The sequence below is a fragment of the Salmo trutta genome, chromosome 13 (genome assembly GCF_901001165.1).
Source record: "Salmo trutta chromosome 13, fSalTru1.1, whole genome shotgun sequence".
Taxonomy (NCBI): Eukaryota; Metazoa; Chordata; class Actinopteri; order Salmoniformes; family Salmonidae; genus Salmo; species Salmo trutta.
In genome coordinates this window covers 18,988,475-19,060,563 of record NC_042969.1, presented here as the reverse complement: position 1 = coordinate 19,060,563, position 72,089 = coordinate 18,988,475, and the positions used below count along the sequence as shown (strand labels likewise).

At 43.2% G+C, this 72,089-nt stretch overlaps 3 protein-coding genes across 5 annotated transcripts in view; 1 reads left to right on the top strand and 2 right to left on the bottom strand.

Moving 5' to 3' along the window:
- Window positions 1–1,959, bottom strand: part of LOC115205391 (platelet-derived growth factor receptor beta) — a 49,526-nt gene extending 47,567 nt beyond the window's left edge. For both annotated transcript variants that reach the window (XM_029771337.1, XM_029771338.1), the window contains exon 1: window positions 1,623–1,959. The gene's annotated coding sequence lies outside the window, so the exon portion shown is untranslated. The remainder of the gene's footprint in view (window positions 1–1,622) is intronic.
- A 32,474-nt stretch (window positions 1,960–34,433) lies between these two features.
- LOC115205389 (homeobox protein CDX-1-like) lies at window positions 34,434–40,590 on the top strand. The gene is made up of 3 exons (XM_029771333.1): window positions 34,434–34,992; window positions 38,433–38,581; window positions 39,783–40,590. Exons 1-3 carry the CDS (start codon window positions 34,599–34,601, stop codon window positions 39,981–39,983), a joined length of 744 nt encoding a protein of 247 aa, XP_029627193.1. The 5' UTR covers window positions 34,434–34,598; the 3' UTR covers window positions 39,984–40,590.
- Window positions 40,591–41,674: 1,084 nt separating this feature from the next.
- On the bottom strand, window positions 41,675–52,984 carry LOC115205388 (uncharacterized). Of its 2 annotated transcripts, none has more exons than XM_029771331.1 (6): window positions 52,555–52,984; window positions 51,907–52,245; window positions 51,297–51,551; window positions 50,864–51,109; window positions 50,633–50,749; window positions 41,675–43,210 (listed from the first exon to the last, which is right to left on the bottom strand). In XM_029771331.1, the coding sequence occupies exons 1-6, from the start codon at window positions 52,601–52,603 to the stop codon at window positions 42,951–42,953; spliced, it is 1,266 nt and encodes a 421-aa protein (XP_029627191.1). In that variant the 5' UTR covers window positions 52,604–52,984; the 3' UTR covers window positions 41,675–42,950. The 2 variants fall into 2 exon arrangements, with proteins under 2 accessions (XP_029627191.1, XP_029627192.1); XM_029771332.1 differs by having other exon boundaries at window positions 50,972–51,109; window positions 52,555–52,979.
- Window positions 52,985–72,089: the final 19,105 nt, after the last annotated feature.

The following is a 72,089-nucleotide window of genomic DNA, read 5'->3' as shown; positions in this document are numbered from 1 at the left end:
TGCTAACATAGGTTCTATCAAAAGGAACCATTTGCATTACAGTGCTTGAGTGTTGTCTGTTTGTGGCACTACTACGTAAACTGGCCCATGCCAGAGCACCGGCATACCAAACGCTTAGAGCACATAGTCATAGAACAGCGGTCTCAGGAGGACAACATCTGTTGGATGACAGAGTAACACGCCACACATGTTTGTGTTATGAGAAGAGATGACTACTATAACCCTGCAGGATGTCATATGTATGCCAGCTCAACAACTGAAACCTCCACAGTGATGGGGTCTGTGGGGATGAGTCAGAGAGCAGTATGTTCCTATGAATGTCTCTTCTATGGTCGGATGACACAAGTGCAACTCACTGGTTTGCCAGAGCCACACGCTCACCACGAACGACGTTTAAACTATGTATTACACTTATTAACATGAAGACCCCTTTATTGGTCAAATGCACACAAGGTCCAGACAAAATGTGACTTCTGCTTTTAACCCAACCCCTCCGAAAGATACACACAGATACACACAACAGAGGAGGCTGGTGGGAGGAGCTATAGGAGGACGTGCTCATTGGAACGTCTGGAATAGAATAAATGGAACCGTATTAAACACATCAAACATATGGAAACCACACGTTTGAGTCCATTCCATTCCAGGCATTACAATGAGCACATCCTCCTATAGTTCCTCCCACCAGCCTCCCCTGCCACACTGGGCTTCCGGGGATTATTACATATATTACTACGTGGATTAACAACACAGAGTTGTCTTCTCAAGTGAAGACTGAGGACTCCAATGAAGTGAATGATGCTATGATAATGCTCCATGGCTGTCAGTGGCTCCCCTGCGTAGCTATGCGTACAAGGTGATTCTGTTAAGGTCATTCACACAGGGATGCGGGGCACCAATGGTTCACTGGTGGGGACCGGCACTTCACCAAGGGTGAGTTGAGAGAGCTGTACAAACAGCCCCTTTAGCACTAACGCACAAAGTGGCCAAGGTACACAGTGTGTGCGTTCGTGTGTGTGTGTGTGGGACACCCCGGGACTCCTTGTCAAGCGTATCGTCTGTAGTGAGAATGTAAACATTGTTAAAGGTCCGTAGCGGTGACAGACAAACAGACATGTGTACAGAGATGCTCCACCATGTTGTAAAATACCTCTACAACCAAGGTGTTGTTGACTCAGGTTTGTCACTCCATAGACATTCAAATGTGTAGAATGTGCATACAAGTGTAAGCATCCCAAACATACCCCCCCCCCCCAACACACACACATTCACAAGGGTGTAAGTCTGGCAAGACATTTCATGATATTAAACAGACATTACGGTATGCACAATTCAGCAAAAATAAATAAATATCCTTTGACAATCATTGTACAATAAATATGTTTTAAGAAGAGATGTCATTATCCAGTTGTGGACAGCTACAGTACAGTAGAGCATGACTGAGGTGACTGAGGTGACTGAGGTGACACACATTAGTTGGATTAGTTCTAATGGGATCTCTGTCTCGACTGATTTAATTTACACTTCCTTCATGTCCAGTAAATCAGTCTCTATTATAGCTGTCAAACATGTGTTAGTCAAGGTGAGAAAACTGTAAAGAGCCAGACGGGACATCCTCTTACCTTCAGTGTATCAGTTCTCTGCTGTGTCTTGGCTCCTAAAACATGATTGAGTCTCTGTTAGTGTCTCTTTTTTCTCTCTCCCTCTTTTTTTCTCTCCCTCTTTTTCTCTTTCTCTCCTTCGCTCTCTGTATCAGAGAAGTGCTCTAGACGGCGGTCAGTCGCCTTCTGAGGACGGAGTCTCCAGCCAGTTGTGTTTTTAGGGGTTGGACAAGATCCCTCTGAAGTGCAGGGCTGTAGTGTTGTGGGTTAGAGTTACTCTCCAGTGTCCTGGGAGTTCCACCGGAGGAGGGGCCACTCTGAGCTCTCTGGTTACATAGTCACATCACAGGGGATCTCCTCTCCTCTCCTCTCCTCTCCTCTCCTCTCCTCTCCTCTCCTCTCCTCTCCTCTCCTCTCCTCTCCTCTCCTCTCCTCTCCTCTCCTCTGCTCTCCTCTCCTCTCCTCTCCTCTCCTCTCCTCTCCTCTCCTCTCCTCTCCTCTGCTCTGCTCTGCTCTGCTCTGCTCTGCTCTGCTCTGCTCTCCTCTCCTCTCCTCTCCTCTCCTCTCCTCTCCTCTCACACACTGATAAAGCCAGCCTACTGCTCTGCCGAACAGTGAACAGAGACATACACTCTGTCTCTGTCTCAGAGGATAGTGTCAGTGGTCCACAACTGCTGAGCCTCTAACACACGGAGAGGGAGAGAGAGATGGAGGGAGAGAGAGAGAGAGAAAGGGGAGAGAGGGAGGAAGACAGAGGGGGGAGACGTAGAGAGAAGGGGATAACTGAGAAAAAGAGTAAAAGAAAAACACACTGAAGTGATTTGTTTGAGGAGTAACTGAAGCAGTTCTGATTGTCTCCACTAGCAACAGGACTGGACTGCACCTAGGAGTCAAAACAAGCACAAGAGTTAAAGAGGGAGAGAGAGAAAGAGAGGGAGAAAGAGAGAGATAGAGAAAGGGGAGAAAGAGAAAGAGAGGGAGAAAGAGAGAGAACGAGAGAGAGAGGTCCAGGAGAAAACACCTCAGTGTCAGGCTATAGAAATAAAATAAAAAACGTCTCTCTCTTAGTGGAATAACTCAGCTTCACTTTCTGTAATACTCACCCCATCTACATAAAGCATGAAAGAGAGAGAACAGCAGGTTTGAGACCACAGGAGGTTTGTATGGTGCATAGGAGCTCTGTTTTCAGCTTGAAAGAATGTCTCTCTTACACACACACCTTCCCTCTCTTCATCTCACCCCCCCCCCTCCCCTCTGTTTCTTTCTGTGTCTCTCTCTCTCATCGTCATAAAATAACCGTTTTAAAATGTAAAGACGGGGCGGCCGAGCATGCGTGCGATTGAGTCTGTTTCTGCAGTAGCATGGACTCAACAACATTATGAAACGTTGTTGCTCTTGCAGGCGCAGCACACATCAAAATAGAATGAATAGAATTGGAAGCGCCAACCCTGACAATTTGACTGGTAAACGCATGGGTACACTCGCAATAGATCCCCACACTGGAGGTGTCATAATACCCATAAAACCTACTGGTCAAACAGGGAAATGTTTCCAATCATTTTTCCACCATTCAGGCTGTGTTTTGTGTAGGCATATCCTGGCTTGACGTTTTGATAACCATGAATGTTTTAACTGTCTAGCTAACTAGAACATACAACTAGCTAGCTAGGTATGATATGCTAGGACTGTCACAGAGAGAGGTACAGGGGAGCGTTGGAGAGAGAGTTCGTAATGTGTGTATGTGTGCATTTTAATTCTAGCTAATCACTGCCACTAATACGCCTGACAAGCTTAGAATCAACTAATTATCAAGCCCTTGATTGGCTTATCAATGTGTTACTGCTGGGCTGGAACAACATGTTCAAACATCTCCAAAACCAGGAATAATAACAAACCCTGATTTACTGGTGACCAAGGACGTGTTTCAATTGCAGAGAACATACGGATCAGGAGATGAATCAGCTGACAGAGGATGCAGAGAGGAGTGCATGTATGTAGATGGCTCTACCCAATACTTTATCTAAAGACAGCCTATCTCCTGTTTCTGTTGTGTGAGGCAGCTTGGCGTACAAGTACACCCCCTGGAAAGGACGTTAGTCTGTTGCAGGGCTTTGAATACCTAAAACATATGGCGTGTCGTCTCTACTATGTTGTCCATTATTTCCAGATGATGTACAGTGGGTCTGCGTTTATCCCTTACGAATAGTATAGGTTAATACTGTATCCTACTAGTTGTCAGAAAAGCAGCACAGCTACTGTGGATTTAAATGATTTGACTTATCTTTTGAAGGCATTCACGTGATAAGGGTTCTGGGGATTATGGGTAAAAAAGGACATACCGCATCAGTTGGAGGAGATTAAGAAGCGTACTGATGGGCCAGAGAAGATGTCAGACACAGCCCTCTGCAACTGCCTGAGAGTATGGTAGTAGTAGTGCCTTGGTCATCACATGGTGCTCAGATCAATGGCTATTTTCACTGACAGTTTTGCAAATTTTCTAATTGATATTTATTTATTTATTTTACTTTTTGCTGTGCCACCTTTTTTTTCAACTGGTGTTTCAAAAGATCTCTGTCATAGAAAAAAAGGACAGGGGCAGGACAGGAGAAAGAGGCAAAGAGGCAGAAGACTAACGCCACAATGTTTAGTACATTGTGTGAAGATGAGTGTAGGGACATGGCTAAGGAGATTCATTGGGCTGATGGGCAAGTCTGCATCAGTAGACGCAATAATTGGTGACATGGCCCCAGAGGAGAAAGGTATAACTGTATATATCAGAAGTAAAAACAAAAGTGTCTCTCTTTGTGGATTGATAGCAGCTGCATCAGAGTTCTGCTGGATGTAACATGGTTCTTGGTCTGTTATGCCTCTCTGTCGTCTTTTCAGTTTTATCTTGCTGCCTACCCACTACCCACAGATGTCAGTTCAACGTCTAGTTTTGATTTACATTTGCTTGAGTTGTCAATGTGAATTCAACGTGAAACCAACAGAACATTTCACCATGTCATTGGTGAAAATACATAATGACCTGACGTTGATTGCTTTTTGCAAATCCAATTCGTTTTCCACGTTGATTCAACATCACATAGATTTTTACGGTTTAAATTAGGTGGAAACAACATTGATTCAACTACTTTTTGCCCAGCGGGTACTTTGTCCCTTTTGCCTGCTTTTCTAATGTTTTTCATTGTTGTTTTCAATATGTGGTGTTGTGATATCCCTCTTGTCGTGATGTGCCTTGGCCAACAGGTTTCACATTATGTGGCATTGTGATATCCCTCTTGTTGTAATTTGTTTTGTTTATTTAACCTTTATTTAACAAGGCAAGTCAGTTATGAACAAATTCTTATTTACAATGACTGCCTAGGAACAGTGGGTTAACTGCCTTGTTCAGGAGCAGAACGACAGATTTTTACCTTGTCAGCTCGAGGATTCAAACCAGCAACCTTTCAGTTACTGGCCCAACGCTCTAACAACTAGGGTACCTGCCGTGATGTGCTTTGTCTCAGCCTATTTATTCCCTTGGCAGTTGTCTGCCCTTACCAATGTAAGGGCAGACATGTACTGCCTATGGGCACAGGGTACGTCAAGTGGCAAGCCCTTTAGCACTTTATTTTGTAATATATACATTTCATTCGGAAAGTATTCAGACCCCTTGACCTTTTCCACATTTTGTTAAGTTGCAGCCTTATTCTAAAATGTATTACATTTTTTCCCCCCCTCATCAATCTGCACAAAATACCCCATAATGACAAAGCTAAAACAGGTTTTCAGAAATGTTTTCAAATATATAAAAATTACTAAACAGAAATAAATTATTTCCAGAAGTATTCAGATCCTTTGCTATGAGACTCTAAAATGAGCTCAGGTGCATCCTGTTTCCATTGATCATCCTTGAGATGTTTCTACAACCTGATTGGAGTTCACCTGTGGTAAATTCAATTGATTGGACATTATTTGGAAAAGGTACACACCTATCAATATAAGGTCCCACAGTTGACAGTGCATGTCAGAGCAAAAACCAAGCCAAGCCATGGTGTGAAAGGAATTGTTCGTAGAGCTCCGAAACAGGATTGTGTCAAGGCACAGATCTGTAGAAGGGTTCCAAAAAATATCTGCAGCATTGAAGGTCCCCAAGAACAGTGGCCCCCATAATTATTAAATGGAAAAAGTTTGCAACCACCAAGACTCTTCCTAGAGCTGGCCACCCAGCCAAACTGGGTGGCCAGTTCCTCTGTGGAGATGGGAGAACCTCCCAGAAGGACAACCATCTCTGCAGCACTCCACCAATCAGACCTTTATGGTAGAGGGGCCTGACTAAAGCCACTCCTCAGTAAAAGGCACATGACAGCACACTTGAAGTTTGCCAAAAGGCACCTAAAGGACTCTCAAACCATGAGAAACAAGATTCTCTGGTCTGATGAAACCAACATAGAACGCTTTGGCCTGAATGCCAAGCGTCACGTCTGGAGAAACCTGGAAAACTCCCTATGGTGAAGCATGGGCTCCCGAGGGCACTGCATCTCATATATGTCACACTCCTCTTCGTCTGAAGATATGGAGAAATCGCTGTCGGAAAAAGTGGACCAATACGCAACGGGTTGCGTGCTCATCATATTTTATTTTAATGTGACCACCAAGAAAAAACAAGAAACAATAGACCGACAGGAACAGTTTAGCAGGCTAACATAAAGCAGTGCTAAAACAACAACCCACAAACCCCAGGTGAAAAACACACTCCTAATATATGACTCCCAATCAGGAACAACGATAACCAGCTGTTCCTGATCGGGAGCCACACAGACCAACAAAGAAACAGACATACTAGAAAAACCATACAACACAAACCCTTCTGCCATGTCCTGACCAAAATACTAATATAATACTCCCTCTGCTGGTCAGGACGTGACAGTAACCCCCCCCCTAAAGGTGCAGACCCCGGAATGCACCTTAAAAGAAAACACAAAAATCCCCAATACCACAACAACAAAAAAGAATACCCCCTAAACAAAAAGGGAGGGAAGGGAGGGTGGCTGCCGTCAACGACGGCACTTGTGCTACACCCCCCCTCCCCAACCCACCTATCCTGGAGGTGGCTCTGGTTCCGGCCTACTGCCCTCCAGACTGTAGGCAGACTCATTAGGTTCCGGGTCGTAGACAGACTCACTCTGTTGCGGATCGTAGGCAGACTCTTTCCGGTTAACGATGTAGGCAGACTCATTTAGTTCACAGTTAAATATACACTTATTCAGTTCCGGATCGTAGACAGACTCACTTGGTTAAGGGTCGCAGGCAGACTCAACCGGTTCCGGGTCGCAGGCAGACTCAACCGGTTCTGGGTCGCAGGCAGACTCAACCGGTTCCGGGTCGCGGGCAGACTCAACCGGTCCCGGGTCGCGGGCAGACTCAACCGGTTCCGGGTGGCGGGCAGACTCAACCGGTTCCGGACAGTGGGCCGTCTCCCCTGGTTCCGGCCAGTGGGCCGTCTCCCCTGGTTCCGGACAGTGGGCCGTCCCACCTGGTTCCGGACAGTGGGCCGTCTCCCCTGGTTCCGGACACTCTGGACGAGGCACTGTCGCCGGATACTCTGGACGAGGCACTGTTGCCGGATACTCTGGACGAGGCACTGTTGCCGGATACTCTGGACGAGGCACTGTTGCTGGACACTCTGGACGAGGCACTGTTGCCGGACACTCTGGACGAGGCACTGTTGCCAGACACTCTGGACGAGGCACTGTTGCCGGACACTCTGGACGAGGCACTGTTGCAGGACACTCTGGACGAGGCACTGTAAGCCTGATGCGTGGGGCTGGTAGTGGAGGTACCAGCCTGGGGACACGCACCTCAGGGCTAGTGCGAGGAGCGGGAACAGGCTGAGTAGGACTAGGCTGACTTATGGGAAGCTTGATCCGTGGTGCTGGTACTGGTCGTGCCAGACTGGAGGTACTCACTTCCGGGTTAGCACGAGAGGCGGGAACCGGATAGACTGGGCCATGGAGGCGCACAGGTGGCCTTGACCGCACCTCCTGCACGACCCGTCCTGGCTGGATGGAACTAGCAGCCCTGCACGAGCGGGGTGCTGGTACAGGGCAAACTGGGCCGTGCAGGGGCTTGATGGTTACCGTGCGTAGAGCGGGCGTAAGGTAGCCTGGTCCGAGGAGGCGTACCGGCGTCCAGACGCGCTGCGCAGGCATCCTCCTACCAGGCTGGATGCCCACCCTAGCACGGCGTCTGCGAGGGGCTGGAATAGCGCGCACTGGCCTGTGCGTGCGTATGGGCGAGATTGTGCGCACCTCAGCAAAACAGGGCGCCCTCCACTCCATACGCTCCTCCACATAATCACGGGTAGCTGGCTTATGGCTCTTCCGTGTGCCCCCCCCCCCAAAAAAAAAATGTATTGGGAGTGCCTCTCCGGCTTCCTCGCCAGTCGTGTACCCCGGTAGCATTCCCGGTCCTCACCAGCCTTTCGCCGTTCCTCCCTCTCTCTTTCCATCTGTCCCCATGGAAGGCGATCCTTTCCAGCCTGGATCTCCTCCCAAGTGTAGGAACCTTTTCACTCCAAGATCTCCTCCCAGGTCCTTTTCTCACCATAGTCCATGTACTCAGCGTCCCTCTTCTCATTCCTCCGCTGCTTGGTCTTTGTTTGGTAGGTTGTTCTGTCACGCTTCTCTTCATCTGACGATATGGAGAAATCGCTGTCGGAAAAAGTGGACCAATACGCAGCGGGTGGTCACATATTTTATTTTAATGTGACCACCAAGAAAAAAAAGAAACAATAGACCGACAGGAACAGTTTAGCAAGCTAACATAAAGCAGTGCTAAAACAACAACCCACAAACCCCAGGTGAAAAACGCACTCCTAATATATGACTCCCAATCAGGAACAACGATAACCAGCTGTTCCTGATCGGGAGCCACACAGACCAACAAAGAAACAGACATACTAGAAAAACCATACAACACAAACCCTACTACCACGTCCTGACCAAAATACTAATATAATACACCCTCTGCTGGTCAGGACGTGACAATATACATATACATTAACCTCTTCAATTAAAATAAACTAACATTATCATCTATAGAATGATATAACAAACAAAATAATAAAATCTAGTAATGCACCGATAGGACATTTTTGGCCGATACCGATATCCGATATTTTCCTTTCCAAAAAAAAATGAATGGGAGAAACTCCCCAAATACAGGTGTGCCAAGCATGTAGCGTCATACCCAAGAAGACTTCAGGCTGTAATCGCTACCAAAGGTGCTTCAACAAAGTATAAGGCTGTAACATAACATTTTTGGGAAAAAGTCATGGGGTCTGAATACATTCTGAATGAACTGTACATTTAATGTCATTGTCTACCTGTACAATACATTATAACACTGACATTTTCTTGTACCATTGCTTTGTTGTATTCTAGTTGTTATATTTGCCTGGTTTCTAGACAAAAGCAAATGTCATTGCCTGTGAGATAACTGAAGTCAAAATTAATGGAATATAAACAGAACCAGTCAAAAGTTTGGACACACCTACTCATTCAAGGCTTTGGCTTTATGTTTACTCATATGGAATCATGTAGTAACCAAAAAAGTTTTAAACAAATAAAAATCTATTTTATATTTGAGATTCTTCAAAGTAGCCACCCTTTGCCTTGATGAAAGCTTTGCACACTTGGCATTCTCTCAACCAGCTTCACTTGGAATGCTTTTACAACAGTCTTGAAGGAGTTCCCACATATGCTGAGCACTTGTTGGCTGCTTTTCCTTCACTCTGCATTCCAACTCATCCCAAACCATCTCAATTGGGTTGTGGTGGGGTGATTGTGGAGGCCAGGTCATCTGATGCAGCACTCCATCACTCTCCTTCTTGGTCAAATAGCCCTACACAGCCTGGAGCTGTGTTGGGTCATTGTCCTGTTGAAAAACAACTAAGCGCAAACCAGATGGGATGGCGTATCTCTGCAGAATGCTGTTTAAGTGTGCCTTTGAATTCCAAATAAATCACAGAGAGTGTCACCAACAAAGCACTCCCACACCATCACACCTCCTCCTCCATGCTTCACTGTGGGAACCACACATGCAGAGATCATCTGTTCACCTACTCTGCGTCTCACAAAGAAACAGCGGTTGGAACCAAAAATCTAAAATTTGAACTCATCAGACCAAAGGACAGATTTCCACCGGTCTAATGTCCATTGCTGTGTTTCTTGGCCCAAGCAAGTCTCTTCTTATTATTGGTGTCCTTTAGTAGTGTTTTCTTTGCAGCAATTCGACCATGAAGGCCTGATTCATGCAGTCTTCTCTGAACAATTGATGTTGAGATGTGTCTGTTACTTGAACTCTGTGAAGCATTTATTTGGGCTGCAATTTCTGAGGCTGGTAACTCTAATGAACTTATCCTCTGCAGCAGAGGTATCTCTGAATAATCCTTTCCTGTTCTCATGATAGCCAGTTTCATCATAGTGCTTGATGGTTTTTGCGACTGCACTTGAAGAAAGTTTTGAAATGTTGACTGACCTTTATGTCTTAAAGTAATGATGGACCGTCGTTTTGTTTGCTTATTTGAGCTGTTCTTGCCATAATATGGACTTGGTCACAACACAACTGATTGGCTCAAATGCATTAAGAAGGAAATAAATTCCACAAATTAACTTTCAACAAGGCACACCTGTTAAGTGAAATGCATTCCAGGTGACTAACTCATGAAGTTGTTTGAGAGAATGCCAAGAGTGTGCAAAGCTGTCATCAAGGCAAAAGGTGGCTATTTTGAAGAATATCAAAATAAAAATATATTTTGATTTGTTTAATACTTTTTTGGTTACTATGTGATTCCATATGTGTTATTTCATAGTGTTGATGTCTTTTCTATTACTCTACAATGTAGCAAATAGTAAAAATAAAGACAAACCCTTGAATGAGTATGTGTGTCCAAACTTTTGACTGGTACTTTATATATATTTTTTCACCAATTAATGCACTGGGAAAAGTGATTTTCGGAGAGGGTGCTCGTATAGAACTTAATTATTTGAAATATTATACATAAAACATAGCTGACTCCATTTAAAAGTACACTTAAACAAAGCAACAGTAAACATGTCGTCCCACACGAATGATCGAGTGTGACTTACGTATGAACGGACAGAGACAGATCCACAGTCCCAGATTTCATCGTGGTGTGACAACATTGTGCAATTATAAGTTTATGAGCCTTTGTGCCTTGGCAAATTCTGTGAAAGTACCCGAATCACTGACGCTGTTACCCTAATACGCAGCCAGCTGTCACGCCCTGACCAGGGGAACTCTGCTATTTTGGTCAGGGTGTGGTATTTCTATGGTTTATTTTCTATGTTTTGTTATAGCCTTTCTTTGTGGTTTATTTCTATGTTGGGCTCGGGGTGATTTCCAATCAGACAGCTGTCGCTAGTTATGTCTGATTGGGAATCACATTTAAGTTCCTTTCCCCCCACGATGTTTGTGGGTTGTTGTCTCTTTGAATGAGCACGTAACGTATTGGCATTTTTTCTTGATTTTGTGTACATGTTTAATTTCCAGTGTGTTGAATAAACATGTGTTCGCTCCCAGCTGCGTTTTGGTCCGCTTCCTCGTCACCAGACGCCGAACGTTACAGAACAACCCACCGAACCAGGACCAAGCAGCGGGAGGAAAAGGAGCGCGAGAGATGGGCTCGCGAGGGAAAGGAGTTCTGGACCTGGGAGGAGATCATGTCGGGGAAAGGACCCTGGCGGAAGGATTCCCAGGTCGAGGAGGTGATGCCAGCCGGTGGAAGGAGTCGCAGGCGGCGGTCGAGAAGGCCCGGAAGACACCCCCAAGAAAATGTTGGGGGGGGGGCTAATGGGGTGGTCCGGAAGGGCAGAGGAAGAGCCCAGACCACTGCTCTCCTGGGGGATAACGGCGAAGGGGGAGGCAGAGATGTGGCAGGTCCTGGAGGACCTGCGTAGGGACAGCGTGGAGGAAGAGCCTTGGGTGGCAGAGGTGCGCACGGTATCGCCAGTGCGCCTGCACAGCCCAGTGCGCTCTGTGCCAGCGCCCCGCATTTGCCGGGCTAGGGGGAGTGTTCAGCGAGGACGTGTTGTGCCGGCTCAGCGCTCCTGGCCTCCGGTGCCCCTTCTCGGTCCGATGTATCCTGCGCCGAGGACGCGCACTGTGTCTCCGGTACGGCTGCACAGCCCAGTGCGTTCTGTGCCAGCGCTCCACACTTGCCAGGCTAAGGTGGGCGTTGAGCCAGAACGGGTGATGTCAGCTGTGCACTCCAGACCTCCAGTGCGCCTCCTCGGTCCAGGATATCCGGCGCCGCTTATGCGCACTGTGTCGCCGGTGTGCGGTCACGGTCCAGCACGTCCTGTGCCAGCACCTCGCCCTTGCCGGGCGAATGTGGTGCGTGTCCACAGTCCAGTCCGGTCCATCCCTGCTCCCCGCACCAAGCCAGTGGTGCGTGTCCCCAGTCCTGTCCGGCCCATCCCTGCTCCCCGCACCAAGCCAGTGGTGCGTGTCCCCAGTCCAGTCCGGCCCGTCCCTGCTCCCCGCACCAGGTTAGTGGTGCGTGTCCCCAGTCCTGTCCGGCCCATCCCTGCTCCCCGCACCAAGCCAGTGGTGCGTGTCCCCAGTCCTGTCCGGCCCATCCCTGCTCCCCGCACCAAGCCAGTGGTGCGTGTCCCCAGTCCTGTCCGGCCCATCCCTGCTCCCCGCACCAAGCCAGTGGTGCGTGTCCCCAGTCCAGTCCGTCCCGTCCCTGCTCCCCGCACCAGGTTAGTGGTGCGTGTCCCCAGTCCTGTCCGGCCCATCCCTGCTCCCCGCACCAAGCCGGGGGTGCGTGTCCCTAGTCCAGTCCGGCCCGTCCCTGCTACCCGCACCAGGTTGCTGGTGCGTGTCCCCAGGCCAGTCCGGCCCGTCCCTGCTCCCCGCACCAGGTTGGTGGTGCGTGTCCCCGGTCCTGTCCGGCCCGTCCCTGTTCCCCGCACCAGGCCCACGGCGCGTGTCCACAGTCCGGCACGGCCTGTGTCCGGTCCACCGGTGACCAGTCCTGTTCCGGTCGGCGGCTCCGCTCCGGAGCCTGAGCATGCCGCTCCACCGTGGTCCAGTCCGGGCCAGAGGGGTAGGGCTAGGGTGGAGGCAGGGGGAGAAACACGCCCGGGGCCAGAGCCTCCACCGAGGGTGAGGTGCCCACCCGGGTCCCCCCCCTAATAGACTTTAGGTTGGTGCGCCGGGAGTACGCACCGTTGGAGGGGGGGTACTGTCACGCCCTGACCAGGGGAACTCTGCTATTTTGGTCAGGGTGTGGTATTTCTATGGTTTATTTTCTATGTTTTGTTATAGCCTTTCTTTGTGGTTTATTTCTATGTTGGGCTCGGGGGTGATTTCCAATCAGACAGCTGTCGCTAGTTATGTCTGATTGGGAATCACATTTAAGTTCCTTTCCCCCCACGATGTTTGTGGGTTGTTGTCTCTTTTTGTTGAGCAGTTAATGATCAGGCATTTTCTTGGTTTTGTGTACGTGTTTTATTCAGTGTAAGAATAAACATGTGTTCGCTCCCAGCTGCGTTTTGGTCCGCTTCTTCTTCACCCGACGCCAATCGTTACACCAGCTCTGAATTTCCGTCCTCAAGATAGGGTGGATCTGGCCACAGTGTTGATCTTGGGATCATGGCCGTTGTGGATGTCATACAGCCTCTCTATACCAACCATGAAGTCTGGCCTGGACTGCAGAGTAAAGGAGATATAGGCATTGCATCCCACTCTTCTGAAACTATTGGTAGTTTCAGTTGGCCCTCTTCTACACTTGAATAGGAAAGAAGAAATGGCAACCAAAATAGCTCAATAGTACGCTTCACAGGAAACAACACAACAAAACAACAGCCTGCTGTCAGTTATGCCTTTTGTATCATAATGAATACATGGACAGGGAGCCATGATCCTGGATCATCACACCTACTCTGCAATGCTTTATGAATACATGACCAGATTATCACCTAATTGCATTTACTTTCACATAACTGATACCAACCAGTGGAGGTTCTAGTTGGTATGGCTCCCTGGGCGAACTCCCCCTTCAGCCAAAAACTGTAATTTCAACACAAATAAATAATCATTACATTTAAAACAATGTAAATATAAAAATATATACAAAAATAAGACTCATAATTATCAAAAAGAAGAAACAAAGACAAATAGAAACAATTTGTAGAATATAAATACAAATAAATACAAAAACCACACAAATAAAACTAAATTGCACAAATTCTATATCACACAAATAGAATAACACTCTTATAAAGAAGAGAACACAGATTATTACACTATTGCACTTCAAACAAGTAACACACAAACTAAATTGCGCAACTAATTGCATTACTAATTGCATTAGTACTGTACAAAGTTATGGGTGCGCTGTTTGATAGATTCCCCCACTCCCCCTACCTCGGGCTTCCAGTGGGCAGACCTGAGGTCAACCTACCCCCGCCCCCTCCCCATCTCATACTTCTGAGTGGGAGACCTTCCCAGGCAGTAGCCCACCTAGCTCACAACACTCCGACAAGGTTAACTGACCCATAGTCCCACACGGTGACATGATATCATTGACGTGATGTGCAAATGAGCGATAGAAAACCGATCGCGCAAATGTAACCATATATGAATATATATAATTATATATATATATATATAAAAAAAAATTGTGCGGGTGAACCATGCTGTCCCTGGCAAGATGTCGCCCAGGGTGTCTGTGCATGTCGCCTATTCCTAAATCCGCTACTGATACCAACGATTACAAAGCCCTACATGTCCTGTCTAATTCTTTTGCTAAATATAAAGTGACTAGGGGTTAGGGGTTGTTTCTGGACAGGGATATGATGTGCAGAATTATAGTTTTACATGATTAGTTTGGCATAATGTGAGGAACATACGGTGGGGGAGATCAACTCATGTCGCACCCCTGATGTCTCATGCTACACTTAGTCTTGTCTTAGGGTAGTAGGCTGGGGGTGTAGTGACATCCCCTAAGCGATGAGAGTTGTATTTTGTCAGAGTGGTGAGATAATGTATGCTGCGACAGCTGACATGTTGTGGGGGGGTCAGTTAGTTTTATCTGGTGTACTGTGTGGTTATAGGTACACTCACACTAACCCCCTCCTTTCTCTGGCTGAGGGCTGTTACTGCCTCCTTTTGGATATGCCTTCCTCTTTCCCCACCACCATCAAGATGGTAAACTACAATAACACCACATATGGGTGGCCCTTATTCTGTCAGCAAACCCTATTCTAGCATACTTTGATTTCTTTACTATATGAAAAGCCATTTGACAATAACTGTTTTGGTAGTTTTGTTAACTGGAGTGCATGGGATTTCCCCACGATTTGACAAACCATTGAGATAATTGCAACAAACTTGTATTTTACCACACTCAGGCTCTCCTTTTTGTTTCTTGTGTGTGTGGCGTGATTCGGAAACTACCAGAAAGCATTTGGTTTATGTCCTCCAGGTGTTTTTGAGGGGGGGATTGTGTTATGGTAGTTTCTTTTTTTATCACATGAACCACAACCTTTGTATCCCCTTGGGGTTTTGTCCAACACCATCTGCTTGATGAATTCTGCAATACTGGTATTGGCGTCTGCCTGCAAAACAAAATAACATTACAAAGGATGTTCCACTGCAGCAACCCCATACAGAAACCAGCTACCTGCATTTCCCTGGACTGAAACTATCCCTGACAACCTGCACCTCCCTACTCCCTGTTAAGGGAGGCCTTCACAAGGTGTGTGCCTTCTCTGAGAGAGCGAATTGGAATAGAAAGGGATGGAACTGGCACAGAGGGTAAATTAATGTTTATTTGTGTCATTGATATTAACAATCTGGGGAATACAGAACCTGTTTAACAACTCGTCTATGGAATTTACCTGAACTTCACAAGTATAGACAACTGAAAAACTTGACTTGAGCTCTATGTTGTCATTGGTGTGGATACTAACCCATGCACCCTTTTATCTCTCCATTACTTCATTACTTCAGAATAGATTTTTGTTTTGTTATAACAGTGTAATGTTATAAGGAGATAACAACTTACCTGATAGGAATGTTTTGTCTCTTCCTGAGGTACTCTCTGTAGGCGTTTATCCACCCCTCAGATCAGAAGATGTGTTCTGTGCCACAGGGGCCCATGAAGAGGGACCCCAGTCTGCTAAATGGCATTAAACTGGGAAGTTCTGAAGATCTACTTATTTCTATAAAGTTGAACTATCAAACGAGTAACTAAACACTGACAAACATTTGTATTGGTTTTCTTTTATGAAAACAGTGGATAAGACAATCATCTATAGGCTATGGGCTATTCATGTTAAATTGGCAACAGGATGGATCAGAGGCTTGAGTAAAAAGCAGATTATACACAAAACACATTCAGTTTCAGTAGCAAGTTCACAGAAGCTACACAGGTAGCTAAATCATATTTTTTCTGTCGTTACGAATCAGTGAACGAGAATGAAATCTGCCTTGTCCGCATCGTGCCGTCAGCCTGGCATGCTGCTAACTTATGTGCTAGCCGCTCGAGAGGCTGGGAAAACATTCTGCGCTCTGATTGGTTTGACGCTGAAAATAATCCTGTGCAGTTATAGGCTTGCATGTACAACGACTCAGGTTAGCTTAAAGCAACAGCTAACCTGGTTACAATCTGACTTGACAATCTACCGTGGAACCATATTGATGGGTACACTTCCTGCTTTTACATCCTGCTTTGCTCATCTCAATGGCCGCCAGTCCCCCCATTATGACATCATTGACTTGATTGGGGACGCCCATTCTATTCATTCTATTTCTATGGCTGCGCATGCAGTCAGGAGCGGAAGAGAGGAGAAAATGTGCATCTTAATTTGTTTTTAAATAACTATTTTGTTGTTGCAATTTGAACGGTTATGACAGTGACCGCAGTCATTTAGCTGACCAATTACCATCATCCAAAATGTTATGACCGTCACAGCCCTGCTCTTCTCTCTCTCTCTAACCCCTCCACACCAGATTGCCCATGTCTGTTTTCAATCTTGGCCGTCTTCCTAATTTCTCCTTTCCCAGGATATGAGCGGATGGCCTGAAGATTCATACCGCCAGCCAGCAGCTGACTAAGGACTTTTTTTTGTTAGCAAGAGAGTGCCCCATGAGAGAGAACGAGGGGGACAGAGAGGGAGAGATGAGGGGGCAGGGGGTAAATTGGACCGTGCACAAACTCTCCTTTAATTGTGTGAGTCAATGTGAGGGCCCAGCAGCACTAATTAGAGGGATGTAGAGGGCCCAGTAGTTATTAGATAGGAGGGCAGTTACAACACAACCCAGCGAGTTAAGAAGGAACAACAACACAGTCTTCAGAACAGGACCGGCTCAGAGCAGAGTGGGACCCACCTCACAGTCTAATACCACTGCAACAGTAAACTAGTGTAATACTTTAGACAAGATATTGTCTCGTTCTCTACAGCCAGAAGTGAGTACATCGTGCAGTATAAACTTTGCACAGATCACGGCACAACTGACACTACCAAATCATCAATGATCATATTGCCCATTGCTACTGCAACTTCTACATCTACTGTGACACTAAAGACAACATCTACTGTAACACTAAAGACACATCTACAGTAACACTAAAGACACATCCACTGTAACACTAAAGACAACATCTACTACAACACTAAAGACGGATCCACTGTAACACTAAATACACATCTACTGTAACACTAAAGACAACATCTAATGTAACACTAAAGACAACATATACTGTAACACTAGAGACACATACTGTAACACTAAAGACAACATCTACTACAACACTAAAGACACATCTACTACAACACTAAAGACACATCTACTGTAACACTAAAGACACATATACTGTAATACTAAAGAAAACATCTACTACAACACCAAAGACACATATACTGTACACTAAAGATAAATCTACTACAACACCAAAGACACATCTATTGTAACACTAAATACCCATCTACTGTAACACCAAAGACACATCTACTGTAACACTAAAGATACATCTACTACAACACCAAAGACACATCTACTGTAACACTAAAGACACATCTACTACAACACTAAATACACATCTATTGTACCACTAAAGACAACATCTACAGTAACACTAAAGATACATCTACTGTAACACTAAATACAACATCTACTGTAACACTAAAGACACATCTACTGTAACAAAGAAATACACATCTACTTTAACACAAAATACAACATCTACTGTAACACTAAAGGCACATCTACTGTAACACTAAAGACAACATATACTGTACACTAGACAACATATACTGTAACAATAAAGACACATCTACTATAACACTAAAGACACATCTACTATAACACTAAATACACATCTACTGAAACACCAGTAGTAGTAGTAGCACTGGGAGCCACCGACACAGAGAATAGTGAGACGCTGGACAGAGGAGGCAGACTCACTGCTGCAGGATTGTTTTGAGAATACTGATTGGATTATTTGTTCAAAGAATTATCCAACCAGGACTCATCCATCAACATTGAGGAATATACATTGTCAGTCACAGGCTTCTTTAGGAAATGTGTTGATGAATTTGTACCCACAATAACAATCCCGACATATCCCAAACAAAAACCCTGGATGAACAGAGATATCCGTTCAATGCTGAGAGCCTGAACTGTAGCATCAATGTCAGCAGAACAAACCCTGATGACTCGGTGGCAAGCAGGTACGAGCTCCACAAACACAATAGAGACTCAAACTTGAATTGATGTTCGACAACTCGCATGTGGCTTCGCATGTGGCAAGGACTACAGACTATCACAGACTACAAAGAAAATTCCAGCTGTGCAGTGCCCACCGAAGCCACTCTCCTAGACAAGCTTAATACATTCTGTGCTCTCTTCAATGCAGACAATGCCAAACTATCCAGGAAGACTCTCGCTGCTCCAGACGACTAGGTGCTTACGCTCTCCGAGGCTGACGTGAAGAGAACTCTCACAAGAGTGAATACTCACGAAGCCACCGGCCCAGATGACATCCCTGGCCACGTCCTCAGAGTGTGTGCTGATCAGCTCGTGGTAGTCTTCTCTGAAATCTTCAACCTGTCACTGTCCCAGGCTGTAGTCTCCACCTACTTTAAGGAGAACATTGTTCCAGTGCCCAAGAAAAACAAAAAGACACACCGAAATGACTATCACTCCATCGAAGCTCACCTCGGTCTTAATGAAGTGCTTCAAGAGCCTGGTCATGGCCCACATAAAGCATGCCAGGCACACTGGAGCCACTCCAATTGTGACTTGTTTCAAGGAACTGGGCGTATGTTGTGCATCACTACTTCTCAGGAGAAGCATTTGAAAGTCAATAACTTTTTTAATTCAAATGTTTTTTTTTTTTTTTTTGGCAGAAATGCCTTCTGGAACATATGAACTTTCATGTGCCTTAATAACAAACTTGTATGCCATCTGCAAATACAAATACAATTGTTAAATTACGAGCCTAGTTTGTTCAGCCATGGAAAAAGGCAGGAACATTCCCATATCCTGTGCAGGTGACAAATAAACTTGGATTTTATTTGATATAGTACAGTTGAAGTCGAAAGTTCACATACACCGTAGCCAAATACATTTAAACTCAGTTTTTCACAATTCCTAACATTTAATCATAGTAAAAATTCCCTGTATTAGGTCAGTTATGATCACCACTTTATTTTAAGAACGTGAAATGTCAGAATAATAGTAGAGAGTATGATTTATTTCAGCTTTTATTTCTTTCATCACATTCCCAGTGGGTCAGAAGTTTACATACACTCAATTAGAATTTGGCAGCATTGCCTTTAAATTGTTTAACTTGGGTAAAACATTTCGGGTAGCCTTCCACAAGCTTCCCACAATAAGTTGGGTGAATTTTGGCCCATTTCTCCTGACAGAGTCAGGTTTGTAGGCCTTCTTGCTCGCACACGCTTTTTCAGTTCTGCCTACAAATTTTCTTTAGGATTGAAGTCCGGGCTTTGTGATGGCCACTCCAATACCTTGACTTTGTTGTCCTTAAGCCATTTTTCCACAGCTTTGAAAGTATGCTTGGCGTCATTGTCCATTTGGAAGACCCATTTGCAACCAAGCTTTAACTTCCTGACTAATGTCTTGAGATGTTGCTTCAATATATCCACATAATTTTCCATCCTCATGATGCCATCTATTTTGTGAAGTGCACCAGTCCCTCCTGCAGCAAAGCACCCCCACAAAATCATGCTGCCACCCCCGTGCTTCACGGTTGGGATGGTGCTCTTCGGTCTGCAAGCCTCCCCCTTTTTCCTCCAAACAAAACAATAGTCATTATGGCCAAACAGTTCTATTTTTGTTTCATCAGACCAGAGGACATTTCTCCAAAAAGTACGATCTTTGTCCCCATATGCAGTTGCAAACCGTAGTCTGGCTTTTTTATGCCGGATTTGGAGCAGTGGCTTCTTCCTTGCTGATATAGGGCTCGTTTTACTGTGGATATAGATACTTTTGTACCTGTTTCCTCCAGCATCTTCACAAGGTCGTTTGCTGTTGTTCTGGGATTGATGTGCACTTTTCTCACCAAAGTATGTTCTTCTCTAGGAGACAGAACGCGTCTCCTATCTGAGCGGTATGACGGCTGTGTGGTCCCATGGTGTTTATACTTGTGTACTATTGTTTGTAAAGATGAATGTGGTACCTTCAGGCATTGGGAATTACTCCCAAGGATGAACCAGACTTGTGGAGGTCTACCATTACTTTTCTGAGGTCTTGGCTTATTTCTTTTGATTTTCCCATGATGTCAAGCAAAGAGGCACTGAGTTTGAAGGTAGGCCTTGAAATACATCCACAGGTACACCTCCAATTGACTCAAATTATGTCAATTTGCCTATCAGAAGCTTCTAAAGCCATGACATAATTTTCAGGAATTTTCCAAGCTGTTTAAAGGCACTGTCAACTTAGTGTATGTAAATTTCTGCACAAAGTAGATGCCCTAACCGACTTGCCACAACTATAGTTTGTTGACAATACATTTGTGGAGTGGTTGAAAACGAGTTTTAATGACTTCAACCTAAGTGTATGTAAACTTCCGAATTCAACTGTATGTGTTTATCAGAGACGGTAATGTGAAGAACATGACCTGCACCAAGACCATAAGCTATTTTCTGTAATTGGCTCGCCATTATCTTCTAAATAATGATCTTGTTGTGAGTTTATTTTCCTGTAATAATCAAGACAAATGAGCTAAAGTGAAGACGTTGTCAGCTACATGATATGGTCATTATTTGAACTGGCTAGCCAGCTAACTTAACATTAGCTAGCTAGATAACAAGCTAGAAACGAACCAAAACATTGTTTAGAAGGTTTATTTTAGTTGACTGGTTTTCTAGATTGACATACACTGAATACATTTTTAAATGGGTGGGTTTATTTGTGTTAAAATACACTAGTTTTGCTATTTTGGACCACCAGGCTGCTGATGCCGTGCAGCCTGTAGTTTTTGTGTTTATACTTTTTCATAATGACAATGGCAAGTTTGATGTCGGACGACAATAGAATGTTGATGATGTCACAGTGACAACTGTCAATAGACATAGTATAAGCCAGCCTTTAGCCTTGAAAATCTTTGTTTGGTTAGTACATGGCCTCATATGTGAATCCTTAAAGAGATGGGTGGGGCTAAGGCTTAAGAGGGTGATAACGATGCTGAATGGGTGTGGACAAAAAAGAACTCTCCAGTAGGTTTACCAAAACATTCAAGGGCCATTTTCTCAAAAGTGAGGTTACAAGTTTAGCAACTTTCAAATACTTTCCCATTGTTCCTCAACTGTAATGGATGATATACAATTTTCTAGCTCTGAGTCTCAACTTTTATCCAATGTAAAAAACACAATTTCAAATTTTGCCTTATAAGACCGAATAGAGACGGTCGGTCACAATTTGTCTACCGCTCCAACAGATCCACATAAGATCCCATTTCCATTGCTATTCACATGGCTGTAACACATCTGAACAAGAGGAACACCTATGTGAGAATGCTGTTCATTGACTACAGTTCAGCATGCAACACTATTGTTCCCTTCAAGCTCGACACCAAGCTCAGAACACTGGCTCTGGACACCACCCTCTGCAACTGGACCCTGGACTTCCTGACGGGCAGACCACAGGCTGTGAGGATTAGCAACAACATCTCCTCCACACTGATTCTTAACATAGGGGCCCCCCAGGGTGTGTCCTCAGTCCTCAGCTTTACTCCCAGTTCACACACGAGTGCGTGGCTTTTATGACACCGACTCCATCATCAAGTTTGATGATGACACCATGATTGTAGGCCTGATAACCAACAATGACAAGTCAGCCTATAAGGAGGAGGCAACAACAGTTGGAGTAGTAGGGAGGGTGAAGAGAGATGTTTTGTAGTAAAGGGAAAACGTCAAACTCAAAACCCATATAGAAAGGTGCTATACAGTTCTGCCTACATTACACATTTACACACAAACTATACAATAACACCCTGTCTGTTTCAGCCTACAGGACCAGAGAGAGGGAGCTCTCCCCCCCTACCTTCACCCCCTACTACTCTCTCTGTCCCTGTGGCCTGCTACCACCCTGCTGCCTGGATGGCCCTGTGTTTGTGTTTCTGTGATAAAGGTTATCACAGCATCTGACAACCAGGAGCCAGAGGGAGAGAGAGAGATGGGAGAGGCAGGAGAGAGAGCTGGGAGACAAAGGAGAGGGAGGGTGGCAGGAAACTCTGCGGCCAGGCCCTGAGTCATCACTACTATACTGACAGATCAAGATAGATGAAGCTACCCTAACACTGATCATAGATCAGATCCATTATGAGCTGTCAGGAGTGTGTGTGTGTGTGTGTGTGTGTGTGTGTAGTACTGACCCTGTGTTGGTCACCTTCAGACAAAACCTACCTGTGTATAATACCACAACTCTTGATAATGGAGGTTTAACCCATCCAGGAGAATACCAGAACTCTTGATAACGGGGGTTTAATCAATCCAGGAGAATACCAGAACTCTTGATAATGAAGGTTTAACCAATCCAGGAGAATACCAGAACTCTTGATAATGGAGGTTTAACCAATCCAGGAGAATACCAGAACTCTTAATAATGGAGGTTTAACTAATCCAGGAGAATACCAGAACTCTTGATAATGGAGGTTTAACCAATCCAGGAGAATACCAGAACTCTTGATAATGGAGGTTTAACCAATCCAGGAGAATACCAGAACTCTTGATAATTGGGGTTTAACTAATCAAGTCCTTATGTGTGTGGACAGTCTGAAATTGGGCAATGCTCATCAGCAGTTACAGTAAGAGAGAATTGCGCAATGCTCATCAGCAGTTACAGTAAGAGAGAATTGCGCAATGTTCAACCGCAGTTACAGAGAGAACATTCTGTTTTATATACAGTACCAGTCAAAGGTTTGGACACACCTACTCATTCAAGGGTTTTTCTTTATTTTTATTACATTGTAGAATAATAGTGAAGACATCGAAACAAAACAAAAATTGATTGAGATTCTTCAATGTAGACACCCTTTGCCTTGATGACAGCTTTACACTATTGGCATTCTCTCAACCAGCTTCATGAGAAATGGAATCCATTTCAATTAACAGGTGTGCCATGAATTTCTTTCCTTCTTAATGTGTTTGAGCCAATCAGTTGTGTTGTGACAAGGTAGGGGTGGTATACAGAAGATAGCCCTATTTGGTAAAAAAAACAAGTCGGTATTATGGCAAGAACAGTTCAGATAAGCAAAGAGAAACAGCAGTCCATCATTACTTTAACTTCTCTAGGAAAGGGGGGCAGTATTAAGTACAGTGGGGGGAAAAAGTATTTGATCCCCTGCTGATTTTGTACGTTTGCCCACCTGCAAAGAAATGATCAGTATATAATTTGAATGGTAGGTTTATATGAACAGTGAGAAACAGAATAACAACAAAAAAATCCAGTGAAAAGCATTTCAAAAATGTTATACAATGATTTCCATTTTAATGAGGGAAATAAGTTTTTGACCCCTCTGCAAAACATGACTTAGTACTTGGTGGCAAAACCCTTGTTGGCAGTCACAGAGGTCAGACGTTTCTTGTAGTTGGCCACCAGGTTTGCACACATCTCAGGAGGGATTTTGTCCCACTCCTCTTTGCAGATCTTCTCCAAGTCATTAAGGTTTCGAGGCTGACGTTTGGCAACTCAAACCTTCAGCTCCCTCCACAGATTTTCTATGGGATTAAGGTCTGGAGACTGGCTAGGCCACTCCAGGACCTTAATGTGCTTCTTCTTGAGCTACTCTTTTGTTGCCTTGGCCATGTGTTTTGGGTCATTGTCATGCTGGAATACCCATCCACGACCCATTTTCAATGCCCTGGCTGAGGGAAGGAGGTTCTCACCCAAGATTTGACAGTACATGGCCCCGTCAAATTATGTGGTGAAGTTGTCCTGTCCCCTTAGCAGAAAAACACCCCCAAAGCATAATGTTTCCACTTCCATGTTTGACAGTGGGGATGGTGTTCTTGGGGGTCATAGGCAGCATTCCTCCTCCTCCAAACACGGCGAGTTGAGTTGATGCCAAAGAGCTCCATTTTGGTCTCATCTAACCACAACACTTTCACCAGTTGTCCTCTGAATCATTCAGATGTTCATTGGCAAACTTCTGACTGGCATGTATATGTATTCTTGAGCAGGGGGACCTTGGGGGCGCTGCAGGATTTCAGTCCTTCACGGCGTAGTGTGTTACCAATTGTTTTCTTGGTGACAATGGTCCCAGCTGCCTTGAGATCATTGACAAGATCCTCCCGTGTAGTTCTGGGCTGATTCCTCACCGTTCTCATGATCATTGCAACCCCACGAGGTGAGATCTTGCATGGAGCCCCAGGCCGAGTGATATTGACAGTTCTTTTGTGTTTCTTCCATTTGCGAATAATCACACCAAATGTTGTCACCTTCTCACCAAGCTGCTTGGCGATGGTCTTGTAGCCCATTCCAGCCTTGTGTAGGTCTACAATCTTGTCCCTGACATCCTTGGAGAGCTCTTTGGTCTTGGCCATGGTGGAGAGTTTGGAATCTGATTGATTGATTGCTTCTGTGGACATGTGTCTTTTTTACAGGTAACAAGCTGCGGTTAGGAGCACTCCCTTTTAGAGTGTGCTCCTAATCTCAGCTCGTTACCTGTATAAAAGACACCTGGGAGCCAGAAATCTTTCTGATTGAGAGGGGGTCAAATACTTATTTCCCTCATTAAAATGCATATCAATTTATAACATTTTTGACATGCGTTTTTCTGGATATTTTTGTTGTTATTCTGTCTCTCACTGTTCAAATAAAGCTACCATTAAAATTATAGACTGATCCTTTCTTTATCAGTGGGCAAATATACAAAATCAGCAGGGGATCAAATACTTTTTTCCCCCACTGTAGCTTGGATGAAAAACATGCCCAAAGTAAAATTCCTTGCTCCTCAGACACAAAAGCTAGAATATGCATATAATTAGTAGATTTGGATAGAAAACTATGAAGTTTCTAAAACTGTTTGAATGATGTCTGTGAGTATAACAGAACTCATATGGCAGGCAAAAACCTGAGAAAAATCCAACCAGGAAGTGGGAAATCTGAGGTTTGTAGTTTTCCAAGTGATTGCCTCTCCAGTATACAGTGTCTGTGGGGTCATTTAGTACATATTGTCAACAGTCTTTAGAACCTTGTTTCAGGCTTCTACTGTGAATGTGAAGAGAATAAGAGCTGATTCAGTTGTGTGTCTGGAAAATTGGCATGAGCTCAAACATGCGCACGGCCGTGAGAGCGAGCTGCCTTTCCTTTCAATTCTAAAGACAATGGAATTGTCTGGTTGGAATATTATTGCAGATTTATGATAAAAACATCCTAAAGATTGATTCTATACATAGTTTGACATTTTCTACGAACTGTAATGGAACTTTTTTTAAACTTTTTGTCTGGACTATACTCACGCGCTTAGTGAATTTGGAGTGCTGGACTAAACGCGCAAACAAAATGGAGGTATTTGGACATAAATATGAACTTTATCAAACAAAACGAACATTTATTGTGGAACTGGGATACCTGGGAGTGCATTCTGATGAAGATCATCAAAGGTAAGTGAATATTTATAATGTTATTTGTGACTTCTGTTGACTCCAAAATGGCGGGTATCTGTATGGCTTCTTTTGGTGTCTGAGCGCTGTACTCAGATTATTGCAAAGTTTGCTTTCGCCGTAAAGCTTTTTTGAAATCTGACACAGCTGTTGCATTAAGGAGAAGTTTATCTATAATTCTGTGCATAACACTTATATCTTTTATCAAAGTTTATGATGAGCATTTCTGTAAATTGATGTGCTCATTCACCGGAGGTTTTGGAGGCAAAACATTTCTGAACATTACACGCCAATGTAAAATGGGGTTTTTGGATATAAATATGAACTTTATCGAGCAAAACATACATGTATTGTGTAACATGAAGTCCTATGAGTGCCATCTGATGAAGATCATCAAAAGTTGGTGATTCATTTTAGCTGTATTTCTGTTTTTTGTGACGCCTCTCCTTGCTTGGAAAATGGCTGTGTGATTTTTCTTGTCTCGGTGCTGTCCTAACATAATCTAATGCTATGCTTTTGCCGTAAAGCCTTTTTGAAATCGGACAATGTGGTTGGATTAACGAGAAGATTATCTTTAAAATGGTGTATAATACTTGTATGTGTGAGAAATTTGAATTATGAGATTTTTGTTGTTTTGAATTTGGCGCTCTGCTATTTCACTGGCTGTTGGCGAGGTGGGACGCTACCGTCCCATACGTCCTAGAGAGGTTTTAAGACATGAAGTTCAGTCAATCTGGGAATTTTCAAGAACTTTGAAAGTTTCTTGAAGTGCAGTCGCAAAAACCATCAAGCGCTGTGATGACCTTTTAATGGCGTCAGACCGCGGCTCAGCATCTGTCCTTGTGCTCCTAGACCTTAGTGCTGCTTTTGATACCATCGATCACCACATTCTTTTGGAGAGATTGGAAACCCAAATTGGTCTACACAGACAAGTTCTGGCCTGGTTTAGGTTATATCCTATCTGTTTGGCCCTGCCCAGGGGTATCGTCGGATGGGGCCACAGTGTCTCCCGACCCCTCCTGTCTCAGCCTCCAGCATTTATGCTGCAGTAGTTTATGTGTCGGGGGGCTAGGGTCAGTCTGTTATATCTGGAGTATTTCTCCTGTCTTATCCGGTGTCCTGTGTGAATTTAAGTATGCTCTCTCTAATTCTCTCTCTCTTTCTCTCTTTCTTTCTTTCTTTCTTTCTTTCTTTCTTTCTTTCTTTCTTTCTTTCTTTCTTTCTCTCTCTCGGAGGACCTGAGCCCTAGGACCATGCCTCAGGACTACCTGGCCTGATGACTCCTTGCTGTCCCCAGTCCACCTGGCCGTGCTGCTGCTCCAGTTTCAACTGTTCTGCCTGCGGCTATGGAACCCTGACCTGTTCACCGGACATGCTACCTGTCCCAGACCTGCTGTTTTCAACTCTCTAGAGACAGCAGGAGCGGTAGAGATACTCTGAATGATCGGCTATGAAAAGCCAACTGACATTTACTCCTGAGGTGCTGACCTGTTGCACCCTCGACAACCACTGTGATTATTATTATTTGACCCTGCTGATCATCTATGAACATTTGAATATCTTGGTGTCACGCCCTGACCATAGAGAGCCATTGTTTCTCTATGGTGAAGTGGTTCAGGGTGTGACTGGGGGGTGATCTAGTTTATTTATTTCTATGTGGGGTTCTAGGTTTTATTTTCTTTGTTGGTGATTTGTATGATTCCCTACTAGAGGCAGCTGGTAATGGTTGTCTCTAATTGAGGATCATACTTAATAAGTAGTATTTTTTCCACATGTGGGTTATGGGGTATTATTTTGAGTTAGTGCATGTTGCACCTCTGTCATCACGGTTTGTTGTTTGTTTATAGTTTATTGTTTGTCTTGCTAAGCTTCACATAATAATAAAGATGTGGAACGATACTCATGCTGCGCCTTGGTCCGTTTCTACAAACGCTCGTGACAGAATACCCCATCCGACCAGGATCAAGCAGCGTGTTCACCAGGTGAAGGATTTCTGGACATCGGAAGGAGATAATGGAGGACAGCAACGACGACAGGGTTCGCAGCTACAGAAAGCCCAAGGACAACCACAAGTTTTTTTTGGGGGGGGGCACATGGAGTTGGCAACTGAGCAGAGGAGGGAGGCAATGGCGAAGTTGGGAGAGAGTGAGATGAGAGAATTGTTGTGCAAGTGTGTTCTGCTCAACATCCGACCAGAGGATGCAGTTAGCAGTCTGGTGCAACCTGTGCCGGTTCCATGCTTCTGGCCTCAAGTGCGCCTCCCCAGTCCGGTACGTCATGTGCCTGTTCCTCGTACTCTACTTGAAGTGCGTGTTCCCAGTCCGGTACGTCCTGTGCCTGCTCCTCGCACTCTCCCTCAAGTGAGCCTTCCCAGTCAGGTGCGTCCTGTGCCTGTTCCTCGCACTCTCCCTGAAGTGCCTGTGCCCAGTCAGGTATGTCCTGTGCCTGCTCCTCGCACTTTCCCTCAAGTGTACCTTCCCAGTCCAGTACGCCCTGTGCCTCCTCCCCCCACTCGCCTTGAAGTGCGTGTCACTAGTCTGGTGCCACCTGTACCGGCCCCACGCATCAGGCCTCCAGTGCGCCTCCACAGTCCAGTACGTCCTGTGCCTGTTCCTCGCACTCGCCCTGAAGTGCGTGTCACCAGTCTGACGCGACCTGTGCCAGTTCTACGCACTAGGTCTCCAGTGCGCCTTCACAGCCCAGTGCGTCCTGTTCCAGCTCCATGCTCCAGGCCTCCTGTGCGTCTCCCCAGCCCGGTACGTCCTGTGCCAGCTTCACGCACCAGGCCTCCAGCGACGGTCTGCAGTCCAGAGCCTCCGGCGACGGTCGGCAGTCCAGAGCCTCCGGTGACGGTCCCCAGTTCAGAGCTTCCGGCCACAGTACCCAGTCCAGAGCTTCCGGCGACAGTTCCCAGTCCAGAGCTTCCGGCGACAGTTCCCAGTCCAGAGCTTCCGGCGACAGTTCCCAGTCCAGAGCTTCCGGCGACGTTTCAGTCTGTAACCTCCAATGACGGTCCACGGTCCGGAACCTCCTGAGACGGCCCACGGCCCGGAACCTCCTGAGACGGCCCACGGTCCGGAACCTCCAGAGACGGCCCACGGTCCGGAACCTCCAGCTCCAAGGCCAGAGTCTTCTTCTGCGTTGGTGCCCAGTCCAGGCACAGCGTCCAGTCCAGCTCCAAGGCCAGTCTTCTGCGTTGGTGCCCAGTCCAGGCACAGCGTCCAGTCCAGCTCCAAGGACAGAGTCTTCTTCTGCGTTGGTGTCCAGTCCAGGTACAGCATTCAGTCCCGTTCCATGGCGGGAGTCTTCCTCTGCACCGAGATCCAGTCCAGGCACAGTGTCCAGCCTGGGTCCATGGCTGGGTCCGAGGGATGAGCGGGTTCTTTGTCCCGCACCAGAGCTGCCTCCAATGCCGGCGGATCCGCGGGATGAGAGGGTTCTTCGTCCTGCACCAGAGCCGACACTGGACACCCCCCCAACCCTCCCTTTTGGTTTCAGGTTTTGCGGCCGGAGTCTGCACCTTTGGGGAGGGGGGGTACTGTCTAGTTTATTTATTTCTATGTGGGGTTCTAGGTTTTATTTTCTATGTTGGTGATTTGTATGATTCCCAATTAGAGGCAGCTGGTAATCGTTGTCTCTAATTGGGGATCATACTTAAGTTGCATTTTTTCCACATCTGGGTTATGGGGTATTATTTTGAGTTAGTGCATGTTGCACCTCTGTCGTCACGGTTTGTTGTTTGTTAATACTTTATTGTTTGTCTTGTTAAGTTTCACATAATAATAAAGATGTGGAACGATACTCACGCTGCGCCTTGGTCCGTTTGTACAAACGCTCGTGACACTTGGCCATGTCCTGTTATAATCTCCACCTGGCACAGCCAGAAGATGACTGGCCACCCCTCATAGCCTGGATCCTCTCTAGGTTTCTTCCTAGGTTCTGGCCTTTCTAGGGAGTTTTTCCTAGCCACTGTGCTTCTACACATGCATTGCTTGCTGTTTGGGGTTTTAGGCTGGGTTTCTGTACAGCACTTTGAGATATCAGCTGATGTAAGAAGGGCTTTATAAATAAATGTGATTTGATGAAACTGACTGTCATGAGGACCGCCAGAGGAAAAGAAGACTCTGCTGCAGAGGATAATTTCATTAGAGTGGTGAAAATCTGTCTTTTGGTCTGATGAGTCCAAATTAGACAGCGTGTCTTTGTGAGATGCAGAGTAGGTGAACAGATTATCTCCGCATGTGTGGTTCCCACCATGAAGCATGGAGGAGGAGGTGTATTGGTATGGGGGTGCTTTGTTGGTGACACTGTCTGTGATTTATTTAGAATTCAAGGCACACTTAACCACCCCGGCTTCCACAGAATTCTGCAGCGATATGCCATCGCATCTGGTTTGAGCTTAGTGGGACTATCATTTGTTTTTCAACAGGACAATGACCCAACACACCTCCAGGCTTAGTAAGGGCTATTTGACCAAGAAGGAGAGTGATGGAGTGGTGCATTAGATGACCTGGCCTCCACAATCACCCCACCTCAATCCAATTGAGATGGTTTGGGATGAGTTGGACCACAGAGTGAAGGGAAAGCAGCCAACAAGTGCTCAGCATATGTGGGAACTCCTTCAAGACTGGAAAAGCCTGGTGAAGCTGGTTGAGGGAATGCCAAGAGTGTGCAAATCTGTCATCAAGGCAAAGGGTGGCTACTTTGAATCAAAATATTTTAATATATTTTGATTTGTTTAAAGTTATTTTGGTTACTACATCATTCCATATGTGTTATTTCATAGTTTAGATGTATTCACTATGATTCTACAATGTAAAAAATAATAAAAATGAAGAAAACCCCTTGAATGAGTTTGTCCAAACCTTTGACTGGGACTGTATATAACAAGGTCCTATAGGCCTAGTAACACAACATACTATATATAGCAAGGCCCTGTAGGCCACAGGTTGTCTGCAGCTGTGACTTGAATCCACACTGTATCCTTCATTCCAGACAGAGACTAGGGAACATCAAAGCTTTGGATCTGCCTGGGGACACATTACAACTCATTACCGCCCAGAGGCAGTGCTCCTGACATGTGTAACACTCTCACAAGTGGCCCACAGAGGCTAGAAGTCTTTAGTTACTTACCCAGCTATACTTTGTAAAAAAAAATACAAAAATACACTTTTGTACTAGGCTACAAAACAAACTTCCTGTTGCTACACTTTGTACACTGCATTTTTGTTACAGTTTACACACACTGCATATTTATATACTGGATTCTTAACATAGCTCACTGTAATATCTACTGCGGTACATTTCATTACTAGTATATCGTTTTGGTGTATATAGGCATAGATTGCATTTGGATTACTGATACAGTGTTATTTGGATTTGTTCTGACATTCTTGATCCCCTAATTCTACTCATTATTTGTGTATTTGTTTGGCATTTTACTGTAATGTTAGGAGCTAGTAACATTTTCTGCACCCACTATAAAATCTTGTAAACTGTATACGCAACAAATAAACTTGGATTTGATTAGGATTAGATTTTGTGTCTACAAGATGTACAGCACTGAGATTATATACACTGTTTATGTAGGACTACTACAGTTAATCACAGGGATAATTACATTTACCCTTTAATTAGAGAAATATTGGGAGATTTATGGGTTTGTTAAAAGGGTCTGATTCTTATTTCTGGCGCGGAGGGACAGTCACTCTAACTCAGTTGTCTAAGTGTGTTCTAATTAAAGAGGTTTGTGGTTTGTAACTTTTCTGCAGATGATGGATAGAGACATTTTTAAGGAAGCTATAACAGTGTTCTAGACTTACATAGAACTCAGACTGTTGGCTTTGCTCAAAGCTCATGGCTGGAATCTGTGTCAGTGGGTTGTGTAATTGACAGACGTGCCTATTGTGCTTTGTGTACGTGTGAGTGTGCTTAGCGTTCCTGTCTTTCCATCTGTCTGTCTGGTTTGCAGCAGCGAACAAGATATGTGTGATCCAACACAGTCCCACAAGGCACCTGTACTGAAAACACACTCTCCAAAAAAGCTCTACATATCTTGCTCTTATTACTAATGGTAGAGAAATGGCATTAATGTGAGCTATGAGCAGTATTCTGTCTGCATGGGTGCCAGCTACTGCACGTTTCACCACATTCTGATGAACATCAGGGCTATAGAGCGCTGAGAGGTAGGTTTGGCTGGAGGATTTATTAGTATTGTAACAGTATCTCAACCTTTAGCACCAGCCAAGTGAACGCTAAAGGTAGATTGGCTCTAATGGACGTCGACCTAGATATAGACTTCAATATTTATTAAATGCTTTCCTATCCTGAATTCAAATGGAGGGTGTCTTTTTACCAGCGAAGTAGTGTTTTGCTGTAGATTATAAAAAGGTGACATATATTCATTCATGAAATAATGCTGATTCAGTAGAAGGGTCAGATGAAAGGAAGAGATGGCAGGCTAATTTAAACCCAAGAAACATTGTTACTTTTCAAAAACAGTAGAGGACAGCAGATCACACCTTTATGTACTTTACCCCAGCTGCATGTTGGTGTCCCTCACCACAGTTTGTAGGCCTGCATGTCATGTCTGGTAGTGGTGTGTGGGTCAGCCATTTGTTTATCCACATCTGCCCTCAACTGCTAATCCCCAATCTGCAACTGCCCGACCATGTGTGAAAAAGTGAAAATCTGAGGCCGCAACACAGAAAATGCGCAGATTTTTTCACAGGGAGTGCAGGATTTCTTTTGGCCTGATTTAGATATGCTGTTGCCATTTGTAGGCTATTTGTTTAGTCAACTTGTCTATAATTAGATACATGCAGCTTCTCTTCTGTCATTATATGTTGCCCTAGAATGCTTCAATCCAGTTGAGATCTGAAAAGTCCTCTACTGGTTTGATACACACGGGAAACTGTTATGTGAAAAACCCAGCAGCGTTGCAGTTCTTGACACAAACCGGTGTGCCTGGCACCTACTGCCACACCCTGTTCAAAGACACTTAAACCTTTTGTCTTGCCCATTCACCCTCTGAATGACACACATACACACAATACATGTCTCAATTGTCTTAAGGCTTGAAAATCCTTCTTTAACCTGTCTCCTCCCCTTCATCTACACTGATTGAAGTGGATTTAACAAGTGACATTAATAAAGGATCATATCACCTGGATTCACCTGGTCAGTCTTTCATAGAAGAGCAGCTGTTTACATTTTGTAAACTCAGTGTACATACCATGCACAATTCTGACAAGGTGGAAGATACATACCAAAATGATACTGTTTTTCATACTAAGATGGACCAACATAAAGTATGTATTGCTTTTTCACATATTTGTTCATTGGTTTTGTTTGGTTGATTGGTCGGTTCATTAGTTTTGCAATAGTTGGATGATTGGTCAGTTCTTTGGTTTTCCAATATGTTAATGCCATTGATTAAAAGACTAAGAATAGGATGCAATGTCCAACCTAAAATATAAGCTTGTTTTACTCATTTGTTTGTAACAATATAATTACAAATCCATTTTCAGTTGGTTGCATGAATAATGATGATTACTAAATGTTACATTAAAATTGGAAACCCCTTTGTATGTATTGGCAATAATTCCCTTAATGGAATAAAAAATGTATATTTTGTCAGGCTGGATGTTTGAAATATGATAAGGTGATTTGAGTCATGCTTCTTCAGTAGTGGAATAAAGACAATTAGCACTTGAATGTTGTAAATAAATACTGTGTATGTGTATGATTGTTTCAAAAAATTGTTCATAGACCAATTTTTTATACTGTGTCTATGTATATGCAAGTACCTGAAAAATAAGTATTTTCAACTTTCACTTTCAACCAAAACCAACTACATTTTGCTAGGTGGTTTAAGGCAAAAACTAAAGTAGGGTGGTTGGTTTGGGTGGATGGGTAGGCGTATAATGCAAACGTCTAGCAACCCAAAGGTTGCAAGTTCGTATTGCATCACAAACAATTGTAGCTAATTAATAAACTTAACAACTACTTGCTACATTTTAGCTGCTTTTCAACTACTTAGCATCTTAGCTAACCTGTCCCCTAACCTTCTCCATTTTAGCTAACCCTTTCCCTGTCCTAAACCCTTTAACCTAACTCCTAAATTGAACCTTAACCCTAATCTAGCTAACGTTAGCCAGCTAGCAAGAATTCGTAACATATCAAACGTTTTGCAAATTCGTAACATATTGTAAGTTTTGAGAATTCAAAACCTATAATATTAATTGTAATTTGTAAAATATCATATGATATTGGTGATAGACATCCACAAATGAATACATACCATACAAAACGTAGCATATCATAATAAATGGAGTGTCTCGGATTTACATACAGAATAATATGAATACGAAATGCTCTGAGACTAGGTTGCAGCAATCTGATGCCCCCATATGGCCACTGTAAAAGTAACGTGCAGTGTGTCAGATTTGTAAGAGGAAATATAATATCCCCGCACCTCATAGATAAACAAAAGCACAGTGATTGGCTTTGACTTGAGGAATCGATTTGTACATTAAATAACCATGGTGATGTCCTCGCCTCAAAGGCTTCAACTGCTCCTGAAATAAATTATTCACTACAGTAATAATCTTGATGTAAGGAGCTAAGCTAACACAAGGTAGTACCGCCTGGTTGTACATTTGACGTCATGGGGATACCTTCGAACTGTCAACCTGTCCGACAGACAACACTATAAAGGTGTAGCTTGACACTACTCGACAGGTGTGTACAGTGTAGTTTACAAGGTGGCAAGCCGAGAATTTCACCAGAATTTGTGGTTGTAATTTTTGGATTACCGTGCGTGCAGATGAGTTAATTCATTGAGATGTACATGAGTTACCTGCTGGATAAAGAAACCGGAATGTACTCAAATTCCATAAGACGCCAGACTCAGAACTTCATGCAATATGCGGAGTTCACCAGTTATCATCACGTCACGGGCATCAGTGGCCCGCATGCCCAGACGACAAGTCTGTGGAACCCCGTTTACGAAGCCCCGCTGGAGCAGTGGTCACTTTATGGCCACAGTGCGGGCTTCCCCGGTTCGAACCCTGTTATGGAACAAATACGTGTTAGTTCACCCGAACTGACTTCCATCTCGCCTGCCGGTCCCGGAATTCTCCCGTCACTCGACTCACATACCAGGCAGTATTCTCCAGACTCACAGAGAAGAAACTCGTACACTGGGATCAGACGAAATATACATTCATCTAGTACTGGTAACATTCCCAAATCCCATTTGCTTTGAGCATATCACAAACCACATACGGCTTGATTTGAATTTCCCTTTTAATAATAATATAGAGTAGGTGTAGTTTTATAACAAATTCAGCATTTTCATTGACCATTTCTCTGATAACGTACATTTCATAATCTTAATATGAAAGTCTTGGGGCTAACAGTTGCTTCTGGTACCAGCCCTAGGTTAAATTTGTTTTCTACAGGATATTCGGTTTACTCTCGTCAATAGATATTGAACCAAGAATGCCATGACTATGAAGATTTTTTTGACCTTTATTTAACTAGGCAAGTCAGTTAAGAACAAGTTCTTATTTACAATGACAGCCTACCCCAGCCAAACTCAGGCAACGCTGGGCCAGTTGTGCACCGCCCTACAGGACTCCTAATCACAGCCGGATGTGATGCAGCTAGGATTTAAAGCACGGACCGCTTGCGACCGCTGCGCCACTCAGGAACCAGGGGAGGATGGAGAAAAATCAACCCTTTTTTAAATATATATATTTTTCATGAATAATAAGATTTCTGATTTCAATATTCAATAGCTCTTAGACAAAGAGGTCCATGAGTATGAAAATGATATATTCTGAATAAGGGGAGGATCTAAAAATGTTATTCGTTTTTGTTTTTTGATAAATCCTTTTCATAGTCATGACATGCTTTGTGTAAGAGCTATTGGAGATTGAAAGCAATTTTTTTTTTTAAATATGAAGACATTTAAAAAAAAAAAATATCTTTGTATTTTTGTCCATCCTCCCCCCATTCAGAATATATCATTTTCATAATCATGGCACAGTTTGTCTAAGAGCTATTGAAGATTGAAATCAGAAATATTATTATTTATATCAAATAAAAGTGGATTTTTCTCCATCCACCCCTGGATCAGAACATACCATCTTCATAGTCATGGCATGCTTGGTTCAATAACTATTGATGAGACAAAACCGAATATCCACTGAATATCCACTATTGCCTGCAGAGATTAGTGCCTGTTGAATACCAGAGTATGTACTGTAGCCTATTCCTTCATTATTGACCCACACAAATTTGCATGGATTTATCTCATGCAATAGCCTGGCCTCAGAACAATACGTCATATATTTTACGTTTTTCTGACCGCGATTCCATTCATAACGTAACCTAACATAATGTAAAACCGTACTAAATGGAGTGCCACAGATTTGCGTACAGAATAATATGAAATGCTCTGAGACCACGTTGCATGCAAAGGTTTACACAGTTGATAAGAAATTGTTCCACTGAACTCATAGAGCAATGTAAACACAATGCAAACGTCCTATTACTATGTAATAATAGAATAATCTGCATGATGCCAATAGACACAGTCAACTTGACTAGGCCTATTATTTCCCCAATAGAATGTGTTTATTTTGTAACAGCATTTCATTTACAAAGGAAATCCTCTGATACAGTAGTCTATCTATCGTTGAACAGAACTGCAACAGTTCGTTGATTTACCAACATCTCGTAGAGTAGAACACCTATTAGACAAATAGCCATTGTGTTGATCCGATGACAGTACTCAATGGCAGACGTCAGGTTTTGAGTTTTGACTAGGTGTACAGGACACAGGACAAGCATTGGTGACACACTGACGACGGAATACATATTCACACACGGCTCAGAACCAATACAAAACATCACACATATCCATCTAACAGAACCTTTTCACCTATTCCCTTGGTTGGTGAAAGATTTGAGTGAAAAGCTAACAGCCGAGTACAGGGAGTCTGTGACATGTGGTTCCCCACCCTCTCTGTCCACTATGGGAGTGACAGGCTGGGCAGATAAGGCTGACAGCCAGGGGTTTGTCTGGTTGTCTCAGGACCAACCCTCCTCTCCAGGAAACTTCCCTGGTCTTATCTCAACCCTCCTCGCCCTGTTGCAATCAATGTACTTCACACCGTGCCGTCAAGACTTCCCCTGTGGATCAATACCATCTCCCTGACTCATCCATCCCTGGCGCTGTGTGTGTTTGGGAGGGATGTGTATATGTGTGTGTGTGTGTGTGTGTGTACGCACGCAAGTGTGAATGAATGGCTAACTATGTAAACACCTATGTAAACAGCTCTCACAGTGATAAGAACCACCACAGTAATGTTTTGTGGTCTCTTACACGGTGGCTATGATTAACATGGTTAATAGGGTAGTTGAGGCTTTCAGGGAGTTTTCAACCGTCCCGGTGTGACTCCATGTCACCATCAGCAATTTCAGCAGTCTATGGTGACACTGTTCACACATTGTACAGCCTTAGTCATGGAAACATATTCACACTGTCATTGGAGGCTTTATACTTAGCTAGATATGTTAGGGATGTTTTAGCCAATTCCTTCCAGAGTTGTCATACAGTTTTTGTATTTCTCATCACCTCATACTATATAAATGTAACCCAACCTCTTAAACGTTAAGTTACTTAGGTGACTTTTGTTATAATTTAATTGTTTTATCAAGGCATATCAAGGCAATTCATTTACAAATCAACTTCTGGCTGACAACCCTGTTTCAATTCAGTTGGCCTCGGATGGCTCTTGGGTATGGGGTTATCAAAAGCCATGGGTGGGTCGGGAGTCCCGCCTTAATGCTCATGGGCTGATTGGACTGACCTTCAGTTTGTGACAAAACTGTCTATCACAGGCATATAAGTCGCATAGCGCTGCAAAACTGAGTGTACTGTAGCGATACGACATAGTCCCGTCGCTGTACAACAAACAGAAATTGATTTATATTCAAATAAAAACAACTTGATGTGAAACAAAACCACTTTGTGTTCATCACAAACTTTATATTAGATGTAAGCTGAGAGCTTGACGAATCTGTAGAGTTGTTGGCCAACGCTGTGGTACATTCACAGGGGAGGGAGAACAATGAATGAAAGCAGTGTACCAGGAAATGAGTTGGATTTTCCCTGACCACTACAGTAGTTATATAAAAAATGATTACAGTAATAAGGCAGCTGAAATCTTATATCATCTCAATTGTAAAGTTGATATTGAGTATAAGTAGATTATTAGAAGAAAATCAAGCCCTATTCCCCACGATACATTGTTCATAGCATAGGAAATAAAACATCTACGGTGTACTATTTTTCATGCTACTATTTTTCTTCCTACTATGGCAGTAAAAAGTGCATACAAGTCATAGATAAATAATAAATACTAAACAAAAAGCAAGATATCAGGGCTTTCTAACAGTATAGGGCATGACTTGGTACTGTTCATGGCCCTCTCATGAAGATGTTTTATACAGCCATCCACTTAACATTAAAGTTCAACAGGGTTAAAATGTCAACATATTGACTGTGATTAAAAAAATATATGAATCAATGCTGGAACATGCATGTTATCATCAGTTATTATAATGTATTGTTGTGTTGTTGTAACATTGTCATTCTTGTGTCCAGGAGGGAAGACACGCACCAAGGACAAGTACAGGGTGGTGTACACAGACCAGCAGTGCCTGGAGCTAGAGAAGGAGTTCCAGTCCAGTAGATACATCACCATCAGGAGGAAGACAGAACTTTCCCTGGGCCTCAGCCTCTCAGAGAGACAGGTGGGTCAGAGAGACAGAACTGGCCCTGGGCCTCAGCCTCTCAGAGAGACAGGTGGGTCAGAGGGATGGGAACTGGGCCTGGGCCTCAGTCTCTCAGAGAGACAGGTGGGTCAGAGGGATGGGAACTTGCCCTGGGCCTCAGCCTCTCAGAGAGACAGGTGGGTCAGAGAGACAGAACTGGCCCTGGGCCTCAGCCTCTCAGAGAGACAGGTGGGTCAGAGAGACAGAACTGGCCCTGGGCCTCAGCCTCTCAGAGAGACAGGTGGGTCAGAGAGACAGAACTGGCCCTGGGCCTCAGCCTCTCAGAGAGACAGGTGGGTCAGAGAGACAGAACTGGCCCTGGGCCTCAGCCTCTCAGAGAGACAGGTGGGTCAGAGGGATGGGAACTGGCCCTGGGCCTCAGCCTCTCGGAGAGACAGGTGGGTCAGAGAGACAGAACTGGCCCTAGGCCTCAGCCTCTCAGAGAGACAGGTGGGTCAGAGAGACAGAACTGGACCTGGGCCTCAACCTCTGAGAGACAGGCGGGTCAGAGGGATGGGAACTTGCCCTGGGTCTCAGTCTCTCAGAGAGACAGGTGGGTCAGAGGGATGGGAACTTGCCCTGGGCCTCAGCCTCTCAGAGAGACAGGTGTGTGTTAGAGAGACAGAACTGGCCCTGGGCCTCAAACTCTCAGAGAGACAGGTGTGTGTTAGAGAGACAGAACTGGCCCTGGGCCTCAGCCTCTCAGAGAGACAGGTGGGTCAGAGAGACAGAACTGGCCCTGGGCCACAGCCTCTCAGAGAGACAGGTGGGTCAGAGAGACAGAACTGGCCCTGGGCCTCATCCTCTCAGAGAGACAGAACTGGCCCTGGGCTTCAGCCTCTCAGAGAGACAGGTGGGTCAGAGAGACAATTTGAGAGCTGTAGAAGAAGTTCCAGTACACAGCTGGCCATGGGACAGCCTCTCAGAGAGACAGGTAGATGGCAGAGAGACAGACAGGCAAGTGAGAGAGACAAGTATGTCAGAGAGACAGATGAGAAAAACAGGCACGTCTCTGAGAGCCATGTGGGTCACTGAGGATCAATTATTTAGAATCCAATCAGTTTCAGAATTTATTGTTTGGATCGCAGGTGAGTTTCAGAACAACAGGTGGATTATCTGTGCATAGAAACCTGACCTCACACTGTAGGTACATTCTTATCATTCACTGACATCATCACAGGTGAAGATCTGGTTTCAGAACAGGAGAGCCAAGGAGAGGAAGATAACCAAGGAGAAGATCCTGCTGTCCCTGCAGGCTTCCACGACCACTCCCACCCTGACCCCGCCCAGCCTGGCTTACCCCAGCAACGGTTCCATAGCAACCAGCTGCAGCAGCTTGTTGTCAGAGACGATATCAACGACTATCAAAGAGAAGTACTGAGGAGTTCCTTTACCGTAGACATACTGTACAACACTGGAATAACCATAGCAAACTGGTATTCCCATGACAATCACTACATAAGATGTAATTGACCTCAATGATGTGATGAAAATACTATTACATGCATCTGTCACTACACACCTCTAATATAATACTACGTTTTGTGTTCTGATATAGCCCAAAGTTATCTGGGCTCCGGAGTGGCGCAGTGGTCTAAGACACTGCATCTCAGCACAAGAGGTGCTATTGCAATACCTGGTTCAAATCTAAGCTACATAACATCTGGCTGTGATTGGGAGTCCCATAGGGTGGTGCCCAGTGTTGTCTGGGGTAGGCTGTCAAGAATTTGTTACCAACTGACTTGCCTGCTTAAATATAAAACATTTACAAATCTGAGAGAGAGAAGCACATGTTACACTATGCAAATGTATAAAAACACTGTAACTGCTTTTGTGTTGATACTGTATTTTCTTAATCCAATTAATTTGTAACTGCAAAATAACATGACTGTTATGAAGCACATGTTTTCTATGTTTTTTTCTATATTTTGTAAGAAAAGTATGATTGGTTTTGAGGAACTGTGAAGATGTTAAATTGAAGAGATGTTGAGAGAATGTGTATTTACTGAAATATTATGAATAGGAAATCAATAAGGATAGTGGAGCATGATTCCGCTAGTTCTTTTGTTTGGGCAGTGAAAGTCTGTCAGGCCTTTTATTGCTTGTATGTGCGTGTTTGTCAATAGAGCTCGCCAGCTTGTAGTCCTAAAAAACAGAAATGAGTTACCTCTGGTTCGTTTATGCCTTTATGTGCTGACGTTAGCTGAAGAAGACTATCTCCTAGAACAAAACGTAGAATATATCCTAAGCCTGTGTTTACCACAGACCTTATTTTCAGCGTTTATACTAAAATCATTCAAAAACTCCATTCATTTCCCCGTAAGCTTTGTCCAGCGAGCCATGGCAGAGTTAGTGCCTTCATAAAGACGCCATTACTATTGCTCTCTAGTGTTAACAGGCAGATCTAAGGGTATGGAGGGCAAAGTTCCAGTCGCTGAGCTTCCCATCTCACAGTCCCAGACATTGACCTTTGTAATGTTGGTATATAACTGATTTTAACATGACAGAGGATTATGGTTGGTCTTCTGTAGATACGATACAAAGCTGTAGATTGTTATTTTTCCCCTTGTGCTATAATTATGGCCACTTTTTAACCAATAAAAAAGGGGGAAGTAGCACTTCAAAACCGCACTAAGCTCACACAAAAAAAATGCAAGCGGAAAAGTTTAATAATTGCTCAAACTTATAAATGGTGCAGGGTTTAAACAGGATCAAAGACTTATCCAAGTCTTATCTAAGCTGTTTGCATCACATGTTGATGGGGACTGTGCTCATTGCATTGCTGTAAAACGTATATGGGGATATAGGCACTTACTTCCTGATTATCGTCCAATAGGAGACATTAGAAGACAAGAAGATATCAGAGGAAGATGTTAGTTAGATAGATGGTTAGAGCAGCATATCTGGGCCACCTCCCCTTTAGATCGGTAACCACATAGAGGTACATTCGTGAGCCTGGGGTTATGGAGAGTTCACCTATGATGAGCCATAAAGACGGTTTATTACTCCTCAGATGGGATGACCTCTGACCTCTATATGTTAGAATCAAAGAATACAGGCACCAACAGTTGCTTGCTTTTTAAAAACAACCTTTTATTATCAAATTGTAATTTTTTCATCACACAACGGCATCAACAATGAAGCATGAGAAATTATTATGTTGTCAACACTGTTAGAAACATCAGTATCCTTATTTCTCAACGTCCTCTTCCCAATGTGTTCTATTCTTATTTTGATATGCAGTATAATTCTTTAGTACATAACCAAGTATGGTGATGTCTCCAAAAAAGCCACAGCAATATATTTTCAGCCACTCAGTCTGTTGATTACCTCTGGCTGAGGGGAGTTTCGACTGGAAATCATGTGATTCAAACAGGAAATGCATTAGCAACTTTATAAACGGCGAAACCAAAGATGTGGAAACAAATATGTTGATGGTGTGAAAAGATATTGCCATGTACTGTATTTTTGAAGAGAAAAATTGTATAACATTAACATGTGATTGCAATAGCTCAAAAATAAATAACATTTGTTAAATAATAAAATATACTCTTATTTGTTGTTTGTCTATGAGGACAAGCACCATGGCATCCACATATGTACTGTATGTACATATATTTCTGATCATATCTAAGATAGTTAATTATACCTTTATTCAGCACACAGTACCTGCACATCATATATATAGATGTATCCATTTAGGGAGATGGACTGCATGCTTTAAAGAACTTACTTAAGGCATTGGAAATGAGTAAGTAGCCTACGATAGCTGATGAATTCCAGTTATGCAATTATTACAAATCCCGCAGTAATTCTTTAAGCAGTATTGAATGTTAGAGAATAATTCAAGAAGGATGTAATCACACAGCAAAAACAGTAAATATTTTGTGACATATCACACATCTGAAAGGAACAAGTGACCGCAACACAACCAAGTGTAAAAACTGTTTTGGAAAAAAAGAAATGTGGGCAAGAAAAACAGAAGTAATGTCTCCACTTCTTGGAAAGAGACACTATGTACTAACACGCATCAACATGCAAAGCACTGTAACTGTAACTAAGACAACATGATTCAACATGTCTGCCGTCTGTGTCAACTCTGGGCCTCTCAGGGGTTGATTCCCAATAATCTCTCCTTTCTCCTGAAGCGTGCACTTGTTCACTACTCCCCACATATATTTCAAAGCATTGGATTGGTGTAGGATTGGTTTCGGCATCCCTTTCAAATCCATGACTACAAGTGAACAAGTGCACACCTCAAGAGAACGCAGAGATTTGGGGGACGCACCAGGGATTCAACTCTCAGCCTCCTTCTATTCTAACATATTCTATCTAGACAGTACCTTGCTCACTGTCCTTTCCGTACACTGGCGTACATACAAGACTCCTCCTCAGGCGTGTCTACCTTCCTCCTGGTACCCTCTAATATTGTAATCTGTCCATACTCCACCTCCACCAGCTGCTGGGGACCACCCGCTACTTTCACTTGCCCATATTCCACCTCCACCGGCGCCTCCCTCTCCTTCTGTCTCATTTCCTTCCTCAGTATCCTGACATCAGCATATTCCACATCCTGGCTGTCACCCTTCACTGTGGAAAGAGGGATAACTAGAGAGACATAGAGAGAGAGAGACATAGAGAGAGAGAGACATAGAGAGAGAGAGACAGAGAGAGACAGACAGAGACAGAGAGACATTTTCCCCCCCAAAAAACAGATGTCAGAAACACAAATATAAATTCACCCTGAACAACACCATGATTGAACACACTAAAAATTACACCTACCTTGGTCTAACCATATCTGCATCGGGAAACTTTAATATGGCAGTGAATGCACTCAAATAAAAAGCCTGCAGAGCATTGTATGCAATAAAAATGAAATTATTCAAAATCAACATCCCAATTAGAATTTGGACCAAAATATTTGACAGTGTAATCCTACCAATAGCTCTTTACGGAAGTGAGGTTTGGGGGCCACTCAATAAACTGGACTTTAAAATGTGGGACAAACATCCAATTGAAGCCCTACATGCAGAATTCTGTCGGAATTCTACAAGTCCAGAGAAATACACCAACTAATGCATGTCGGGCAGAATTGGGCCGCTTTCCAGTAATAATGAAAATACAGAAAAGATCATTAAAATTTTGGCTACATCTAAATTCAAGTCCAAATTCAAGTCTGCAATTTAAAGCACTTCAAAGCCAAGAGCTGAGCCCAGAAACGAGCCCTCTCAGTCAGCTGGTGTTGGACCTCATCAACCAAGCTGACACCAGCACTGCTTCAAAAGAAAGAATTCAAATAAACAAAATCATGAACCAATCAAAGGACTCATATTTACAACATTGGAAAAACGAAACAAAATCCCAAAGCCGACTAAATTGCTACCTGACCCTAAACAGAGAATATGAATTGGCTGATTATCTCTACTCTGTCAGAGATACGGAGCAGAGACAGATCCTTACCAAGTACAGGCTGAGTGACCACCTGGCAGAGACAGATCCTTACCAAGTACAGGCTGAGTGACCACCTGGCAGAGACAGATCCTTACCAAGTACAGGCTGAGTGACCACCTGGCAGAGACAGATCCTTACCAAGTACAGGCTGAGTGACCACCTGGCAGAGACAGATCCTTACCAAGTACAGGCTGAGTGACCACCTGGCAGAGACAGATCCTTACCAAGTACAGGCTGAGTGACCACCGATTGGCAATAGAAACCGGCAGACATAAAAAGACATGGCTACCCAAAGAGGAGCGTGTATGTGGTCACTGCACGACAGGGGAGGTAGAGACAGAGATGCACTTTGTCCTTTACTGTGATAAATATTCCTCACAAAGAGATTCATTATTCACAGAAATGACTACATTTATTCCAAATTTTAACTTATTAAACCCAGAGGAAAAACTAAAAATACTCATGGGCGAAGGAGCAATGGCTCCTCTTGCAGCCAGATATGTATTTGCCTGCCATAGCCTGAGGGCCACTGAATAATAACATCTGCATAGTAAGCAGTAACTTACTTATTATTACTATTATTGTTATTACTGTTATTATTGTTGTTTATCATTCCAAATAGTAGTGGTATGGGTGGTAATGGTAATGATAACAGTTTAGTGATGGTGGTGGTAGTAGTAGTGGTAGTAGTGGTATGGGTGGTAATGGTAATGATAACAGTTTAGTGATGGTGGTGGTAGTAGTAGTGGTAATGATGATGGTAGTTGTAGTACTGATGTAATGGTGAAGATGACCGTTATTTAGTCATAAGTTAGTTTCATTTTCCATATTTATATTTATTACATTACATTCTACTATTGACTGTTACCATTTTACTGTTATTATTTTTGCATTTAATTTACTGCCATTTTATATTATTATTTATTATTGTTTATAACTGTATTACAATTTATATTGTATACATTGTTGCTTTGGCAATATTGACACAATGTTTTTCATGCCAATAAAGCAGCTTGAATTTGAATTTGAGAAAGAGAGACACAGAGAGAGAGAGAGACACAGACAGTGACAGAGACATAGAGAGACACCAAGAGAGACAAACACAGACAGAGAGAGAGAGAGAGACACAGACACACAGAGAGAGAGAGAGAGAGAGACACAGACACAGAGAGAGAGAGAGAGAGACAGACACAGAGAGAGAGACACACAAACACAGAGAGAGCGAGAGAGAGAGAGACACAGACACAGAGAGAGAGACACAGACACAGAGAGAGAGACACAGACACAGAGAGAGAGAGACACAGACACACAGAGAGAGAGAGACAGACACAGAGAGAGAGAGACACAGACACAGAGAGAGAGACGCAGACACAGAGAGAGAGACAGACACAGACAGAGAGAGACACAGACACAGAGAGAGAGAGAAACAGACACAGAGAGAGGGAGACAGACACAGAGAGAGAGAGAGAGACACAGACACAAAGAGACACAGACACAGAAAGAGAGAGACAGACAGAGAGACAGACAGACAGCGAGAGAGTAACAGAGAGACACAGACAGACAGAGAGAGAGACAGAGACAGACAGAGAGAGACACACAGACACAGAGAGAGACACACACAGACACAGAGAGAGAGAGAGAGAGAGACACACAGACAGAGAGAGAGAGAGACACAGACAGAGAGAGAGACAGAGACAGACAGAGAGAGACAGAGACAGACAGAGACACAGACACAGAGAGAGACAGAGACAGACAGAGAGAGACAGAGACAGACAGAGAGAGACACAGACACAGAGAGAGAGAGACAGACACAGACAGAGAGAGACACAGACACAGAGAGAGAGAGACACAGACACAGAGAGAGGGAGACAGACACAGAGAGAGAGACACAGACACAGAGAGACACAGACACAGAGAGAGAGAGACACAGACACAGAAAGAGAGAGACAGACAGAGAGACAGACAGACAGCGAGAGAGTAACAGAGAGACACAGACAGACAGAGAGAGAGACAGAGACAGACAGAGAGAGACACACAGACACAGAGAGAGACACACACAGACACAGAGAGAGGGACACACAGACAGAGAGAGAGAGAGACACAGACAGAGAGAGAGACAGAGACAGACAGAGAGAGACAGAGACAGACAGAGAGAGACACAGACACAGAGAGAGACAGAGACAGACAGAGAGAGACAGAGACAGACTGAGAGAGACACAGACACAGAGAGAGAGAGACAGACACAGACAGAGAGAGACACAAAGCTGACACCAGCACTGCTTCAAAAGAAAGAATTCAAATAAACAAAATCATGAACCAATCAAAGGACTCATATTTACAACATTGGAAAAACGAAACAAAATCCCAAAGCCGACTAAATTGCTACCTGACCCTAAACAGAGAATATGAATTGGCTGATTATCTCTACTCTGTCAGAGATACGAAGCAGAGACAGATCCTTACCAAGTACAGGCTGAGTGACCACCTGGCAGAGACAGATCCTTACCAAGTACAGGCTGAGTGACCACCGATTGGCAATAGAAACCGGCAGACATAAAAAGACATGGCTACCCAAAGAGGAGCGTGTATGTGGTCACTGCATGACAGGGGAGGTAGAGACAGAGATGCACTTTGTCCTTTACTGTGATAAATATTCCTCACAAAGAGATTCATTATTCACAGAAATGACTACATTTATTCCAAATTTGAACTTATTAAACCCAGAGGAAAAACTAAAAATACTCATGGGCGAAGGAGCAATGGCTCCTCTTGCAGCCAGATATGTATTTGCCTGCCATAGCCTGAGGGACACTGAATAATAACATCTGCATAGTAAGCAGTAACTTACTTATTATTACTATTATTGTTATTACTATTATTATTGTTGTTTATCATTCCAAATAGTAGTGGTATGGGTGGTAATGGTAATGATAGCAGTTTAGTGATGGTGGTGGTGGTGGTAGTAGTGGTAGTAGTGGTATGGGTGGTAATGGTAATGATAACAGTTTAGTGATGGTGGTGGTAGTAGTAGTGGTAATGATGATGGTAGTTGTAGTACTGATGTAATGGTGAAGATGACCGTTATTTAGTCATAAGTTAGTTTCATTTTCCATATTTATATTTATTACATTACATTCTACTATTGACTGTTACCATTTTACTGTTATTATTTTTGCATTTAATTTACTGCCATTTTATATTATTATTTATTATTGTTTATAACTGTATTACAATTTATATTGTATACATTGTTGCTTTGGCAATATTGACACAATGTTTTTCATGCCAATAAAGCAGCTTGAATTTGAATTTGAGAAAGAGAGACACAGAGAGAGAGAGAGACACAGACAGTGACAGAGACATAGAGAGACACCAAGAGAGACAAACACAGACAGAGAGAGAGAGAGAGACACAGACACACAGAGAGAGAGAGAGAGACACAGACACAGAGAGAGAGAGAGAGACAGACACAGAGAGAGAGAGACACACAAACACAGAGAGAGAGAGAGAGAGAGAGACACAGACACAGAGAGAGAGACACGGACACAGAGAGAGAGAGACACAGACACAGAGAGAGAGAGACACAGACACAGAGAGAGAGAGACACAGACACAGAGAGAGAGACGCAGACACAGAGAGAGAGAGACAGACACAGACAGAGAGAGACACAGACACAGAGAGAGAGAGACACAGACACAGAGAGAGGGAGACAGACACAGAGAGAGAGAGACACAGACACAGAGAGACACAGACACAGAAAGAGAGAGACAGACAGAGAGACAGACAGACAGCGAGAGAGTAACAGAGAGACACAGACAGACAGAGAGAGAGACAGAGACAGACAGAGAGAGACACACAGACACAGAGAGAGACACACACAGACACAGAGAGAGAGAGAGAGACACACAGACAGAGAGAGAGAGAGACACAGACAGAGAGAGAGACAGAGACAGACAGAGAGAGACAGAGACAGACAGAGAGAGACACAGACACAGAGAGAGACAGAGACAGACAGAGAGAGACACAGACACAGAGAGAGAGAGACAGACACAGACAGAGAGAGACACAGACACAGAGAGAGAGAGACACAGACACAGAGAGAGGGAGACAGACACAGAGAGAGAGACACAGACACAGAGAGACACAGACACAGAGAGAGAGAGAGACACAGACACAGAAAGAGAGAGACAGACAGAGAGACAGACAGACAGCGAGAGAGTAACAGAGAGACACAGACAGACAGAGAGAGAGACAGAGACAGACAGAGAGAGACACACAGACACAGAGAGAGACACACACAGACACAGAGAGAGAGAGAGGGACACACAGACAGAGAGAGAGAGAGACACAGACAGAGAGAGAGACAGAGACAGACAGAGAGAGACAGAGACAGACAGAGAGAGACACAGACACAGAGAGAGACAGAGACAGACAGAGAGAGACAGAGACAGACAGAGAGAGACACAGACACAGAGAGAGAGAGACAGACACAGACAGAGAGAGACACAAAGCTGACACCAGCACTGCTTCAAAAGAAAGAATTCAAATAAACAAAATCATGAACCAATCAAAGGACTCATTTTTACAACATTGGAAAAACGAAACAAAATCCCAAAGCCGACTAAATTGCTACCTGACCCTAAACAGAGAATATGAATTGGCTGATTATCTCTACTCTGTCAGAGATACGAAGCAGAGACAGATCCTTACCAAGTACAGGCTGAGTGACCACCGATTGGCAATAGAAACCGGCAGACATAAAAAGACATGGCTACCCAAAGAGGAGCGTGTATGTGGTCACTGCACGACAGGGGAGGTAGAGACAGAGATGCACTTTCTCCTTTACTGTGAGAAATATTCCTCACAAAGAGATTCATTTTTCACAGAAATGACTACATTTATTCAAAATTTGAACTTATTAAACCCAGAGGAAAAACTAAAAATACTCATGGGCGAAGGAGCAATGGCTCCTCTTGCAGCCAGATATGTATTTGCCTGCCATAGCCTGAGGGACACTGAATAATAACATCTGCATAGTAAGCAGTAACTTACTTATTATTACTATTATTGTTATTACTATTATTATTGTTGTTTATCATTCCAAATAGTAGTGGTATGGGTGGTAATGGTAATGATAACAGTTTAGTGATGGTGGTGGTAGTAGTAGTGGTAATGATGATAGTAGTTGTAGTACTGATGTAATGGTGAAGATGACCGTTATTTAGTTATAAGTTAGTTATAGATTCATTTTCCATATTTAGATTTTTATACTTATTGCATTCTACTATTTTACTATTATTTTACTACTATTTTATTGTTATTATTTTTAATTTTGTATTATTATTTACTGCCATTTTATATTATTATTTGTTATTGTTTATAATTGTATTACAATGTATATATTATACATTGTTGCTTTGGCAATATTAACACAATGTTTTTCATGCCAATAAAGCAGCTTGAATTTGAATTAGAATTTGAGAGAGAGACACACAGACACACAGAGAGAGAGAGAGACACACAGACACAGAGAGAGAGAGAGAGACACACAGACACAGAGAGAGAGAGAGAGAGAGAGAGACACAGACACAGAGAGAGAGAGACACACAGACACACAGAGAGAGAGAGACACACACAGAGAGAGAGAGACACACAGACACAGAGAGAGAGAGAGAGACACACAGACACAGAAAGAGAGAGAGACAGAGAGAGAGAGACACACAGAGAGAGAAAGAGAAAGACAGACAGAGAGAGAGACACACAGAGAGAGAGTGAGAGAGAGACACACAGAGCGAGAGAGACAGAGACACAGAGCAAGAGAGACACAGACACAGAGAGAGAGACACAGACACAGAGAGACAGACACAGAGAGAGAGAGACACAGACACAGAGGGAGAGAGACACAGACACAGAGAGAAATAGAGAGACAGACACAGAGAGAGAAAGAGAGAGACAGACACAGAGAGAGAAAAAGAGAGACAGACACAGAGAGAGAAAGAGAGAGACAGACAGAGAGAGAGACACACAGAGAGAGAGTGAGAGAGACACAGAGAGAGAGACACACAGAGCTAGAGAGACAGAGACACAGAGTGAGAGAGACAGAGACACAGAGCGAGAGAGACACACACAGAGACAGACAGAGAGAGACAGACAGTGAGAGAGTGACAGAGACAGACAGTGACAGACACAGAGAGAGAACGAGAGAGACAGACACAGAGAGAGAAAGAGAGACAGACACAGAGAGAGAAAGAGAGAGACAGACACAGAGAGAGAGACACACAGAGAGAGAGTGAGAGAGAGAGACACAGAGAGAGAGACACACAGAGCGAGAGAGACAGAGACACAGAGCGAAAGAGACAGAGACACAGAGCGAGAGAGACAGAGACATAGAGCGACACAGACACAGAAAGAGAGAGACAGAGAGAGAGCGCGAGACAGAGAGAGAGAGAGCGCGAGACAGAGAGAGATAGAGCGAGACAGAGAGAGAGATTACTTGTAAATATCTCCCTGACAGACTGACATGGTAAATTGTAGTAATTGAGTAAATTGAAGATCTACAGCTAAATGTCCTCTAACCTGGAGTCTTTGAAGGAGGTTTCTTTTTCTTCTGGACACAGTAAACTGCCAACACCATCACTAAGACAAGGACCACTCCTGCCAGAGACCCTGCTGCCATCCCTATGTACTTTGTGGCTAAGAGAGGAAGCAGACACAACAACATATAAGAATGAAGACTGCCCCATTGTAAAAACATCTTAATGGTGATGATGATAGCAATAATACATCAGAATAAGCATGATCACTTACTAAAAATCCAAAGGGTCTGAGTGGTGTTAGTAGTAGTGCTGTTAGTCAAGCCATGGGTGTGATTGCTGGGTCTGGAGGTCATTAGGGTGTCATGCCCCGGGGCCTTACCAGTGGAGGCTTTACTGGTGGGGGCCTCAGTCACAGTCTTCACTGTTGTAGACTCAACACACAGGGTATTACCAGTGGCATTCACCCACTCTGATACTTGTGTCCCATTGGATAAGGTGCAGTTAACATATATCAGCCCTGTCGGCAATCCAAACAACATTAATCACATGCGTATCTAAATTACATGTAAATACTGGCAAATGGATAGTGCTGTTTAGAAACAGGTCAATTCTTATTGATATTATTTCTCATTGATAATTATAATCATTATCATTAATATTGTTGATCATAATGTATTTTTAAAGTAAATTAAACAGTAGATTACCTGGACAGTGTAAGATTCTCCTGCTGACAGTATCACTGCTGATGTTGTTTCTGATGGTACAGGTGAGATCTCCTGACAGGCCTTTCTTCAGAGTGATGGTGTTTGTCTCATCACCAGGAGAGGTCTCAGTGTCGTTCAGTGTCTGTCCATCCAGAGTCCAGCTGTACTGGGGACCATCCCCCTCAGAGGAACAGGACACCTTCATCTCTCCATGGGACAGACACTCAGAGGACAGCTGAGGACTGGACACTGGAGCTGTGGGGGAAGAAGGATATGCAACTGTAGTAAGAGGGCATAACACATTAGAACAACACCTGCCATTCTTCTTGAAAGCCACAGAAACTACTGTAGTCAACAGGAGCAGCAGATTCATGATACACAATGACTGCATTTCAAATAACCAACAGATGGTTTAATGTTGATGGATGTGGTTATGACTCTATGTAGCAACTACAGTAGACTATGAAAATAAAAATGACTCCATGGTTACACATAAAATGCATTTCTCATTATTTGTATTATTAGGTAGTCACATATTTGTAGTTTAGCCAGAGCAATAGCTTGTCAAAGTTGTCATTTGTAATTATTATTTGGTAAGTTAGTTATTTACCTTCGATGAACAGTTGTAGTCCTCTGATCCCTGATGATATCCCTGTTGAATTATATGTTTCTAGCAGATATTCACCAGAATCTGTACTTCTTGTGTTATTTAACCTAAATGTCCCATTGTTTATAAAGAAGTCTACTCTGTCTTTAATGGGGTTGTCTCTTATTACCCATATGCCCTTCTTCATTTCGAGTATCTTTGTTTTAGCACCAGTTGAGCCTTTATAAAATGAGAGTTCATCATATCCCGTGTCATCAGTCATCAGCTGGAGATAGACAGTTCCTCCCAGAGCTCCATAACACTGAGATCCATTCTGTCTAGCATCACAGGGAGTCTCCGAGCCTGAAGATCAAGAAGAAAAGACACTGTAGTGACGATCACTGTTCTAACCCATGTCAAGTCATGTATGGTTTTTCAGATGAGGATATAAGTAACTAACAGTATAACCAAACCAACAGCATCAATGTGATAGGGATCATTAAGTCAGTGATCATTATCATGGGACAATGAGTAAAGAGACAACTGTCTTCTACAGTGTTCTGAATATTGTCTATCATCATCTGTCATTTCTGTTACGTGATATACAAGACTCTGATACTATATTCTGCATAAAAGAAGAGGAAAACCAACACATATGAAGATGTTTCTTACCATGAGACACTCCTGCTGAGATCACCAACAGTCCTAAAACAGCCTCCATGTCTCTTTACAACGCAGGGTCTCAGTTTATCAAATTAACTTTGGTACTTCAACAAAGTCCTCTATTTTCTATTCAGAGCTGAATTTCCATAACATGGCAATGTTTTACGGTACAAAAAAAACCAATGCAAGGAAAGTATGAGAGGTAGCTGTTCCTGCCACTCAGAATAATTCACCCAGTTTGTGACAAGCAAAAGAAAAAGTGTAATTTTGACCCTACTCATAGGTTCTGACTGAGAGGAAAGAGGAAGGGCCACGTCATCAAAGTCTCACTTCCTCATTATATGAACAGCCAGGCTGGCTACATGTCTCCTGTGTGATGGATGTAGACAGTATGTGATAAGTGAGGCTACTTTTGTGTGTGAAGAAGATGTGTTGGCACCTGAGAAAATAACACCTCGTTGGTTGTGTCAGGGCAGTGGTCAGCTCTCACACACTGCTGTCCAACACTGACATGAAGACACTACCTTCTTCTTCACAATTAGTAGGCTCTTTCACTCCATTTTAGATTGTGATCATTTAAAAAATAAATGAAGAAGTGAGAGGGAGAGATATAAAGACAGGGATTTGAGAGGAGGAGAGGTGAGAGAAATAAGAAATGAAACAGAGAGCACCAGCAGATCAAAGTCCAATGTTTCCCTAATAGTGGTTTGTGACCCTGTGGTGTCTTCGGCTAGCTACAACTGATTCCTTTTGGGTTGAAGCTGTTGGCTAGACACAATAACATGTTGTAGATGGAAATGGTTACTATGGCTGTATGATGAAACTTTAAAGGGTAAAAAACATGTTCAATCAATAACAGAAAGACTCACTACGGCAAGGGTATACAGTTGAGGTGTTGTGTTGTTCATGTACTTCACCGTAGGGATGGTATTGGCCAGGTGATGAGCGGTGCCTGGTTTCCTCCAGACGTGACGCTTGGCATTCAGCGGCAGGCAGGCTCGAGGTCAGGGCAGACTGAATGGTCATGCAGGCGGGCTCAGTGTCATAGCAGGCAGAAAATGTCGGAACCGGGAATGCTAGAAAACAGAGACTAGGAAAAACAGTTACATGAAGAAACACGCTGGTATGCTTGACAAGACAAGACGAACTGGCAACAGACAGAGAACACAACAGGAACATCTGGGGATGATGGGGAAGATGGGTGACACGCGAATTGAAGGAAAGTTGCAGAGCGCACTGTTCAGATGCTGGAATTATTTTGGACGAACATGCAAATGTAACCCTCTCACCAGGCTCGAATATAACTCTCACAATATTAACTTATGTAGAGTATCTCAACAGCATGGGATGTTAGGTGAGAAGGACATCTCCAATAAGAATTGTAAACTATCTAGGGTTATGACAATAGGATATTAACTTCAGATGAAATGATTATAGGTTTCTGTTATAAAATCAGGATAAACTATCACATGCATTAAATTAAATTGAAACAATCAATGGCTCCACCAAGGCAACATACATAAGGTTCAATATGTGTTAATACATTTTCAAAGACAAATACATTTTCTAACACAACATCAAAGGAAATAAAAATAATAAACCCCAATGAGTAGTGCACAACCCGTGTCCAAATTATTTCAAGTTTGCTTAAATAAACCGTTGCCGCGCGTTGGAGCTCAAAAAAAATGATGACACCCAAAAATATCCTGAAGCACCTCACGTGGTGGTTACTCACTGCTTGGTAGATATTCCCTCAGCGAAGTATGGCAATTCCATGCAGGTTTCCTCACAAAGTCCAAGGCAAGCACAGCTACCCATGCAGACAGTACTCCTTAGCCGTAACCGATATCCCATGGGAACACGAACTCGTTAAGCTTCCCAAGCAATTATCTCCCAGTGTCACACGATGCTAGGCTAACCTCAATGCTGGCAAATACCTCCACGACGAGACGGTAGCTTCAGTCTTTACTAAGTCTTAATAAAATTATAATAACTCTTTTATAAAATAAAATAGGTATTTCCATTCATGTCTTAGTAGGTATGGGTTTTGTTCTAGTTTTGTCGTCTTCTTTTATAATCTTTCTTCACCAACAGTCCGAATGTAAAACGTCCATCCTTTTATCAACGTCTCTTTCCTTTTATCAACGTCTCTTTCCTTTTATCAACGTCTCTTTCCTTTTATCAACGTCTCTTTCCTTTTATCAACGTCTCTTTCCTTTTATCAATGTCTCTTTCCTTTTATCAACGTCTCTTTCCTTTTATCAACGTCTCTTTCCTTTTATCAACGTCTCTTTCCTTTTACCAACGTCTCTTTCCTTTTATCAACGTCTCTTTCCTTTTATCAACGTCTCTTTCCCTCCCTTTTTTTCCCAGGCCTCCCGTTAAGCAGGTCAACTCCCATTGGCCACAGCTTAACTAACAACCTTATTGGTCAAAACTTAAACTTCAAAGTAAACCAAACTATTCACTTATACATGAAAAAAATATTTCTTCAAAAAGCATAATGCATTAACAACATTACAGTTTAGGAGAAATTCAATCATCTTTTAAATATAATACCAATTAATTATAATAACAAATATACTCAATACAAGAATAAACTCAATACCTAGTTCAAACAAGGGTATTACACAAAGGTAACTTACTTTTTGAATTGATTTATTTGGCAATCAGATGAATACATCAAGACTGGTTGTGTTCATGCCATATTAAAAGGTAATACATTTTTACAGTTAATTTATACAGTGCATTCGGAAAGTATTCAGACCCCTTGACTTTTTCCACATTTTGTTACGTTACAGCTTTAATCTAAAATATATATGTTTTAAAATACTCATCAATCTACACACAATATTCCATAATGACAAAGCAAAAACTGTTTTTTTTTAATTTTAGCAAATGTATTTAAAATAAGAAACTGAAATATCACATTTACATAGGTATTCAGACCCTTTACTCAGTATTTTGTTGAAGCACCTTTGGCAGCGATTACAGCCTTGAGTCATCTTGGGTATGATGCTACAAGCTTTGCACACCTGAATTTGGGGAGTTTCTCCCATTCTGCTCTGCAGATCCTCTCAAGCTCTGTCAGGTTGGATGGGGAGCATTGCTGCACAGCTATTTTCAGGTCGCTCCAGAGATGTTTGATCGGGTTGAAGTCTGGGCTATGGCTGGGCCATTCAAGGACATTCAGAGACTTTGCTCCGTTCATCTTTCCCTCGATCCTGACTAGTCTCCCAATCCATGCTGCTGAAAAACATCCCCACAGCGTGATGCTGCCACCAACATTCTTCACCGTAGGGATGGTGCCAGGTTTCCTTCAGACTTGTTGAAGAGATCAATCTTGTTTCTCATGGCCTGGGAGTCATTTAGTTGCTTTTTGGCAAACTACAAGCTGTCTATCATGTTTTCTGAGAAGTGACTTACTTCTGGCCACTCTACCATAAAGGCCCGATTGGTGGAGTGCTGCAGAGATGTTTGTCCTTCTGGAATGTTCTCCCATCCACAGAGGAACTCCAGAGCTCTGTCAGAGTGACCATCGGGTTCTTGGTCACCTCCCTGACCAAGGCCCTTCTCCCCCAATTGCTCAGTTTGGCCAGGTGGCCAGCTCGAGTAAGAGTCTTGGTGGTTCAACACTTCTTCTATTTAAGAATGATGGAGGCCACTGTGTTCTTGGGGACCTTCAATGCTGCAGACATTTTTTGGTACCCTTCCCCAGATCTGTGCCTCGACACAATCCTTTGTTAGAGCTCTACAAACAATTATTTTGACCTCATGGCTTGGTTTTTTTCTCTGAAATGCACTGTCAACTGTGGGACCTTACATAGAGAGGTGTGTGCTTTTCCAAATCCTGTCCAATCAAATTAATTTACCACAGGTGGACTACAATCAAGTTGTAGAAACATCTCAAGGATGATCAATGGAAACAGGATGCACCTGAGCTCAATTTCGAGTCTCATAGGAAAGGGTCTGAATACTTATGTAAATAAGGTATTGCTTTTTTTAAATAAAATTTGCTAACATTTCTAAAAACCTGTTGTTTTCGCATTGTCATTATGGGCTATTGTGTGTAGATTGATGAGGATTTAAAATGATTTCATCCATTTAAGGATAAGGCTGTAACGTAACAAAATTTAGAGAAAAGAAAGGGTTCTGAATACTTCCGAATGAACTGTATATGAAATGTATTAATTACACTGAGAATGTTGCAGTCAAAGTGACTGCTCATTAGCTTGAAGGAGGTCCCTCGAGGCCCTGCATTTATAGTATTTTAAAAAATTGTGCAAACAAGTGCACACATAGGAGAATTACCATCAGATAGTTCTTCTGACATCATCAGAAGTCCAAACACCACAATCAGTGGATTCACTATTGAAGTTCCAAACTCGGATTACAAACTAAATCAACCTGCCACATTATGTGACTAGAATGTTTGAGCAAAACACGCAATAGATTGTGTCACTTCAGGGAGGGGAAAGGAAGTGTATGAACACTCTCTTGATCTCACTTCTTCATTTCACAGACCAATACATTAAAATGTTGTAATGTATACGGTAAGGCATTTTTAAATAAGATACAGCACACACACAAGTGAACAAGAGATCTTGAGAATAGATTTGCTTCAGGGCTGTTTGATCAACTGTGATACAGAAGAAAGTCGCACTAAATGTATTTTGCGAGAACATGATGCCTAAAAAAGAGAGAGACAGAAAGAGAGAGAGAGATGCTAAGTTCCCAAAAACATACTGCAACGTTCTCATTTCATTGTTTGAATAAAAATTATGCTTAATAAGAGCAGGACGTTCCAAATCACCCCACTAAAAGATTAAATCTATACTACATGATTAAAAGTATGTGGACACCTGCTCGTCCAACATCTCATTCCAAAACCATGGGCATTAAAATGGAGTTGGTCCCCCTTTGCTGCTATAACAGCCTCCACTCATCTGGGAAGGCTTTCCACTAGATGTTGGAAAATTTCAGCGGGGACTTGCTTGTATTCAGCCACAAGACCATTAGTGAGGTTGAGCACTGATGTTCGGCGATTAGACCTGACTCGCAGTCAGCGTTCCAATTCATTCTAAAGGTGTTCGATGGAGTTAAGGTCAGGGCTCTGTGCAGGCCAGTCAAGTTCTTACTGATGGGGGCCTCTGTCACAGTCGTGGGGGCCACTGTACAGTCATGGCCAAAAGTTTTGAGAATGACACAAATATTAATTTCTACAAAGTTTGCTGCTTCAGTGTCTTTAGATATTTTTGTCATATGTTACTATGGAATACTGAAGTATAATTACAAGCATTTGGTAAGTGTCAAAGGCTTTTATTGACAATAATATGAAGTTGATGCAAAGAGTCAATATTTGCAGTATTGACCCTTCTTTTTCAAGTCCTCTGCAATCTGCCCTGGCATGCTGTCAATTAACTTCTGGGCCACATCCTGACTGATGGCAGCCCATTCTTGCATAATCAATGCTTGGAGTTTGTCAGAATTTGTGGGGTTTTGTTTGTCCACCCGCCTCTTGAGGATTGACCACAAGTTCTCAATGGGATTAAGGTCTGGGGAGTTTCCTGGCCATGGACCCAAAATATAGATGTTTTGTTCCCCGAGCCACTTAGTGATCACTTTTGACTTATGGCAAGGTGCTCCATCATGCTGGAAAAAGGCATTGTTTGTCACCAAACTGTTCCTGGATGGTTGGGAGAAGTTGCTCTCGGAGGATGTGTTGGTACCATTCTTTATTCATGGCTGTGGTCTTAGGTAGGCAAAATTGTGAGTGAGCCCACTCCCTTGGTTGAGAAGCAACCCCACACATGAATGGTCTCACAAGCTTTTTTCCGGATGCCCCAAACAATCAGAAAGGGGATAAATCAGAGAAAATGACTTTACCCCAGTCCTCAGCAGTCTAATCCCTGTACCTTTTGCAGAATATCATTCTGTCCCTGATGTTTTCCTGGAGAGAAGTTGCTTCTTTACTGCCCTTCTTGACACCAGGCCATCCTCCAAAAGTCTTTGCCTCACTGTGCGTGCAGATGCACTCACACCTGCCTGCTGCCATTCCTGAGCAAGCTCTGTACTGGTGGTGCCCGGATCCCGCAGCTGAATCAACTTTAGGAGATGGTCCTGGTGCTTGCTGGACTTTCTTGGGCGCCCTGAAGCATTCTTCACAACAATTGAACCGCTCTCCTTGAAGTTCTTGATGATCCGATAAATGGTTGATTTCTTACTGCCAGCAATATCCTTGCCTGTAAAGCCCTTTTTGTGCAAAGCAATGATGATGGCACTTGTTTCCTTGCAATTAACCACGGTTGACAGAGGAAGAACAATGATTCCAAGCACCACCCTCCTTTTGAAGCTTCCAGTCTGTTATTCAAACTCAATCAGCATAACAGAGTGATCTCCAGCCTTGTCCTCGTCAACACTCATACCTGTGTTAACGAGAGAATCACTGACATGATGTCAGCTGGTCCTTTTGTGGCAGGGTTGAAATGCAGAGGAAATGTTTTTGGGGGATTCAGTTAATTTGCATGGCAAATAGGGACTTAGCAAGTCATTGCAATTCATCTGATCACTCTTCATAACATTCTGGAGTATATGCAAATTGCCATCATACAAACTGAGGCAGCAGACTTTGTGAAAATTAATATTTGTGTCATTCTCAAAACTTTTGGCCACGACTGTAGTAGACTCAATGTACACAGTGGTGTGCATTCATGGATGCCAAAGGAATATTTGACCAATACATTTTTAAAATGATAAAATCATTTCTCTTTGGTCTCTCTCTGTGTTTTCATATTTTTCGTCAACTCGCAAGTGGCCGAACCTCACAGCAGAAATCCCCCGAGAGAGGGAAATAGCACCCCTCTGTCTCAGAAAAATGTGTCTGTTTCTGGTCTGCTTCTGTCCTGCAGTAGCTAGCTTGCTAAATCAGCCCTTTCCTAAGACATGTACAGAGAGGGGGATTTGGACTTGTGGTTTTGACTTAATTCTCTGTACAGACCAATGATTTTGACGGCGATTCTGATCTAACCATGAATTAATATGTTATGCCACTGGCCTGAGATGATTGAAGTTTAATATGTAGCCTAGATCAAATAAAATAAAATCTTATTGGTCACATGCACATGGTTAGCAGATGTTAATGCGAGTGTAGCGAAATGCTTGTGCTTCTAGTTCCAACCGTGCAGTAATATCTAACATGTAATCTAACAATTTCACAACAACTACCTTATACACACAAGTGTAAAGGAATGAACAAGAATATGTACATATGGATGATCGATGGCCGAACGGCATAGGCAAGATGCAGTAGATGGTATAGAGTACAGTATATACATATGAGATGAGTAACGTAGGGTATGTAAACATTATATAAAGTGGCATTGTTTAAAGTGACTAGTGATACATTTACTACATCCAATTTTTTTGTATTAAAGTGGCTAGAGTTTTGAGTCAGTATGTTGGCAGCAGCCATTCAATGTTAGTGATGGCTGTTTAACAGTCTGATGGCCTTGAGATAGAAGCTGTTTTTCAGTCTCTCGGTCCCAGCTTTGATGCACCTGTACTGACCTCGCTTTCTGGATGATAGCGGGGTGAACAGGCAGTGGCTCGGGTGGTTGTTGTCCTTGATGATCTTTTTGGCCTTCCTGTGACATCGGGTGGTGTAGGTATCCTGGAGGGCAGGTAGTTTTCCCCCGGTGATGCGCTGTGCAGACCTCACTACCTTCTGGAAAGCCTTACGGTTGTGGGCGGAGCAGTTGCCGTACCAGGCAGTGATACAGCCCGACAGGATGCTCTCGATTGTGCATCTGTAAAAGTTTGTGAGTGTTTTTGGTGACAAGCCAAATTTCTTCAGCCTGTTGCGCCTTCTTCACCACGCTGTCTGTATGGGTGGACCATTTCAGTTTGTCGTTGATGTGTACGCAGAGGAACTTAAAACTTTCCATCTTCTCCACTACTGTCCAGTCGATGTGGATAGGGGGGTGCTCCCTCTGCTGTTTCCTGAAGTCCACGATCATCTCCTTTGTTTTGCTGATGTTGAGTGTGAGGTTATTTTCCTGACACCACACTCCGAGGGCCCTCACCTCCTCCCTGTAGACCATCTTGTTGTTGTTGGTAATCAAGCCTACCACTGTAGTGTCGTCTTCAACCTTGATGATTGAGTTGGAGGCGTGCATGGCCACGCAGTCATGGGTGAACAGGGAGTACAGGAAAGGGCTGAGAACGCATCCTTGTGGGGCCCCAGTGTTGAGGATCAGCGGGTGGAGAAGTTGTCTCCTACACTCCCCACCTGGGGGTGCCCCGTCAAAAAGTCCAGGACCCAGTTGCACAGGGCGGGGTCGAAACCCAGGGTCTCAAGCTTAGTGATGAGTTTGGAGGGTACAATGGTGTTAAATGCTGAGCTGAAATCGATGAACAGCATTCTTACATAGGTATTCCTCTTGTCCAGATGGGTTAGGGCAGTTTGCAGTGTGATTGCGATTGCGTCGTCTGTGGACCTATTGGGGTGGTAAACAAATTGGAGTGGGTCTAGGGTGTCAGGTTGGGTGGAGGTGATATGATCCTTGACTAGTCTCTCAAAGCACTTCATGAGGACGGAAGTGAGTGCTACGGGGCGATAGTCATTTAGCTCAGTTACCTTTCCTTTCTTGGGAACTGGAACAATGGTGGGTCTCTTGAAGCATGTGGGAACAGCAGACTGGGATAGGGATTGATTGAATATGTCTAAACACACCAGCCAGCTGGTCTGCGCATGCTCTGAGGACGCGGCTAGGGATGCCGTCTGGGCCAGCAGCCTTCAGAAGGGTTAACATGTTTAAATATTTTACTCACGTTGGCTGCGGTGAAGGAGAGCCCGCAGGTTTTGGTAGCGGGCCATGTCAGTGGCACTGTATTGTCCTCAAAGTGAGCAAAGAAGTTGTTTAGTTTGTCTGGGAGCAAGACGTCGGTGTCCATGATGGCGCTGGTTTTCTTTTTGTAATCCATGATTGACTGTAGACCCTGCCACATACGTCTCGTGTCTGAGCCGTTGAATTGCGACTCTACTTTTAGTCTAGTAGGCACACGTTAACTAGCTAGCTAACTTAACTGGTTCATTGTTGCCCATGCGAGGAAGTTAGTCTAGCAAGCATTTTAGCTAGGTAGCTTATGACAACAAAAACTAAAGGTGTACTGTATGACAGAGCCATAAACTGTTTTGCCAACATGAAAGAAAGGATTATGGCATTGGCAATCAACTAGTCTACAAGTAGTGAGGTAAAAAAAATTGTTTTACTTGCGCGCACACACATACAGGCACACTTACTGGCAAGCATGCACACACACATTCACAAAGACACTCATAAGCACACATGCACACACCACCATGCACCACACACACTCCACAAACGCACGCACACACATGCGCACACACACGCATGCGCGCACACACACACACACACACACACACACACACACACACACACACACACACACACACACACACACACACACACACACACACACACACAAAAACACACACACACACACAGAAATCAGTCCCATGGACAGCCACCCCCTCCTGTACTCCGTGTTCACTCATGACTGCACGGACAGGCACGACTCTAACACCATCATTAAGTTTGACAGAACAGTGGTAGGCCTGATCACCGACAACGACGAGACAACCTATAGGGAGGAGGTCAGAGACCTGATTGGGTGGTGCCAGGACAACAATCTCTCCCTCAACGTGAACAAGACGAAGGAGATGATTGTGGACTACAGGATAATGAGGACCGAGCACGCCCCCATTCTCATCGACGGGGCTGTAGTGGAACAGGTTGAGAGCTTCAAGTTCCTTGGTGTCCACATCACCAACAAACTATCATGGTCCAAACACACCAAGACAGTTGTGAAGAGGGCACGACAAAACCTATTCCCCCTCAGGAGACTAAAAAGATTTGGCATGGTTCTCAGATCCTCAAAAGGTGCTACATTTGCACCACCAAGAGCATCCTGACTGGTTGCATCACTGCCTGGTTTGGCAACTGCTCGGCCTCCTACCGCAAGGCACTACAGATGGTAGTATGTACGGCCCAGTACATCACTGGGACCAAGCTTCCTGCCATCCAGGACCTTTATACCAGGCGGTGTCAGAGGAAGGCCCTAAAAATTGTCAAAGACTCCAGCCACCCTAGTCATGGACATTTCTCTCTGCTACCGTAGGGCAAGCGGTACCGGAGCGTCAAGTCTAGGTCCAAAAGGCTTCTTAACTGCTTCTACCCCCAAGCCATAAGACTCCTGAACATCTAATCAAAAGACTACCCAGACCCCTCTTTTACGCTGCCGCTACTCTCTGTTAATTATCTATGCATAGTCACTTTAACTGTACCTACATGTACGTATTACTTCAATTACCTCAACAAACCGGTGTCCCCGCACATTGACTCTACCGCTATCCCCTGTATATTATTTTACTGCTGCTGTTTAATTATTTGTTACTTTTCTTTTCTATTTTAAATTTTTTACTTATTTATTTTTTACTTTACACTTAATTTTTTTTCTTAACTTCTTAAATTATTGTTGGTTAAGGACTTGTAAGTAAGCATTTCACTGTAAGGTCTACACCTGCTGTATTCGGCACATGTGACAAATACAATTTGATTTGATATTTTGCAACATTGATTGGACTAAATTGTTTTTGGTATGTTCAAGTTTGTTTTCAGTGTATTAAACTAAGCATATATAGCCTTGTTGATTTGATGTAGCGTTGTCTATCATTAAATGTGAAGACTGTTGTATTATCAAATCAATTCTCTATGTGTAATTATTCCTTAGTTGATTCAAATCAAATCAAATTTATTTATATAGCCCTTCTTACATCAGCTAATATCTCAAAGTGCTGTACAGAAACCCAGCCTAAAACCCCAAACAGCAAGCAATGCAGGTTTAGAAGCACGGTGGCTAGGAAAAACTCCCTAGAAAGGCCAAAACCTAGGAAGAAACCTAAAGAGGACCCAGGCTATGAGGGGTGGCCAGTCCTCTTCTGGCTGTGCCGGGTGGAGATTATAACAGAACATGGCCAAGATGTTCAAATGTTCATAAATGACCAGCATGGTCAAATAATAATAATCACAGTGGTTGTCGAGGGTGCAACAGGTCAGCACCTCAGGAGTAAATGTCAGTTGGCTTTTCATAGCCGATCATTGAGAGTATCTCCACCGCTCCTGCTGTCTCTAGAGAGTTGAAAACAGCAGGTCTGGGATTCAACTAATCATGTAACTTTAATTAACTAGGAAGTCGGGGCACCACGGGAAAATGTTTATAGTCTCTATTTCCCGAATTAACTCTTCAGATATTTTCATAGTCTATTGATTACAGTCTTCTATGAATGTATTATTACCTCATCAATCTCAGTCCTGAATGTCGCAAACCCTTGGATATCTGCACAAACCCTAGCATCATAAATCATGAATCAGTGATATACAAATTGTCTTAATTATTTATTTACTAACTAACTAATCAATCACAGAATTCCATAAACAAACACACACTAGCTATACATTGGTTACTGACAGGATACACTGAAAAGTCTCTAGTGGGCTAAGCCGATATGACGACAAAGGAAAAGGGTGGGGCCAGTGGGAAACTCAGAGTGGATCCCCGGTACATACACTACACTCATGGAAATGCTTATACTTTGAACATGAACAACCGCTCATTCGAAAATAAATTGCAATTTACAAATTTACGAGTGTATGCCTTTGTTGTCCCAGTCTGCGATCGCCGTTCCATCTGCTGGATAGATTGTCGACAGAAAGTCTCTGGTTGTGTCCACCAGAGAGCAAAGTCTTCCGTAGTTGTTGGTTGTTATAATGGATACGTCAGAGTACCATTCGGAAATGTTCTTAGATCGGATGCGTTTACTACACGAAAGTACTTAAACAGCTGCAGCCTGAATACTTGTTCTTTAGTATGTAGATTTCTTAGCCATTTAAACATGGGAATGATCTCTACGTTCTCTGGTCTTGTCCTTTTGTAGAGTTGCCAACCATTTCAACATGTAGCGACAGCTTCTATGTTTCCTGGTCTTGTCCTTTGGTAGAGTTGTAGTTTGAACCACTTCACACACCAGCATCACCCGGAACGTTTTGGTCTAATGTACATTTTGTCGGAAGTGGGTTTTATACTGAAGTAGAAAAGGGGGCGTTCCATGACGCCGTGTAATTTCTGTGCTCATGGGGGCATGGCCACTGACTTGGTTCAGACTTCATATGAAAACAATTATCTCGTTTAGAAGGCTAACATCACATTACATCTTCTCACAAATAGTTTCATATTTAATCATATATTTTATGCAACATTCGGATGCAAACCCCATAATTGAGAAGTGTATACAACCAAAGACACAGTAATGTGTGTTTCCTGTCCTTCATGAGATGACCAAATGAAGTAATCTCGACATGACTGTTCCTTAAGTGTCCACGGACCACTCCAACTGGTTGGAATAGAGAAATATTGCTACATTATTCAACCTTTTGACATTACCGTACTGCAAAGTCTTTCTCTGTGGTAATAAAAAGATTCTCAACCTTCATTTTGGCTGAGTGGGGAAAAGAGTTTTAGGTATTTATGACCGTCATAAACCTGTGGTGGGAAAGAGAGAGAGGGCTATGATCCTCACCCCAAAAAGGGCACGTTGTGAAAATGTTTAAAGGTTTAAATTGAAATGGTGCTGGAATAGCGGAGGCAGAGCTCCTGTTATCTTTATGCTGATGTGCGGTACCTCTGTGGTTCTAAATCTGTAGTTGTTTAGTAAAATGTAAAAAAAATGTCCTTGCTTGACCATGCTGCAGGTCATACAGTGAGGGAAAAAAGTATTTGATCCCCTGCTGATTTTGTACGTTTGCCCACTGACAAAGAAATGATCAGTCTATAATTTTAATGGTAGGTTTATTTGAACAGTGAGAGACAGAATAACAACAAAAAAATCCAGAAAAACGGAAGTCAAAAATGTTATAAAATGATTTGCATTTTAATGAGGGAAATAAGTATTTGACCCCTCTGCAAAACATGACTTAGTACTTGGTGGCAAAACTCTTGTTGGCAATCACAGATGTCAGACGTTTCTTGTAGTTGGCCACCAGGTTTGCACACATCTCAGGAGGGATTTTGTACCACTCCTCTTTGCAGATCTTCTCCAAGTCATTAACTTCTCTTGGGTAGGGGGCAGTATTTTCAAAGCCGGATGAAAAACGTACCCAAATTAAACTACCTACTACTCTGGCCCAGAAACTAGAATATGCATATTATTAGTAGATTTGGATAGAAAACACTCTGAAGTTTCTAAGACGGTTTGAATGATGTCTGTGAGTATATCAGAACTCATATGGCAGGCAAAAACCTGAGAAAAATCCAACCAGGAAGTTGAAAATCTGAGGCTGTAGTTTTTTTTTATTATTTCCCTTTCCAAACTACAGTGACTTATGGGTCATTTTGCACTTCCTAAGGCTTCCACTAGATGTGGAATCTTTAGATAGAAAGTTGTTTGAGGCTTCTATGGTGAATTTTGAGGGAATAACAGCCGGTTCAAGCAGTGGACTGTCTGAGGTCATGTAGTTACTTCATGGCTAACATTTTTTTTTTTTCTGTAATGAATACATTATTGTCCGGTTGGAATATTATCGATTATTTATGTTAAAAGCACCCTAAGGCTTGATTGTAAACATCGTTTGATATGTTTCTACAAACGGTAACGGAACTTCTGAGCTTTTCGTCTATTGATTTGCGCTCCCGCATCGTGCCTTTGGAATAGTGTTCAGGACGCGCCAACAAAACGGAGGTATTTGGAAATAAATGATGGACTTTATTGAACAAATTAACATTTCTTGTGGAAGTGGGAGTCCTGCGAGTGCATTCCGCCGAGGATCAGCAAAGATAAGGAAAGATTTATAACACTAATTTAGAGTTTTGTTGATGCCAGAACTTGGCGGGTAACTGTATAGCTTGCATTGATGGCTGAGCTCTGTACTCAGAATATTGAACAATGTGCTTTCTCCGTAAAGTTATTTTGAAATCTGACACAGCGGTTGCATTAAGAAGTAGTATATCTATAATTCTTTAAATAATTGTTATATATTTTGTCAACGTTTATGATGAGTATTTCTGTAAATGAATGTGCACATTCACCGGAAGTTTTGGGAGGCAAACATTTTCTGAACATCACGCGCCAATGTAAAACGCTGTTTTTGGATAGAAATATGAACTTGATCGAACAAAACATACATGTATTGTGTAACATGATGTCCTATGAGTGTCATCTGATGAGGATCGTCAAAGGTTAGTGCATAATTTTAGCTGTATTTCTGTTTTTTGTGACGCCTCTCCGTGCTAGGAAAATGGCTGTGGGGCTTTTTTTGTTTAGGTGGTGTCCTAACATAATCTAATGTTTTGCTTTCGCTGTAAAGCCTTTTTGAAATCGGACTATGTGGTTGGATTAAGCAGAAGTGTATCTTTAAAATGGTGTAAAATAGTCGTATGTTTGAGAAATTTGAATTATGAGATTTTGGTTGTTTTGAATTTGCCGCCCTGCTATTTCACTGGCTGTTGGGAGTGTGTCCCGCAGGTGGGATGGTCACATCCCACATACCCAAGAGAGGTTAAGGTTTCGAGGCTGACGTTAGTCAACTCGAACCTACAGCTCCCTCCACAGATTTTCTATGGAATTATGGTCTGGAGACTGGCTAGGCCATTCCAGGACCTTAATGTGCTTCTTCTTGAGCCACTCCTTTGTTGCCTTGGCCGTGTGTTTTGGGTCATTGTCATGCTGGAATACCCATCCATGACCCATTTTCAATGCCCTGGCTGAGGGAAGGAGGTTCTCACCCAAGATTTGACAGTACATGGCCCTGTCAAATGATGTGGTGAAGTTGTCCTGTCCCCTTAGCAGAAAAACACCCCCAAAGCATAATGTTTCCACCTCCATGTTTGACGGTGGGGATGGTGTTCTTGGGGTCATAGGCAGTATTCCTCCTCCTCCGAACACGGCGAGTTGAGTTGATGCCAAAGAGCTCCATTTTGGTCTCATCTGACCACAACACTTTCACCCAGTTGTCCTCTGAATCATTCAGATGTTCATTGGCAAACTTCAGACGTGCATGTATATGTGCTTTCTTGAGCAGGGGGACCTTGCGGGCACTGCAGGATTTCAGTCCTTCACGGCGTAGTGTGTAACCAATTGTTTTCTTGGTGACTATGATCCCAGCTGCCTTGAGATCATTGACAATATCCTCCCGTGTAGTTCTGGGCTGATTCCTCACCGTTCTCATGATCATTGCAACTCCACGAGGTGAGATCTTGCATGGAGCCCCAGGCCGAGGGATATTGACAGTTCTTTTGTGTTTCTTCCATTTGCTAATAATCCATTTGCTAACACAGCAATCTGTACAATCAGAGGGTAGCTGGTTTCTGGATTACAGATCTACAAAGTCTTCAAAAAAACTGACAGGCTTTTATGAGCTGTTTTGACTGCAACTAACATATACAATGCCTTGGGAAAGTATTCAGAACACTTTACTTTTTCCACATTTTGTTGCAGCCTTATTCTAAAATGGATTAAATAACAAAAATGTCTCACTAATCTACAAACAATTCCCATAATGACAAAGCGAAAACAGATTGTTAGAATTGTTTAAAGATGTATTAAACATAAAAAACTGAAATACTTTATTTACATAAGTATCCAGACCATTTGCTATGAGACTCGAAATTGAGCTCAGGTGCATCCTGTTTCCATTGATCTGTAACGCTTGCTGTAGTGGGTGTGGAGTCAGGCGCAGGAAACAAGAGTGTTTGCTACCGGGCTTTAATGAATGCACCGTCAAAAGAATATACACCCAAGAACAACAACAGGGTGATATCAAAAAACACAAGGATCCAAAACACGTACCACTACATGAAACACAGTGAACGACAGAAATAAGCCCGCACACAGAACAGGTGGGGAAACGGGCTTAAATAACTTAACTAAACACTAATGAGACACAGGTGAAACCAATAAAGACAAAACCAACAGAAAAGGAAAAAGGGATCGGTGGCAGCTAGTAGGCCGGTGACGACGACCGCCGAGCGCCACCCGAACAGGGAGAGGAGTCACCCTCGGCAGGAGTCGTGACATGATCATCCTTGAGATGTTTGTATACTTGATTGGAATCTTCCTGTGGTAAATTCAATTGATTGGACATGATTTGGAAAGGCACACACCTCTCTATATAAGGTTCCATAGTTGACAGTGCATGTCAGAGAAAAAACCAAGCCATGAGGTCGAAGGAATTGTCCATAGAACTCCGAGACAGGATTATGTCGAGGCACAGATCTAGGAAAGGGTACCAAAAAATGTCTGCAGCATTGAAGGTCCCCAAGAACACAGTGGCCTCCATCATTCTTAAATGGAAGAAGTTTGTAACCACCAAGACTCTTCCTAGAGCTGGCCACCCAGCCAAACTGAGCAATCGGGGGAGAAGGACCTTGGTCAGAGAGGTGACCAAGAAACCCGATGGTCACTCTGACAGCTCTAGAGTTCCTCTGTGGAGATCTTTATGGTAGAGTGGCCAGACGGAAGCCACTCTACAGTAAAAGGCACATGACAGCCCACTTGGAGTTTGCCAAAAGCCACCTGATGAAACCAAGAATGAACTATTTGGCCAGAAGGCCAAGCGTCACATCTGGAGGACACATGGCACCATCCCTAAAATGAAGAATGGTGGTGGCAGTTTTGGTATTGTAAAGTTATACAATATGTGGTACAGAAAAGTACAATCTTAGGAGAGTACATGGGGAGCTATATCTCTGCAAGTGATCTCTCTATCTGGTCAAGATAACTGATGCAGTTCTCCCTCCACCCTCTGGTGGTATGGATAACTTGTTATTATGTCTCCAGAGAAACCTAGATACAAATAAAGGATCTATTTATCAAATTACTGTAGGTGGAATTAGGTTTTTTTGGATGGGGTCCAAATGACCCCAAAGGACTTTAAGGACTTTAATAAATCCCCCTAAAGTACATTGACACTCTACTGTACAAAGTCAAATGTGCCGTTTTGAATCTTGAATAGCCCCCCATGTTTGTGCTCGAGACTTACAGTTTCTTGTAGAGGCTGCAGCTTAATCCCCTCTTTCCCCTGTTTATTTTTTATTTTTTTAAATACAATATAAGTGGGCATAGACAGAGGTGAGAGAAATAAGAAGTGAAACAGAGAAGACCAGCAGATCAAAGTCCAATGTTCCCTAATAGTGGTTTGTGACTCTGGTGTCTTCAACCGGCTGCAACTGATTCCTTTTGGGTTACAGCTGTTGGCTAGACACAATAACATGACTTTATAATGGACTGGATTAATATAGCACTGGATGCAAAATAAGATGTGCTTTAGAAAACTGTTTGAACCATTCTGCCATTGACTATAATAGTAAGGATTGTGTTTCACAGAATTGTACACCACAGGGACATCTTCTCCATCACAAACTTCTGCAGTGAATGACAACTGTTACTACTGTCACCACTGTGACCACTGTTACCACCGTTACTACAGTTACTACCGTTACCACTGTTACCTATGTTACTACTGTTACCACCGCTACCATTGCTACCACTGGTACCACCATTACTGCTATTACCACTGTGACCACTGTTACCACCAATACTACTGTTACCATTTTTACCACTGTTACTACTGTTACTACTGTTAATACTGTTACTACTGTTACCACTGTTACCACTGTTACTACTGTTACTACTGTTACTGTTGTTACTACTGTGTAATAACAGGTTGTAGATGGAAATGTTTAGTATGGCTGTATGTTTAGACTTTAAACGGTAAACAACACGTTCAATCAAAAGCAGAAGGACTCACTACAGCCAGTGTATACAGTTTAGTTGTTGGGTTGTTCATGTACATTTCATGAAAATGTGTACAGAAATATGGGAAAGTTAGATACAATTAATTACAGTAACAAATGAAGCAACAAAGCTTTAATACTGTGTCTAAAGACCAACCCTTCACAACCTGGCCTACATTGAAGAACCTTCTCTCATTGGCCAAGCTGTATTCCACCATAGTCTCCTCACACCCCTCAGGTCTGTCTCTCTCTGTGGTTGGTCTGGAACCCTCCAACACTACAACCTGTCCATACTCCACATCCTCTGGAACCTCCTGAATGTGACTGAATGTGGTAACCATCAGTGTACTGTACATAGTAATCTTTGTTTGTTAGATCTGTCGCACCACTGACCTGGAGCTTGTGGAGGTGTCCTCCTCTTGTGAATACAGTAAGCTCCCACCACCACGGTTAGGACCAGGACCACAGCTACTAGTGACTCTATGACAGTCCCATAAGATCCTCCTGCATGATAAGGTGGAGAGAAATGGGGGAGAAGCATGAGGGGGCTAGGCCCCTTTTTTCTACATTTCCGCCTAAATGACATGCCCAAAGTAAACTACCTGTAGCTCAGGCCCTGAAGCCAGGATATGCATATAATTTGTACCATTGGAAAGAAAACACTTTGACATTTGTAGAAATGTTCAAATAATGTACGAGAATATAACACAATAGATACGGTATGAAGAAAATCCAAAGAAAAACCAAACAGAATTTTTTTGGAGAGAGACCATCCTCTTAGAAATACTCCCTGGATGGAATTCCTATGGTTTCCAAATGGTGGCAGCAGTCTATGTACAAGGTTTCAGGCTTGTAACTTCAAAAGCGAATAAGAAATATCAGTTTTAGTACAGGGACACAGTCTTGGAAATTCATGTTTGCGCACGCCATGAAGACAGGATGCACCTGCTAAAATCGGTTTCCTATTGAACATACTTCTTTCCGTAAGAAATATTAGTTTGATTACATTTTATGGTGTCTGAGGAGTAAATAGAAACTTATTTTGACTTGTTGAAACAAAGTTTAGGGGTAGATTTTCAGATTCCTTTCTTTGAATGTTGAACGAGTGGATTACTCAAATCGAGGGCAAGAACTTAAACTGACTTTTTGGGATATAAAGAAGGATTTTATCTAATAAAACAACACTACACGTTATAGCTGGGACCCTTTGGATGACAAATCAGAGGAAGATTTTCAAAAAGTAAGTGAATATTTCATCTTTATTTGTGAATATATGAAACCTGTGCCGGTGGAAAAACATTTTGATGTGGGGCGCAGTCCTCAAACAATCGCATGGTATGTTTTTCGCTGTAATAGCTACTGTAAATCGGACAGTGCAGTTAGATTAACAACAATTAAAGCTTTCAGCTGATATAAGATACTTATATGTACCTAAATGTTTAATAATATAAATAATATTTATGATTATTTATTTGAATTGCGCGCCCTCCAGTTTCACCGGAAGTTGTCTCGCTAGCGGGACGCCTAGCCCTAAGATTAAGGTATGTAAGCAGTCAAAGGAGCATTTTACACCCCAAAAAACATTTGATCATATATAGTATTTATTTGTCCATGTTTGACACAGTCCCTCACAAGTGAATGTCAACATTCAAGATGCTTTTAGCTTCTTTGGAAGA

Coding starts and splice junctions, on each gene's coding strand:
- LOC115205389 (XM_029771333.1), top strand. CDS start 34,599: ATGTACATGAGTTACCTGCTGGATAAAGAAACCGGAATGTACTCAAAT. Junction 34,993..38,432: donor TATACATTCATCTAGTACTG/GTAACATTCCCA, acceptor TCTTGTGTCCAG/GAGGGAAGACACGCACCAAG. Junction 38,582..39,782: donor TCAGCCTCTCAGAGAGACAG/GTGGGTCAGAGA, acceptor ACATCATCACAG/GTGAAGATCTGGTTTCAGAA.
- LOC115205388 (XM_029771331.1), bottom strand. CDS start 52,603: ATGGAGGCTGTTTTAGGACTGTTGGTGATCTCAGCAGGAGTGTCTCAT. Junction 51,552..51,906: donor ACTACAACTGTTCATCGAAG/GTAAATAACTAA, acceptor CTTCCCCCACAG/CTCCAGTGTCCAGTCCTCAG. Junction 50,750..50,863: donor TCAGACCCTTTGGATTTTTA/GTAAGTGATCAT, acceptor TTCCTCTCTTAG/CCACAAAGTACATAGGGATG.